The following is a 70,094-nucleotide window of genomic DNA, read 5'->3' on the forward strand; positions in this document are numbered from 1 at the left end:
GAAGAAAACAAGAACAACCCCCGGTTTCTGTTCAGCACTGTAGCCAGGCTGACTAAGAGCCATAGTTCTGTTGAGCCTACTATTCCCTTAACTTTGAGCAGCAATGACTTCATGACCTTCTTTATGAATAAAATTGTAGCTATTAGAGAAAGTATTCACCAGATCCTCCCCCCAAAAATTACAGATAGATCTTCATGTACAGCAGTGCTAGAATCATGGATAAGGCCCCACTCCCTGTTAGACTGCTTTTTACCCATAGATCTCTCTGAGCTAACTTCAATTATTACCTCATCTAAACCAACAACCTGTCTGCTAGACCCTATTCCAACTAAGCTGCTCAAGGAAGCTTTACCCTTAATAGATACGTTCATATTAGATATCATCAATCTATCTTTAGAAACAGGCTATGTACCACAGGCCTATAAGGTAGCTGTAATTAAACCATTACTTAAAAAACCCTGTCTTGACCCAGGTGTTTTAGCCAATTACAGACCAATATCTAATCTCCCCTTTATTTCTAAAATAATTGAAAAAGTAGTCGCAAAACAATTATGTGATCACCTTCATAGGAATAATTTGTATGAAGAGTTTCAGTCAGGATTTAGAGTTCATCATAGGACAGAAACAGCACTGGTAAAAGTCACCAACGATCTTCTCATGGCCTCAGATAATGGACTCATCTCTATACTTGTTCTGTTAGATCTTAGTGCCGCATTTGATACCATTGATCATAACATTTTATTACAGAGACTGGAACATGAAATTGGAATTACAGGAACTGCACTAGGTTGGTTTAAATCCTATCTGTCTGATAGATTTCAATTTGTTCATGTTAATGATGAATCCTCCATGCACACAAAGGTTAGCTATGGAGTTCCACAAGGCTCTGTGTTAGGACCAATACTTTTTACTTTATATACGTCTCCTTTAGGCAACATTATTAGAAAACACTCCATAAATTTCCACTGTTATGCTGATGATACCCAGCTATATTTATCTATGGAACCAGATGAAAATAATCAGTTAATAAAGCTTCAAGCATGCCTACAAGACATAAAGGCCTGGATGTCCCACAATTTTTTACTTTTAAACTCAGACAAAACTGAAGTCATAGTATTTGGGCCCAAAAATATCAGAGATATGATGTCCAACCATATTGTTACCCTAGATGGCATAAGTCTGGCCTCCAGTACTACTGCAAGGAACCTTGGAGTTATTTTTGATCAGGATCTGTCCTTTAAGTCACATATAAAACAAATCTCTAGAACAGCCTTCTTCCACCTACGGAACATTGCCAAAATTAGGAGCATACTGTCTCAAAGTGATGCCGAAAAACTGGTCCATGCATTTGTTACTTCTAGGTTGGACTACTGTAATTCCCTACTTTCAGGATGCCCCAGTAACTCCCTAAAGAGCCTGCAATTAATCCAAAATGCTGCAGCAAGAGTGCTGACTGGAACTAGCAAGATAGATCATATTTCACCTTCACTAGCTTCTCTCCATTGGCTTCCCATTAAATTTAGAATAGAATTTAAAACCCTGCTTCTTGCATATAAAGCTCTGAATGGTCAGGCTCCATCATATATAGAAGACCTCATAGCACCATATCATCCCAGTAGACCACTTCGCTCTCAGAATGCAGGCCTACTTGTGGTTCCCAGAATTTCCAAAAGTAGAATGGGAGGTAGAGCCTTTAGCTATCAAGCTCCTTTCTTGTGGAACCAGCTCCCAGTTCAGATTCGGGAAGCAGACACCCTCTCTACTTTTAAGTCTATGCTTAAAACCTTCCTCTTTAATAAAGCATATAGATGGTTATGCTGCCATGGGCTTAGACTGCTGGGGGACCCACCCCCTGATGCACTGAGCTCCTTCCCTGCTCTTGACCATCTCTCCTCTCACCCCACAATTGTCACCACTGTATGTCATTAACTCTGCGTTCTCTCCTGTAGTTGTCTTTGTCCTTCTCTGTCCCTTTCTGCAGGTGTCCCCGGCTTTGAAGCTGTGTGTCTTCCAGCGTGCAGCTACTAGTCCTACCAATCTGCCCGATGTTTTGTTGTTGCTTTTTGTTGCTGTTCTTTTCTCTCTCCCCTTTCCACTCACCCCAACCGGTCAAGGCAGATGGCCGCCCACCCTGAGCCTGGTTCTGCTGGAGGTTTCTTCCATTAAAGGGAGTTTTTCCTCTCCACTGTTGCCTATGGCTTGCTCCAGGGGGAATTGTTGGGCTCTCTCTATACATCTTTATAATCTTGACTTTACTCTGTAAAGTGCCCTGAGATGACTTTGTTGTGAATTGGCGCTATATAAATAAAGTTGAATTGAAACAGAGAAATCTTTGAGTGTAGACCATTGATCATCAGAATTAGCTGTGTTAATCCTCATTGATTAATGCATAAAGTAAAAAGATAATAAATTAAAAAAAACTGCTGGCTCTAATCTTTTGTTAAATTTCCACCTGTCAGTACTTTTGAAGCTGCAGTCTCTCTGATGACCACGTGATGCTGCTGTTTGAACATTGTTTGTTTATATGAGTGAATGTATCATAATGTCTGACACATTTGCCTTTCAAAGATTTGTGCTTCACACAGATGAAAACCCCAAGGTGAAACACATTGTTCTGAAAGTCAAAAGGTTTGTTTTATTGTATGTTACTGTATGTATGTTACTAGAGTTTGACTTTTTCACCAGGAAAAAGATGGATGAAGTATTGATTGGTGCACAGTCTGCAGAGGATGGTACAGGTGAGTTAGATGGAGACAGACCTCCAGTGATGGATGGAACAAACCTTTGTGAAGCTGCTGAACTTGTCTGGAAGTGTCCCTACCTACTGACAGACACTCTGTGTATCATGTGTTCATTTCTTTTTTAAAATCAAACCAAACACACTTGTATGTAATGAAAACCAAAACCCAAATAATATTTTGTCACACCACATATTTGGAGTTCTTACATTGTCAAAATGTATGTTATTTAGACGATATAACCTGAAATCCTCTGATGTATCACGTATAGAAATAAAAATTATAGATAATGGGCGCTACTTTTAACATGAACTAGCATGCTGTGCGGTTGAGCCACAGACCATACAGGACATTAGCTTTGTGTTTATATGCTGGCAAACAGCATGGTCACTTTAGCATCCACTCATTACTGACAGTTCCCACAAGACTTCAACACAGCTAGTAACTGTCTCTGTATAAAGTAATGGTCACTTCCAGGCCATGCTGCTGATGACTGGTGAAAAATCATAATGTAGAATGTGACTGGGTTGTTTTCTATTTTTTATTTGATTGCATCTTTTGATTTTTGGATTTATTTTAAAAACCAAATGAACGAGATTAGAGGGACAATACATGGATTATAGACTGATGCTTTTACATTTGTTTCAGTCTGAACAGTCAGAAAAGGTGGAGTCAGATAGCCTTTAATCATGGAGTCCCATCAGTAGGACTGTCAGTCCATCAGCAGGTGGAGACATTTTGACTTAATTGCAATCTTTCTGTAGTCTTATTTTACACTTTACACTTATTTATAGATACATTTTCTGATTAAAGTAGTTTAGTAGTAAATCATAAAATAATCCAAATTTTTTTTAAGTCTAAAAAGATAAAAATCAAGTTATCACTTGATCAGTCAATTATCAGAGTACTGATTTGTTTAATCAATATAAAGCAGAGTTGTAGTTCCAGATTGAATCTGTTGTACTGATCTCTGACTGATTTATCACTGATCGATCAGTCTGTACCGATATATCTCTACCTATCTCTCTCTCACACTGTCTCTGCTCTTTATTTAATCAGTTTCACTGAGAACCTGAAAAAACTAAACAGTCAACAAAAAGCAGGCAAACTGTTTCTGTGTTTGTGTGTGTGTGTAGCTGCGGGCGTGTGTGTTGGACTAGGTTCATTTCCTGTCAGAGGGGGAGGGGGAAGCAAATTGAAAACAGACGCTGGACTCTCTCTCTAACACTGTCCACTCTGTGATTTAAGGTCTCTTGCCCTTTTTCTTCCCTCAGTACTGCAGACTCTCTCTCTCCGACTGAAGCTCTCCGTCTCTCTCCCCCCACTCTCCTACTGTGACTCAGTCTGTTGGTTTCCATTCGTGGCTTGTCTGGAATGAACTGAAACTGAAGAAGAAGAGAAGGAGGGAGAGAGCAGTAACAGGAAAACAGTAAAGAAGAAGAAAAACCAGGTCTGTACAAACTTTTCTTTATTTCACGTTTTACTTTAGTCCTTAGCTCATTTAATGATCCTACTGAGTCTACTTTTACTACTAGAACTACTGTTTACAAATACTCTGCATTTAGACTGTTACTGCAGTTCTACTATCAGTACCAATACCGATAGTATTGATACCAATGGTCCAGGCAGTAAATTAACAAATGGTTGGTACCATTGGATCTAGGGCCATAGATACGAGTCAGCAAGTCCCTGCTCCATCTGGTATTTTGGTTCTAGAGCACTCGTACTCACCTAAGTAGGGTTTGCAGTTCAGTTCGTAGTTTGTGTTAAAATGCTCAAGAAAAATCAGTGACTATTGATTTGAAAATGGAAACTGGTTTCACCTGCTTTAAATGACTCTTTGCACAGACTATGTCACCATCACTTACTCCAGAACCATCTACTGTCCTATTAGTGGGACACCTCCGACAGTAGGAGGTTGATGCACTAATATAAATATCTTTGGATAATTGATCAATGTGATGCCCCTTCCAGTTTAGGCTGTTCACCCAATGAGAGCTGGGATCTGCTTCAGAACCACTGTGACACTTAACTGGATAAACAATTCAGATAAAGTATGAATGTTCCCTTTGCTTTAATATTTGCACTTCACAGTGCAGTCTATAACATTGTTCTTTGCAGAAATTACACCAACAGTAAAAGAAATGTCAGGAGTTTTCAGTAATGCTTCAGGCAGTAAATTAACCTTCAGTAGCTGATGTTAATGCAAACTGAAAACCTGCACCAGATAACCTTGAACGAATATGGAAGTTTTTAGGTTTACTGTAATGATCACATACAGATGCCACAGCACATGGACACTGAGCACCAGACTCTGATCAAAAACAGTTTTCTGGGACAAATAAAAGCACCTGAACCAGAACAATGATAATATTAGTGATAGAAGTAGATAGGCTTTGATTTCTGCTCCTGATTAAAGAAGAATAGCATACAATTAAACTTCACTTCACAAAAATGTTATTCAGTTGTTTCAGTCTGTTTCTGTCTAAAGGTCAAAGGTCACTCACATCAGCAGCTGTCAATCATCTGATCTGAATCAATCAGGAGGCACATGGACGAGTGAAGAGAGGTGAGACACCTGTAGACCAGGTGAGTGTGATGAAGCAGTTGCTTTGTGTTGTAGAGTTGAAGGTGTCGAACAAAGCACCAGGACCTAGAACCAGGACCTAGAAGCACGAGGACCAGGTGTTCAGACCTGATGATCTGTTTCCTGTTCTTCAAAGATCTTTGTTAATAGTTTCAAGAGCCATGTTTTCAGGGTAGGTGTGTATGTAAACCAAGGAAAGGAGAGTTAAGGTGAAAAACTTAAGGGAGTTACGGAAGTAGAGAGACAGTCAGAACCATGTTCCACAAAGCTCAAGGGCTCCACATTCTCAGTAGCTTTGTACAAACTCCTGCTGTACAGCAGTTTATCCTACATTTTAATGTAATAAAAAAAAACTAATCTCTGTGATTGGAACATTGAAACGAGATCAGAGTGGACAGAGCTGATGACATACTAATATTGAATGTATCACATTTGCTGACATCACAGCAGATCAGTGACATCATCAAAGACGTCACTGCAGCTCTGTATGAAATCTGACCTGAGAGCAGATTTAACAGACAGAGCTGCATAGCTGTGATTCGCTGAAGTCTGTTTAAACATTCCTCCTTGCTGCCTACAGAAATTACTTCACTGCTTATTTTTTCCTTTGGTGGCTGACTCACATTCCTACTCACATACAGTCAGTGAGGCCTCTGGCAGAGAATCCTGAAATCCCCTGTGAAAACACACACACACACACACACACACACAGTAATACACACAGAGGAGTGGATTCAGGTCTGTTCTAAGCATCAGTTCATCAGAAATGATTCAACACATGTTGAATTTTTCCATGAATCCCGACTTTACCACAGAGCTGGAATGTCAACATTCACTGTTTGGTTTCCTTTCCCTCCGGTTGTAGTTACTCACTTGCTCAGCCTAGAGTCCTGCACGGGTCCAATTTTGCAAACCCACACCCACATTTGCAACACTTGAACACACATGCCAATCACTGAGCCATGCAGCAATACACAGTGTTCTGACACCAATCGATCTTGGCCAACTTTAACATTTGAGTCCAGAAAAACATTTACAACACCAGGTGGTTTAAATGTTATGGCTGATCAAACCCTCACTTTAACTTGTCCAATGTTTCGCTCTGTTTTTAGAAGCAGGACCTGCAGAAACTGTCCCAGTCAGATGTGCACATTCAGCTCTAGTTGCTGATGTAATGCAACGTGACACAAATATACTGTAAGTGATCTCATACTCATCTGACCACAGATCCAGTTCTGTCAGTCAGATGTATTCTAATTTGTGGAGTGAAAACTAAACATGCCTTTATTTTCACTTCTGTTTACATTCTCATGACTGTCTAACACATGCATTTCTGCAGCTTCCCAGAATATGCTCACTTTGTTCATATTAGTAACAAAGTTTACGTAGGGGGCTAGTTTTTGTGTTGGACCCAATGAAGGTGCTGGACACAATTTTTCAGTATAAATTAGTTTTATTAAAAAGGTTTATTGTTGGCGAGGCAGGGTGTAGAAGTGGTCAGCCCTCCGACTCGCTAGGTGGCACTGATTTCCAGTTACAGTGCGTGGGGAGGAGAGTTGAGTCTGGAGGGGAGGTAAGGGTCCTATGGAGAAGAGTGAAGTGGTGGTCTTGACAGTGGGTGCGTGGGGCATAGCCTGGCAGTGGGTGTGTAGGGTGTAGCCGTGAGTGGTGGTCCTGGTAGTGGGTGCGTGGGGCGTAGTCGTGAGTGTTGGTCCTGGTAGTCGTGAGTGTTGGTCCTGGAAGTGGATGCGTTGGACGTAGCGGTGGTGAGTCTCCAATCCCTGGTGAGAAGCAGAACTCCAAAACCTCTTGGTGACAATTTCCAACAATATCCAAAAATCCCATTCAGCGAGGAAGTGCAAAAGGGTTATCCTGAGATAGTCCGTGACACTTGGTACATTAATCAATAGTCCCTTATTAGTAACCCGAGTCTCATAGGCAGAGAGTTACACGGGGCCATAGGCACCTAAGCCTGGCACGAATAGAACCTGAGCAAGGCATGAAACTAAACATGAGCAAGGCATGAAACTAAACATGAGGAAGGCATGAAACTAAACATGAGCATGGCAAGGAAAATTTTCTCTTTCATGATGGCATGGTAACAGAGGTCCGTGGTGATAGCTTGGTTCCCTATGGGAACGTAGCCACATTCACAGTCCGTGGCGTAATGTCTCCAAGCCGATAACAGAGAGAGTCAATGGGGGAGTTGTACTCAAATACAGAGCGGTAGGCAGAGGCAGGTCTATAAACGTAGCTTGTTCTGAACCGTGGAACGCAATGAAGAGTTTTCATGAAGGCTGGAACATTGCGGTGATTAGCAGACAATCTGGCAATTTGGTGAAGGAACTGAGGAGGTATATAAGCAAAGTGGTGAAACCAGATGAGACTGATTAAGGTTTATTAGTAAAGCTGGAACACCGAGACGGGACCAGGAAAGAGGAAGTGACTGCATGTTTACAGGAAGATGAAATAATATTACAGTGGACATATTCTCACATTGTGAAAAGCAAAGGGATTTAACCCACAGACCTACAACCACAGGATGATATAGTTTGGGTTCAGCAGACAACTCACATGAGGCTTTAACACATGAACCATTATTGGTTCATAACAGCTTCATCTTATATTTCATGTGTTTTGTTGGGGGGCTGCTATAGCTCAGTTGGTAAGGCAGTCGTCCACGGGTCAGTGGTTTAATCCCCGGTCCCGGCTATATGTCGAAGTGTCTCTGGGCAAGACACTGAACCCCTAACAGCCCATTCCCTTCCCCAGCTGTGTCATGCTATGTCCAAGTCCGGTATAAATTGGGGAGGGTTGCATCAGGAAGGGCATCCAGCGTAAAAACAGCCAAATCAACATGCGAACAATGATCCACTGTGGTGACCCTGAACTCATGGGATAAGCCAAAAAGGACAAAAAATTTAAAAATAAAACAATTTCATGTGTTTTATTGGCAATAATGTTAACATAACTAGTAACCAAAGCTGGGAATGTTTTTACTCTCTACTCTGTAAAACTGCAGTGTTGCTGAGTAAAATCCTCTTTGCTTAAAAGCAGAGTCAGACTTTTATTTTGTAATTCCCCTTCTCTGATTACACATAGGTACCATTAAACATTTATTTTTAAATCTCTCCCTGTTTTGTTATTGATCAGAATCAGCGGTCATGGTGGTGTTTATCAGACTGCAGACAGGAAATGTGAACCTTCCTCTCTTCCTGTTAGGTAAGAAAATGAATGAACCATCAGTAAGTGTTTACAGGTGGACTTTTAAATTTTTGTCTGTTTACCTGTGGGTCTGCAGGTGTGTTCCTGGTCTGTCCTGAAAGGGGTGTCTGTCTGGAGCTGGTGCCATCGACCTCAGAGGTTCTGCTGAACTCAGCTTCCAACTTCACTGTGGTCAGTAACAACTCAACTGTCTGTCTACGCAGGTACCTGTGTCCTTGTTCAGGTGTGTTCGGGTACCAAGCCTGTTTTCTCAGGTGTTCAGATAAATTCATCTCCTTGGTGACTTCAGGTTGAAGTCGGACACCTTTCTGGCTCAACATGTTCTGAGGTTCCTATCTGTCTCTTCAGGTGTGTTTAGGGTGGAGTCAAGTAACATGGCGGTTACCTCAGGACTATCAGCTGGACGGGGTTGTTGTGGAGAATCAGGGGTCCAGCAGCATCCTGCAGCTTTTTGATGTCACCTGGAGGAGTTCTGGCAGGTATACCTGTGAGGAGGCATCATCTTATCAGAGCAAAGACATCGACATCTTCGTACCTGGACAAGGTGATATTATGGTGATTATATAATTATTTGTATTAGGAGTGTGAAGAATATCCGATAGTATTGGGAAATTGATATGAGTCATAAATACAGCTGCATTGTTTGAAAACCACAGATTTAAACCACATTGTTTAAAAATAGTTCTAAAATAGTTCTAAAATCAAAACTGTCAAACAAGGATGTAAGTTTCTTGTTACTTCTGTCATGTCAGAGGCTACTTCACAGTGGTGCTAGTTGGCTAACTCCAAAGTTCCAAAGGAAGTATTTCGGACTCTGCAAAAGCAATTAATTGATAAACACAAAACAATATGAAAAGCTCACAGTATACAGCCTGGTTGGATGCTTCTGTTCCAACTTTTCACACCTAGAATGAGCCATGTTTGCCCACTATTCCTGATAGGACTGTTCAAGCGCATCCACAATGGATGGTGAAGCAAAATTGAAGTTGAGTTATTAGTTGAATCAATCAGCTCGGCCCTGAATCATATTGTGTCATGTTGTTGAATATGTAGATGTCCTGCATTTGTTTTGAATCATTGCCCGAATTGAACTGTTTGATAGGGGGCACTAATCTCTATACATCCTTTCTGTGAGACCTGTATCACCTGATGTACCTGTCCCACGTGTCCCCCCCACAGGTCCTGATGAGTGGTTTGTCCCAATGGGTCCAGGTGTTGTGATGAAGGAGGCAGAGGAAGGTACCATTCCATGTGTTGTCTCTGATCCGCGGCTTAACGTCACGCTATACGAACGTCCTGGCAAGACACCGGTTACCAAGACTCTGTACGAGCCAGGCCATGGCTTCACGGGTCATCTGAACGACACATCATACGTGTGCTTGGCTGCTCGCGGGAATGAGGAGCGCGAGTCCCTTGTGTACTACGTCTTCAGCATCATAGGTGAGGTTAGATTAGAGAAACAGTATGCTAGATTAGATTAGGATTATTATACTCATCAAATAATTCTTGTAGGTAGCATCAGGATTAGGATTATATTAGACTAGGAAAGTAGAGCAGTTGTCTACCAATCCCACAGTTGTTGGTTCGATCCCCGTCTGTTCCGGTCACATCTTAAAATGTCCTTGAGCAAGACACTGAACCCCAAACTTAATTGCTCCCGGTGATTGTATGAGTGTGTATGTGATTGTGAGTGTGAATGGGTGAATAGGAAGCAGTGTAAAGTGCTTTGAGTGTCAATATGTAGAAAAGCGCTTTATAGGTGCAGGCAATTCACCATTTACAATATAATGTGATACATTAGCATTCGATCAGGTTAGAAATATTCCCCTTCTTAATACCAAATCATTTAACTAGACACATCATTTAATTCATCTGTGTTTTATCACCAAAAGAACAAACAAAACATCACTGTATATATAAATAAATGTTTATTGATCTAATAACTAAGATAAATAAAGGTGAATAATATTTAAAATAAGTCACAATTTAAAGAATAACCATTTGGAATGGATTATTTGTGTTTAACAGAAAGGTAAATGAGCTGATAGTGAAAGAAAACAAGGTTAATTCTAGTACCAATACTAATGGGATAAACTTTGAGGAGATTTATTAAGGTTTCAGAATACATTTGTGGTTCAACATATAGCATAACCATGGAGTCTAGTTTGCCTACTTGACAGTTGCTGGGCTCTATCAATGCTTTCAGGACCAGAAAAAGAAGCAGAGAGTTTCCTAACACCATCAGTCTTCACACTGAAAGAGTCTTTCATCACTCGGACAACCACAGTGGGCAGCAGCAGAAGCAGTGCTGCCTCCTTGTTGACACCAAAGAGTCATAGGCCGAGTTCTGGCAGCTCTGGACAGTCTTCCTGCTGGATGTCCAAAAAAAAGCCAACTAACTTGGAATGGACAACAGCATTCTTTGGCTTAAGGCAGTGGATCTTGCTGAAAGGCACTCCTGTCTGTTACTTAAAGAAAAAAGGCTAAATGTGGGTTATACTAATCGGTAAAAATGTAACAACAAACAAGCATAGAAAAGTGTTATATAGTGTTATATAACAATTTACAAGACCGAACATAATTAGACAAGAAACAAACACAGTTAGGAACAGCTGTGAACTGGATTGTTCAGACTCTTTCCTGTTTTGTAAGGTGGGGGGTGTCTCTGTGGCTTTGTGTGTGCTACAATTAATGCCAATTCTCTGACCCTCTCCATCTTTCTCTTTCTTTCTGTCTCCCTCTCTTTCAACTTTGTGTCTCTCGCTGTACCTGTCTCTTCGTCTGTCTCTTTCTCTGTCATGTACCTTTGTACCTTTCAGTGCCTAAAGAGATGGAGGTGGAGCTAAAAGTTTCTGGCACTGTGTTGAAGCAGGGGGAGGTTCTCACTGTAAACTGTACTGTCAAAGACACAGAGATGGTCTACTTTACCTGGGACTTCCCTCGCAGAACGGTAACTGTCTCTACCTATCTGAACTTCCGTGAATTTCCTTACTTCACATTCCTAACAGTTAATGTGAAGTTTTTCTCTTTAGGAAATTGAGCCACTAACAGACTTTCTGCCCAATCGGATCCGCTCCTTTGTTAACATCTCCATGGCAACAGTGGCAGATTCTGGTAAGTCACTACAGCTGCCTGATACTGTGCACTGAGGGCAAACAAGTTTAGCCATGGTCTGTTGTTCCTAATCATTACCTTCAAAATAATTAGTGAGACATCAGTCACCTGTGGTGCCTTTAATCAGCTCTTGTTTGTTGGTTTGGCTGTTTTGGGTTACCATGGTGATATGATGAGGTTCTGTGTGTTTCCTGTAGGTGTGTACACGTGTACAGTGCAGGAGCCGATGCAGGATCAAACTGTGACAAAAAACATCACAGTGACAGTACTGGGTCAGTACACATACACTGAAACACACTAACACCCAGGTAAAACACGCGTGTAATGTCTGTTTTTGTCCCTCTGTGCAGATCAAGGTTATGTTTACCTGTGGCCCTCAGTTGACACCAACATGTCGACTCTCCTCCACCAAACGGTGGAGTTCAGTGTGCAGGTTGATGCGCATCCAGCCCCCACTGTCCTCTGGGCCAAAGACAACCAGACTGTTACCAAGGAAACCACCTCCATCATTACCACACACCTGACAGGCACTAGGTAGGAATATTCTGATAAAATTACCATATGGTGGATTGATTGATTGATTGATTGATTGATTGATTGATTGATTGATTGATTGATTGATTGATGTGCAGGTATATGAGTACTCTGACACTGGTTCGTGTCCAGATGGACCAGACAGGGAAATACACAGTTACTGTTTCCAACGAGGATGAGGTCTCAGTGATTGTCTTCAGCCTGGAGATCAAGGGTCAGGGATAACATGATTGACAGGTCACTGTGTGTGTTTACTTGTGTGTATTTGTGTGTATGTACCTGTCTGTTTATGTGTGTGCGCAGCACAACCCAGGATCACGTCTCTCTCAGAAGTCGACAACACGGCAGTGCTGTGTGTTAGCGAGGGAGCTCCACCCCCTTCTGTCACCTGGTACACCTGTCAAAGCTCACACAGGTAAACTCACACACACACACATCTGAACAAGACAGCTCTTTGATGTAGACCAAAAATATCTTCACATTGCACAAATGTCCCACTCCATTGATTTAAAACAAAAGTTGGTTCTTACATGACACACACACGTGTTATCATAGTAAACATTTTGTCTCCTGCAGGTGCAGTAATTTGACGGGTGGCTGGAGGAACCTATCAGCAGCCTCTGAGGGCGTATCCCTCCAGGAGAACATAACCATGGTGGAGGACAAAGGAGTTACCCAGGTAACCATTGATATTATCACAGTGATGTCATCAGGAGAAGATGATGTCATGATGATTAAGAGCTATCTAATCACCTTGACAGGTACACAGTTTGTTGACTCTACAGACTCTCAGCTCTCTGTCAGCTGTTCGCTGTGAAGCAAGAAACTCTGCAGGGCGACGAACCAGAGACCTGCGAGTACTGTCCAATTGTGAGTACTGATGATACAGAACTACTGTAGTAATACTGTCTAACTGCACCAATACTGCAGTACAGCTGTAATAATTCTGTAGTATTGCTGACCTGCAAGTACTGTCCAACTGTATACAGCAGTACTATTGTAGTAGTTTAGTAATGTACAGTAGAGGATTTACCTGTATTTCTAACTCTGCCTGTCTCCAGCTCTCCTGTCTCAGGTTGCAGTACTAACTGCAGTTTTGGTTCTGGTCATCCTCACTGTAATTTTCCTCATCATCCTTATCCTTCTCTGGAGAAAAGTCAGTACTCAGTACAGTAGTAATAGTAGTAATAGTAAATGTTTTAGTAATGCAGTGGTTGTTCTGTAGTCAGTAGAAGACTCAGTTCTTTGTCTCTTCCTGCTCCTTAGAAACCACGTTATGAAGTACGTTGGAAGGTGATTGAGGCCATAAGTCCTGATGGACAACAGTACACCTACCTTGACCCCACCCTCCTGCCCTACAACTCCACCTGGGAAATACCACGAGACAACATAGTACTAGGTAACGAGACAATGTAGTTACAGGTACAAATAGCATATTGTGAAACAAGGTATTTACAGTACTCCTAAACTAATAACTATAATCCTAAACTAGGATTCAGTTATTACATACTTTGTCGTGATGATAAAACATCACAGTTTTAATGTAACATTACAAGTCCTCATTCAGCTTCTGTCTACCTGTCTTCCCTCTCTGTCCGTCTGTCTTCAGGGCAGGTGCTGGGTTCAGGTGCATTTGGTCATGTCGTTGAGGCGACCGTCTCGGCTCTCATTCACTCTCATTCTACAACTAAAGTGGCCATAAAGATGGTCAAACGTATGTACTGTATTGTACTGTCAGACCTGATCTCTCATCAGAAAAAACTGTGTGTACAGTGTGTGTGTCTGTGTGTTCAGAGAGCAGTGGGGCAGGTCAGTCTCTGATGTCAGAGCTGAAGGTCCTGGTTCACCTTGGTCCTCATCTGAATGTGGTCAACCTGCTGGGAGCCTGCACCAGAGGAGGTATGGACTCTGATCCTGGTTTTAACTCATTTTGATGAGCCATAACTTTATGACCATTGACTGGTGAAGTGTATAACACTAATTATTTTGTTATGATGGCACATGGAATTAGTTGGGATCTATTAGGCAGCATGTAATTATTTTGTGCAGTAGAAAAGCTACTGTAGCTCAAATTGCTGAAAAAGTTGATGTTGGTCTTATAATTGACATGTGAGCATCAGAACTGGACCGCAGAAAATCTGGAATATGAATCATGTTTTCTTTGTGAATGGCCAAGTGCACATGCTTTGTTTAACTGGAGAAGAGATGGCACCAGGATGCATAATGGGACAGAGGCAAGCTGGTGGATGGAGTGTGAAGCTTGAACAGTGTTCTGCTGGAAAACCTAGGGTTACTTTGACATTACTCACCTACATGGCTGATGACATTGATCTCTTTCAGCAGGATAATTCACCATGTTACCTTGCACAAACAGTTCAAGAACAGTTTGAGGAACACAACGAGTTTAAAATGTTGACTTGGTCTTAAAATTCTCCAGGTCTCTATCTGATCAAGCATCTGTGCTATGTGCTGAAAAAACAAGTTTGATCTTTGGAGGCTCCCACTCACAAATTACAGGACATTAAATTTGTGGTACTGACGGCCTGGTGCCAGATACCACAGTAAAACTTCAGAGGTCTAAATAGTCCATTCCTCAACAGGTCAGGGCAGTTCCGGTGGCAAAAGTAGGACTTTCTCAATATTAGGCACATAAGCTTAACGTTATGGCTGATTAGTTTAATGCTGACTTTCTCCTAAAATTGATCCTGTCTTTCTGAAATCTGTCTCCCCTTCCAGGTCCTGTCTACCTGATCACTGAGTTCTGTCGTCATGGAGACTTGGTCAACTATCTGCAGAGGAACAAACACACCTTTCTGCAGAGCGGGACCAACACAAAGAGGTAAAAACATACAGAGAAGCATTTAATAAGAAAATTACTCTCTCTTTCTGTACTGAGTGTCTCTCGCTGTACAGTGACAGTGACGGAGGCTACATGGACATGAACAAAGAGGAGAGCGCTCAGTACGTGGCCATGCAAGAGCTCAGCTATGCTGACATAGAACCCACGGTGTATGAGGCTCCATACAGTCCAACAGGTGTTTCTGTCCACTCCCTCTCACACTCTCATGCTCACTGGGGCTCAGTCCAGGCACAGAACCTCTGTATGAAGTTGTTATGTTTGAAAGGCTCAAAATAAGTAGATGGAAAAAGAGACAAAAAGAAGCTGCACAGTGTTTGACAACATCCACAAAGAAACTGAGAACTACATGTCTGCACTGGGGTTTTGTCTCTGGTTTCTGTCATGTCTTATAGGAAGGGGGATTAAACATTCCCACGCACACAGCTGCATTTTTTCTCACTGCTTCACTATTTTATTTCAGCTCATTAAAATGTTTGTAACACCAAGGTTTTCATCTTAGTTAATTTATGACAAGATGTGACTGGTCCTGTTTTTCCTCTTCAGACCAGCAGGCTGCGTCCTCTCTCCTCCTCAGTGACTCTCCTCAGCTCAGCCTCAATGACCTCCTCAGCTTCTCTTACCAGATCTCTCAGGCAATGGACTTCCTCTCCTCCAGAAATGTAGGGTCCCAGTGATAACACATGTTTCCATATCCCATTGCTTGTTGACATGTTGGATCAGATTTCCCTCACGTGTCCTGCTGTGTGTCCTCAGTGTGTCCACAGGGACCTGGCAGCGAGGAATGTCCTGGTATGTGAGGGTAAGCTGGTGAAGGTCTGTGACTTTGGTCTGGCCCGAGATCTGATTAAGGACCAGGACTACATCACCAGAGGAAATGTCAGTAACACAGAACTTCATTCACAAAACTGTTAAGATAATGAGTGTAGGCATAAACCTCGAGGTCCACATAAAAGAGATTTGTCTCCTAGCTCCTTTTCAGACATCACCTGGTTTCTTCGGTTTCGGATGGAGTAGACAGTAAAGTGGCTCTTTATTACACAGTTCCCTCTTTTTCTAACTGTTCTTCTACTGCAGCTCATCATGTAAAATCATTTGACCACTTACACCAATCCACATAACATTAATTAAAATCTGTCTCAAAAGACAGAAGAGATCAGAAAACACTGACACTGTTGAACCTTTTGTGATACCAGTTGTTGGATGTAATTGTATGTGCACACTGTAGATAAAATCCTGCATGTCCATGACATACATGAGGACATTTGTTAAGGTCCATTTGAGGACAAGGATTAAAGCAGGTACAACCTGTGTGTTTTCATTTAAAGTCTGGACTGTTGCTTTTCTATAGGCTAAACAATCTCTACTTTATTTTTTTAAATTTTGTTTTCCAGAGCTTCCTGCCACTAAAATGGATGGCTCCAGAGAGCATCTTCTTCAACATTTACAGCTCTCAGAGTGACGTGTGGTCCTATGGAGTCTTACTGTGGGAAATCTTCTCTCTGGGTAAAGCAGCAAAAACCAGTAAACACCCGCAAATTCCAATCTAAACCAGTATAAACCAATGGAGGTTAGTGATTTCTAAACTAGAGTCTTGACCAAAACAAGTAGTCAGTATATGGTTGGAGACCAAATGAAGTCTTTTATATCATCTGTGTGAACTACTGATAATTTTCTACATGAATCATAATTATAACTCATTTGAGAACCTTACTCTTAGCTTTTCACACCCAAATTGGAAAACTCCAATGAAATGAACTCCAACCACTATTATTTGTTATTCTGTACACCCCCTTATTCAGAATTTTTTACTCAATTTTCAGATTTTCTATCGGATTTAGTGCTTAGTTCAGATAAAGTCATCATAGTGGGTTACTTTAACATTCATGTAGATGCTGACAGTAACTGCCTCAAAACTGCGTTTAATTCATTATTAAATTCAATTGTTTTTTCCCAAAATGTAAATAAACCCACTCAGTGTTTTAGTCACACCTTAGACCTTGTCCTTATATACGGCATTAAAACTGATAATTTCCTCATCATTCTCTTTTGTCTGACCATTTTCTTATCCGTTATTGAATTTGCAATAATGGAGTATACAGCAGTTACACAACAATTCCACTAGAACAGATGTTTATCTGAAAATGCTGTGAACAAATTTAAGGAAATTATTTCTTCATCATTTTCACCACCATATGTCATTGGTCAGTTATTTTACTCCTGTACAAGCTGATTATCTAGATGATGATTCTACATTCTCACTGTGTATGATGCTGTTGCCCCTCTAAAAAAGAAAGCAGTGAATCAGAGGAACCGATCTCCATTGTACAATTCACAAATCCGCAACTTAAAGCAGGCGTCACGAAAGTTAGAAAGGAAGTGGCATTTCACTAATTTAGAAGAATACCATTCAGCCTGGAAAAACAGTTTAATAATGTATAAAAAATTCCTCCGCAACGCCAGAACAGCATATTATTCAGCACTAATAAATGACAATAAGAACAGCTCCCGGTTTTCTCTTTCTCTTCTCTTCTACTGTCCCTCTTAGACTGCTTTTTACACATAGATCTCGCTGAGCTAACTTCAGTTATTACCTCATCTAAACTAACAACCTGTCTGCTAGACCCTATTCCAACTAGACTGCTCAAGGAAGCTTTACTCTTAATAGATACATTTGTATTGGATATCATTAATCTATCTTTAGAAACAGCATATGTACCACAGGCCTATAAGGTAGCTGTAATTAAACCACTACTTAAAAACCTCTGTCTTGACGAAGGTGTTTTAGCCAATTACCCACCAATATGTAATCTCCCCTTTATTTCTAAAATCCTTGAAAATGTAGTCGCAAAACAATTATGTGACCAGCTTTATAGGAATAATTTGTATGAAGACTTTCAGTCAGGATTTAGAGTTCATCATAGTACAGAAACAGCACTGGTAAAAGTCACCAACGATCTTCTCATGGCATCAGATAATGAGCTCATCTTTATACTTGTTCTGTTAGATCTTAGTGCTGCATTCGATACCATTGATAACAACATTTTATTACAGAGATTGGAACATGGAATTGGGATTAAAGGAACGGCACTAGGTTGGTTTAAATCGTATCTACCTGATAGATTTCAATTTGTTCATGTTAATGATGAATCCTCCATGCACACAAAGGTTAACTATGGAGTTCCACAAGGCTCTGTGTAAGGACCAATACTTTTTATTTTATATATCTCAGTCTCCTTTAGGCAACATTAACACTTCATCAATTTCCAATGCTATGCTAACGATACCCAGCTATATCTATCTTTGGAACCAGATGAAAAAAATCAGTTAATCAAGCTTCAAGCATGCCTACAAGACATAAGATGTCCCGTAATTTTTTACTTCTAAACTTAGACAAAACTGAAGTCATAGTATTTGGGCCCAAAAATCTAAGAAATATGTCCAACCATACTGTTACTCTAGATGGCATAAGTCTGGCCTCCAGTACTACTACAAGGAACCTTGAAGTTATTTTTGACCAGGATTTGTCCTTTACCTCACATATAATACAAATTTCTAAAACAGCCTTCTTCCACCTACGGAACATTGCCAAAATTAGGAGTATCCTGTCTCAAAGTGATGCCGAAAAAACTAGTCCATGCATTTGTTAGTTCTAGGTTGGACTACTGTAATACCCTACTTTCAGGATGCCCCAGTAACTCCCTAAAGAACCTGTAATTAATCCAAAATGCTGCAGCAAGAGTGCTGACTGGAATTAACAAGAGAGATCATATTTCACCCTTCACTAGCTTCCCTCAATTGTATTTCCATTAAATTCAGAATAGAATTTAAAACCCTGCTTCTTACATATAAAGCTTTGAACAGCCAGGCTCCATCATATATAGAAGACCTCGGGAAGCAGACACCCTCTCTACTTTTAAGTCTATGCTCAAAACCTTCCTCTTTGATATAGCTTATACTTAGTTATAGTTATGCTGCTATAGGCTTATACTGCTGGTGGACCCCTCTCCTCCTGTCACTCTCTCCTCTCCTCTCCCCTCAAAATTGTAACTACTGTATGACATTAACTCTGTGTGTTTTCTCCTGTAGTTGTCCTTCTCCATCTCTGTCTCCCTCTCGCTGTCCTTCTTTGCAGGTGTCCCCAGGCTTTGAAGCTGTGTGTTTTCCAGTGTGCAGTTACCCGTCCTACCATCTTGCCCGATGTTTTGTTTTTGCTTTTGTTGCACTTTTTCTTTTCTCTCTTCACTTTCCACTCACCCCAACCGGCCAAGGCAGATGGCTGCCCACCCTGAGCCTGATTCTGCTGGAGGTTTCTTCCGTTAAAGGGAGTTTTTCCTCTCCACTGTTGCCTAGAGCTTGCTCAAGGGGGAACATCTTTATAGTCTTGACTTTATTCTGTAAAGTGGCTTGAGATGACTATGTTGTGAATTGGCACTATATAAATAAAGTTGAATTAAATTAAATAGGGCTTGCTCAAGGGGGATTTGTATGCTTGCCTCTACATAACTGTAGTGTGGACTTTGTTATATAAAGTGCCTTGAGAGGACTTTGTTGTGAATTGGCGCTATAAAAACAAAGGTAAATTGAATTTAATTGAATTTGAATCAATGAGTAAACATCAGCTCTAGTTTGTGCACAGACCTGAAACAGTCTGTGTCTTTCTGCTTTCCCTCAGTCTTTTGTTGTTCTAAAAATTTCATTTCCCCTTTAAGCCTCTACTTGTCCCCAAACTCTTTCACTTCTCCCTCTTTCTGTGCAGATCAGTTTGACCAGTCCCCTACCTGTTCTCTGTCCTAGGTGGGAGCCCCTACCCTGATCTACCCATGACCCAGGAGTTTTACTCTGCTCTGAAGAGAGGATACAGGATGTGCCGCCCTGAGCACGCTCCACACAACATGTACGAGAAATAAAAACTAATCATCAATTGTTTATCAGCTGATTAAGATCAGCTGCATATCAGCGGCTCCATGAGCTGCCTGCCCTCCATTTAGGAGGGTGTCTCAGCCGTGATATTCAATAAAAAGGACACTGTCTCTGTTCATTAATACTAACCACAATAGTCTTATCTGTACACACATTGAATACTCACAGTCTTAGAGTTACTAACACGGTGCTGCATTGATTAAAGTAGCAGTGGAGAGAGAGCAGATGCTGTTTTTAGTCTCAGCTTATCCAATCCTGTTGCTGTAGTTATTCAAACAGACCAATCAATGGAAATATCCCTCAGACATTTACATTTTACATTTAAATTTACATTTAGTCATTTGGCAGACGCTTTTATCCAAAGCGACTTACAAGTGAGGTACAAGGCAAGCAAAAATCTAAGTCAAGGAGAAAACATCAAAGCAAAGTCCTTATCAGAAAAGTGTTCACAGTTCACGAGATACAAGTGCAAGAGAGCAGAAAGGTTTTTTTTGTTTTTAAAGAGATTTAAGTGCATAGGAAGATGCGGAAGAGCTCAGTTTTCAGCAGTTTTTTGAATATTGGGAGAGAGTCAGCTGAGCGTGCAGCGTTTGGTAGCTCGTTCGACCATCGTGGGATCATTGCGCTGAAAAATTTTGCTTAGTGTCTTCTATGCGGTGCTGGGACCACCAGACGTCGTTTGTTGGCAGACCGCAGCGGGCGAGAAGGATTGTAGACTTGAATGAGTGAGTTGAGGTCAGCGGGAGCTGTCGAGTTAACCACCCTGTAAGCAAGAGACAGAGCTTTGAACCTGATGCGAGCATCTAAAGGAGGCCAGTGTAGAGATCTAAAAATTGGTGTGACATGGGTCTTTTTTGGCTGATTAAGAATTAGGTGAGCTGCCGCATTTTGGATCATCTGCAAGGGTTTGATTGTGGATATCGGTAACCCCATCAACAAAGCGTTGCAGTAATCGAGACGAGATGTGACCAGCGCCTGTACAATGAGTTGGGTTGTATATTCCGTGATGTAGGGTCTGATCCTCCTGATGTTGTAAAGAGCAAATCTGCAAGCCCTAGAGACTGAGGAGATGTGGTCCTTAAAGCTCAGTTGGTCGTCGATGATGACCCCCAGAATTTTTGCGAATTAGTGGGGACAATCACTGTAGATCCAATGTTGATGCTGATGTTGTGTTGCATCAAAGGTCTGGCTGGGAAGACAAGGACATCGGTCTTGGAGACATTGAGTTGAAGGTGTCTCTCACTCATCCAGGCTGAGATGTCTGAGAGACAGGCAGAAATGCGCGATGAGACAGTGGAGTCGTCCGGTGGAAAGGACAGGAAAAGCTGTGTGTCATCAGCGTAGCAATGATAGGAAAGACCATGTGAGTGAATGATGGCACCTAGGGATGAAGTATAGATAGAAAAGAGGAGAGGACCAAGAACTGAGCCCTGCGGCACACCGGTAGAGAGGCTATGAGAGTTAGAAAGATGCCCCCGCCAGGATACCTTCAAGCTTCATCCTGATAGGTAAGAACAAAGCCAATTTAGAGCTGATCCAGAGATGCCCAAGTCAGAGAGTGTGGACAAGAGTATCTGATGGTTCACAGTGTCAAAGGCTGATGATAGATCAAGTAGAATTAAGACGGATGATTGACCTGTGGCTTTTGCAGCTCGAAGATATTCCACAACAGTCAGGAGTGCCGTTTCCGTGGAATGACCCCTCTTGAAGCCAGACTGGTTGACATCGAGGAGGTTGTTCTTGGAAAGGAAGTCTGAGAGTTGGTTGAAGACTGCTCGTTCCATAGTCTTGGCCAGAAAAGGAAGGAGGGAGACATGTCTGTAGTTCTCCACTACAGAGGGTATCAAGAGAAGGCTTCTTGAGCAGTGGGGTAATCAAGGCCTGCTTGAAAGAGGTTTGAAAAGTCCCATTTTTGAGAGATGTGTTGATGACTTGTGTAATAGCTGGCATTAGTGCAGGTGCAACTGTTTGAAGAAGAGTGGAAGGGATTGGATCCAGAGTGCAGGTGGTCGGATGATTAGAGAGGAGGAGGGTGGATACGTCATCCTCAGTCAGAATTGCAAATGATGAGAGCAATGCAGTGTTGGAAGAGGTTAGATGGATGTCATCATCTGGAGGAGAGAACTGTGAGCTGATGGCTGCCACTTTGTTGGTAAAAAAGTTGGCAAAGTTGTCAGCAGTGAGAGAGGTAGATGGTGGAGGTGAAGGTGGGTAGATGAGTGATTTGAAAGTGGAGAACAGCTTTCTGGTGTCTGTGGTGTTGCTGAGCTTCTCCTGGTAGTAAGTGATCTTTGCCCTGGTGACACTGTGAGAAAAAGGTCCAAGGAGATTCTGATACTCAGCAAGGGCAGATGGAGTCTTGGATTTGCGCCACTTCCTCTCAGCACTCCTGATCGTGGTGCGTTGTTCACGGATCCCGTCAGTGAGCCACGGAGTAGAAGGTGAGAGACGGGCGGGTCTCGAAGACATAGGACAGAGACAATCCAGACATGATGAAAGTGTATTGCAAAGGCTGTCTGTGGCTGCATCTGCATCGCAGATGGAGAGGTCCTGGAGAGGACACACTCAGATACACTAAGCACTTGAGGATGAAAAGGAGAGATATGAACAAAAATCACGAACAACTATAATCTTCTTCTTATTTTCCTTTGGGCTGTTCCCTTTCAGGGGTCACCACAGTGAATCATGTGCCTCCATCTAACCCTGTCCTCTGCATCCTCTTCTCTCACACCAACTAACTTCATGTCCTCTCTCACTACATCCATAAATCTCTTTGGTCTTCCTCTAGACCTCCTGCCTGGCAGCTCCAACCTCAGCATCCTTCTACCAATGCATTCACAAACCAACAACTATAATAAAAACCTCTATGTGCTGCTGTTATGACGTGGGGAAAGGTGATCTGATGGGTGAATCATTGATTAATTCATTCATTGAATCTATTTCTCTCTGCAGTTATGAAGTGATGAAGAGCTGCTGGGAGCAGGATCCTCAGTCCAGACCTTTGTTCTGTTCTCTGCTCGTCTCTGTAGGAAACTTGTTGACTGATGAACACAAACAGGTTCCAAACAACTTTAATTTGATTCTGAATCAAAACCCAAAGTTTTATAACAACACATGGAGCCCGCTGAGGGACCCCTCTGAAGACTGACCAGTGTTCTACAAAGCTAAAGATGTGAACGTTGAATAGATTGAAATCAGCATGTGATTTATTTCTATCAGATGAGTCAGACTTGATGCATTTAGCTCAGTGTGACAGAGGTTTTCATTTCTCTCCTCACACTTAAAACTAACCATGTTGTTGTTGTGTTTTACCAGCGTTACCAGCATCTGACTGACAACTTCCTGAAAGGTGACAATCCAGCAGTGGTTCGATCCAGACTGAGTTTATCCAGATCTGCTGAAGATCAGACCGACACAACAGGTAACACACTGCACACACACAACAGGTATATCACCATGGTAACAGATGGTGAGCTTCAGAGCATCAGCTGGACCACTGACCAATCAGATCATCATCCCACAGCAGTGGATCTGAACCCTGCTCTCCTGCCTGTTTCCCAACCACCCTCTCCTGTTGATCACCTGGACCGGGTGTGTTTATTCAGTCAGAAGCTGGAAGATACCAGTTCACTTTGTCTTCCCCCACCACCACCCCTCTTTCTCTTTCTCTAAATGGTATCTTCCAGCTTCTGATTGACTCAAACACCTGATCCAGGCAATCAGCAGTGGGTAGGGCAGAGATGGATGGAAAACAAGCAGAACACTGGGTCTCAAGGACCAGGGGAGTGTCCCAAGTCTTGCATAAGATTGTTCTTTCCATCTCAATCTTTACTCAAGTTGTCTTTGTAAGATTCAAATTTTTATTTGGACAGTGTGTATATGAGCTAATTTAAACTCCCAAAGTCTCACAATAAATCTGTAGCTGATCCAGCTTAGCCTCTGTCATGACAAACAGAGGATGATGCAGAATAAAATGAGGAATCAGAGGAAAGCACTTCTTTTCCTGTGTCTTTGTATTTTTTCTTAAATTCTTATATGCATCTGACCAACGCGAAGACACACTCGAAAGACATCTCTTACGAGCATATCCTGTGCTCGTAAGAGACCCAGGACATACCCAGAGTTGAAAACTACTGTCTACAGGGTCCAGACTCACCTGTCTGTCTTTACAGGAAGCTCCACCCCTAAGGTGAATGCTCCCCTTTTGGAGGTGGGGTCAATTGAAGCAGGCCCATCTCACAGCACCTACGTAATTCCATTTGTTGACATCACCATAGAAAAGGGCTGCGGCACTGCGCTGGACGCAGATAGGTATGATTTATTTTGAAAGAAATGCTTAATGCATAAGATTTTTAAAGATTTTTTCCTCGAGTGAGGAGCAGAATGAGTGAGGACAGGGTCTCAAAGAAACTCTGAGGTAAAAGTACAACCCTTCAGCTACATCCACAGTGTAGTTTGATGCTTTGCTACTGCTTCAGTACCGGAGTAGGGGCAGATTTGGCTCAGTTGGTAAGGTAGTCGTCCACGGACTACAGAGTCAGTGTTTCGATCCCCAGTCCTGGCTACATGTTGAAGTGTCCTTGGGCAAGACACTAAACCCCAAGTTGCTCCCAGTGGGTCAGGTGTGCACCTTGCATGGCAGCACCACCACCATCGGTGTGTGAGTGTGTGTATCAATGTGAATCAACATTGTAAAGTGTTTTAGTTAAAAGCGCAAAATAAGCTAAATTACCATTTACCAAAGTTTTAGACAAAACATAGAGTGTCTATTGGTGTCAGTGTTTGTCTGCTCACTGGTCCTACAGCACTGATTAATGATGACAATCTGTTTCCTCTGCAGCCCCCACCAGTTAGATTCTCCCTCAAACTCCACCCCTCACAGTGCACCAGGTCCACAGGAACTGACATCACCTGAGGACAAACATGAAGCTGAGCAGCCTCCTGCTTTATTGCACAGCCCTGAGGAAGAGGAGGATAGCTGCCTGTGAAGGTTCCAGCTGCCTGACCAATAGAATAAAGGGTTTATTACCCTGAGGTCTGCCAAAAACTCCCTGGCAGGCAGAGCAAAGGGTTTTCTTAAAGCCCGCAAGTTATGGTACAACAAATAATTATTGGTGATTTTACCTTTACTCATGACTGTAAGGCTGCACAGGAAACCAGCTCTAATCAGCTGTTTGTTTGTTTTTTAGTTATATATCAACCTTTATTTTGAAAAAATGAAACAGGAAAATAAAGATGAGTGTACAGCAGGTCCTGAATCAGATTTATAACTTTAATATCCTTTATGTACTCTGGATTAGTTGGAAGTGTCTGTGTATATCTGTATTATCTGCTCTTTATTCAAACTGCTTTTATTCACTTTCACACAAAATTAAGCTTTTATTAAAAAATATATGAAATAAATAAAACACAGAAGATGATCTGAGTTTGTTTTTAAATATTTCAAATCAAACTTTAGGTGAGCGCAACAGGTCCTGAGGTCGACCCACTGCTGTTAGGAAAAGGAAGCAACCACCATTTTGAGAAAGTCACAATTAAACAAGAGCAGAAACTTTTAATCATCAAGTGAAACTGCCTCACTGTTCTGAACACATCAAATCAAAAAATCTGTTTTTAAGTCTTACGTTCAATAAAAAGAGTTGCATTTCAGTTTAACACTACACTTTGAGTTATTTGAAACTAAAGATATTTTGCTTTTCACACATTTCTTGTCTTTACGAAATATGACGTTGGAAAGAAACTGGTTTTCAGATTGGATGGACATTGAGGCGTGGATGACAGAGAACTTCCTTCAGCTGAAGAGCACCAAAACCGAAGCTTTTCTAAGTGGCACCACCTACAGCTTCATTCCTCACCCGTTGTATTTCCTTTCCTGTCCACACTATTACCCTTTCCAACTCTGTTAACAACCTGGGCATCAAGTTTGACCCAGGATCACAGTCCCTGCTTTTGGACTTTAGTTTTCTTTAGTTTTACTTCCTGCTCCTGGCTTTTATTTTGTTGTCCCTCAGCACGACTTCCCAATTAGTTTCTTTAGCTTCTTGGGTCTTGTTAACCCTGATTGTTTTCACCTGTGCCCCCTTGTACTTATACCCAGCTCTCCCCACTGTTTGCTCTTAGATTGTCTCTCCTTTTTCCTCCTTGAATGTTCCTGTGCACATTCTATGCTTTTGGTCAGTCCCCTTCCATGCTCTACCTGATCCTCATGTTTGGACTCTCCCACTTACGTTTTGGTCTGAGGTTTGCTTTCCTGTTTGTTTCAGTGTTTTGGTTTTGTCTTCGGTTATTTCCGCTAGTTTGGCCCTGGTTTTATGTTTGAGTATTCATTTGTCTACTTCAGTCAGCGCCTTATGTTTAGTTTGTTCGTGTCTGTCTCCCCTTAGTTACTATGTTAGTTCCCTTGCTTCCCCGGCACTGTTATTTAGTTTATCTTTTCCCCCCAGTGTGTTTAAGTTCATGTTCTGTTTTACTTTATTTGGTTATTACTTCGTATGTTATTCTTGCCCTCCTTATGGAGTTGTTTACCCTTTGTTAATAAACCCCCTTTTGACATTTCAAACCTCCCCTTGTCGTCTCCTCTTTTCGGGTCCCATTAAAATTAAAATATACACTTGGAAAGTGTGACACCCCCATCTGTCATTCGAAACACATGTCCAACACGTCTGTAAAATTGGCTAAGTTTCTGAGATGAAAAAATGCAAACTCCGCCTCTCCCTCTGCAAAGATGAAAGGCTGGTCCACGCCTTTGTCTCCTCCAGGCTGGACTACTGCAATGCAATTGTCATTGGGATCTCTGGCAGGAGCCTTCAAAAGCTCCAATACATTCAAAACACCGCTGCCAGGATCCTTATGAGGGTGCAGAAACACAAGCACATCACTCCTGTTTTCAGGACACTTCACTAGCTCCCTATCCACCTTCACATTGAATTCAAACTCTTTCTACTTACCCACCAGTACATCCATGGAAATGCCCCACAATATCTTAAAGATCTCCTCACATCACAAACTACAATAACACACATTTTTCTCAGCAGCTGCTCCACAGCTCTAGAAAGCTCTGCCTGAGTAGCTGAGGGCACCACAGACTGTGGACTGTTTCAAAAAAACGGTCAAAGACTTTTCTGTTCAGAAAAGCATTTTAAATTGGTCATCACTTTTTTGTTATTATGCTGTCATTTTATGTTTTAGATGTTTCTATGCTTTAAATGTTTTATTCTTGCTTTTAATCTGCTTGTGTAGCACTGAGATTTGTCAACAAATGTAAAGTGCTCTATAAATAAAATGAGTTATTATCAGATGTAAAATTGTGAAATAATTAGAGAACTCTTCTACACACAGGACAACCAACACTGTGTCCACTTATCTTCAATAGGTTTGTAGGTGATGTTTCCTTCAGGTGTTCTTGCTGCTCCCCCACCCTTTCATGATGTGAGACAGAGGGAAGTTCACAAATGTGCTGAATGTCAGAAAATGTTTCTTCTTCCATCAGAATCTGTTTCCACACGAATGGGTGACTCACTGCACACAAGGTCCTCATTTTTTCTCTTCACAGATTTCAAACTTTATTCATGAGCATATTATCTGACAAAACATGAGCAGCTCCCTCACTGCTGTAAAGTTTGATGTAATGGCTGAAGAGGATCATGTGACATGGTCAAAAGCTCCACAACAGTTTGTACACGAAGCCTGGCATGAGAGGGAAACAGCACACTGTGCAAATGTTGTGACCAGAAAAGTCCAGCACGAAATGGTTCTTCAGTTAAATGTTTTAGTATTAAGAGTAAAAGTGCTCCATTCAAAAAATGTATTGTTGTTATGTGGAGTTGAGTGTTGGCCCCATGATGGCTAAAGGGAGGGAGTACAGACACTGTGTGTAAAGGAATATTGGACAGTTCAAACTGTTCTACTATGATATGGACAGGAAAAGACATGTCTGGTAGAATCATGAGTGGGAAACTGGAAATTGAACAAGTTATGATAAATGTGCTTGTCCCCACAGAAATGAATGAGAACGAAGCTTTGAGATGAAGGACACACAGAAACTGGTCTGAAGGAGGAGGTTATTAAAGAAAAAATGTACGAGTAACTTGTATGAAGGCCAGCGGCACCTGAGAATGTCTGTGTATAGCTACACAATAACTCATTTCAATTTTATGAAATTTTATTTTATTTAAGATTGGTTTGTGTCCTATTTTCTGTCTTACAGTATTTTAATGGTATGTTTTTTATTTAGACTGGGTAGCTCAATTATTTTTTTATCATTTTACCTTCAAGTATTTATCTGTGGTTCTACTTTTTAAATCTCTTATTTTTTTTACTGTAAAGCACTTTGATAAAACTGTTGTTTGTTGGAAAGTGCTATATAAACTTTGATTTGATTTGATTAGTGTAGTCACGTTATTGTGAACTGTTAACCTCTACCCTCTTAAACTGTGCTGTTTCAAGGAGTTTTTAATCTTGGTTTTTATGTCTGCAGCATTTGCTTTGTCCCTCTGTGTATACAGGTGATTTTATATCAGCCGGCCGCCACAATGTTTCCGACTAGAAATATGAAATAAAGTAAGGTTTACATTCACCAGATTTCACTGTGTCAATTTTGCACGTGTCAAATTTGAAGTCATGGTTCAGTTCTTTGGGAACATCCGTCTTTCCATCATCATTACCTCATTCTGTCATGTCACTGCAGAACACAGCTGGTTAAATCTCTTATCTTAAAATGTTAATGTTCTTTTTGACAGATTTGTTTCTTTTACTGCTGCTCTGGTTCTTTACTTTTCATTGAATTTTGATGTTTTTACTAATTACTTTGCCCCTGTCTCTCCCAAAATGCAATGTGCTAACTGATGTTTTATGAAATAGGCCAATTGGCTTTTATTGCTTCCACTTTTTCATTCAACTGTTTTACATTCTTTATATATAAATGTGACATAGTTATTACCCTTTCAAATAAATGAAAAGTGTTGAACAGTTTTGAAAATCTAATGCATTTGTCAGATCTGATCAAAAATCTTTTCAGACTGAAGTTTTTTTCTTGCTCTCAATGATTCAAACTATTTGCATGCTTCTTCAAACCACATCAGGGCATTTTAAGCTGCAGCAATTGAGCTCATCTTAAGCTCAACAGTCAGTGATTCCCACAGAAACTGTACTTTTAGGGGACAAAATCCTCAATCTAAAATCCTATTTCTGAGGAAAAACAATTACCGAAATTCCCGAAATCAATCAGCTGCCTACACCTGAACTGACAATATAATAAAACAGATTAATCTATTAAATTATTTGTTAATGATAAGTTTGCATAAGTTTGGTACTTTGAGGTAATTTAACTCACTGAACAATCAGTTGATCATTTTAGAAAATAAGTGAAAGTCGGCTGTTGTTTCACAGCTCTGCAATATTGAAACCTTTTACTTTAAACAGAAAAATGAAAATAGTTAAATAAAATCTATCTTACAACAAACTGCCACAGTACAACTGTTCAGGTCCTAAAAGCTGGTCACACCTGAACCAGGTAATAAGCAGTGGAGTTGTGCAGGGATGTTGGAAAACAAGTAGCTCCTGTAGGCTTGGAGTGAGTATCAGTGATTCAGGGCCAGTGTAGATCATACTGAGTGTTTACACCTCCCTGTAAAGATACGTTTGCACACTAGAGGTCCACAACTTATTTCTCCAACGTCTCTTTAGATTGTAATTCTTTATTGTGTAGCCATTTGTTTTGTCAGTGTGAACATGGACGGACACCTCCTCAGTTCCTGTAAGACTGACGGATGAGGAGGTGCAGGCTGTGGGTGGAGGTTGGCGTCTGTTTGGGGTCTGGGAGGAAGTTTTTGTCAGATTCAGTTTGACCTCAGTCTGAACAACAACAAAGAGAGAGAAAGAGAGAAAGAGAAGGATGTTGGTCCCTTCTTTGCTGCTGTCGATCGCCCTCAGCTCCTGCTCTGCTCACGGTCAGAAAACCACTTCTAAATCACCTTTAATTCATCTTTTATTAGTCGTTAGTTATCAGGTGTTTTTTCTTCATTAAGATCTAATCACATCAATATAAACAGGAACAACTTAAAACTTAAACTGTTTTGGATTTTCATCATCTGTGAAATAATCAGGTGTCAAAGCCACATTAATTGATAAATTATGTTTATTCATGTGTGAAAGAAAATAAACAAATATATGAAACAAAAAATTAAAACTGTAGTTTCTGATTTTTGCTTTGATAATAAATTAAAATGTAAATAACTGCTCACATGTGGTCATGAGATGCAAACAAAGTTTTAAATGTTGAGTAATTACAAACCATCAGAAACATTTAATCAAACAGCTAAATGCTAAATATCAATATAAAATCTAATCATAATAAAAGTAATAATAATTCAAAATTATTAATTATTAGTGTTATTTACATGTTATTAATGAGACACTCAGATTAAAATAACTGAATTTAAAATATCTCTATTGAAGTGTATTAATAAAAATTAATGAAGAAAAAAAAATTATTATTGTTAATATTTTGTCTGAATGTGTGTGGATTAAACTTTTCCTGAACAAACTCGTGTTTGTTCTGAAGTTTTCTCTGTGTGAACTATCGTCTAGTGTCTAAAACCTAAATGAATTGAAGAGCAAAACAAGTTTACCAAAGTAAAACACTGAGTCTGAGGAAAAAGTACTAATACTGACTACTTTTATAAATACTTAAATTTTACCTGCAGGTAACATCTAACAGAGTTACAGAGTTTTACACATTTTACAGACGTGCACTTCTCTTCACGTTCCTCTACTATTTTACTGTGGAATGTTTGTGTTTATAATCCATGTCTGTCTTCTGCATTTACCACATTGTGACCACAACATGATGTAACATCATAAAATAACCAAATGGACAAACACAAAAACCCCAATGAAATAAAAGATAATTCAGAAATGATGCAAAGCAACTAACACCAGACACAAAACACCTGAAAAGACACACAACCACCAACACAGAGCAAACAACTCAAAATCAGCAGAAGGAGACCCCATTAGTCTGGGGATCCTGCATGGGGGAAGCTGGAGGTTATTTTAGTCTTTTTTGAATGTTCCTGCAGAAAAAAAAAATCACTTAAAAACAATAAGGTTCTTGAGATGTCACAATATGACAGATTTAGATACAATGTCAGTTTCTGATGAATGGTCTGATGAGTTATTTGATCAGATGGCTTTATTATAAAAGAATTCACAGATAAGTTTTCCTGCTGAGAACTGTTTCCCACACAGTTCACAGGATCCTCAGAGTCAAATGTCTTTAGTTTGCTGCTCTGTGATTTTATACATGTGTATCAGAAAAGATAAAACTGTCTGAACAAACATTAAAGCTGTGAGAAATGTTTGACTAGAAATACAAAAAATGAACTAAAGTAAAAGTGCAGATTTATTGGAATTAACAATTTCAATTTAACTTTATTTAAACAGCACGTATTCACACAATAAAGTCAACACTTTACAGATACGTAGAGAAAACCCAACAAATCCTCTGTGAGTAGCTATAGTCTCCCTCAAACCTCAGAGGAGTAGGTTTTAATTTCTGTTCTAGATTTTATAGGAAACTAATGGAGAGAAGCTAATGAAGGAGAAATAAGATTTCTACTGTTGATGCAGCATATTGGATTAATCTGAGACTTTTAGTCACTGAGTTATTCGGACATCGCAATACTAGAGAATTACTTATAACCTATTATTATAGAATATGTCTGACACAGAGAGAGGCAGGATTTTTAGAGTCATTAACTCTGTGCAGTGAAGGGTCTCAATGGTTGTAGATCAATTAATAGAACACTCATCTACAAACCACAGGGTTAGTGGTTCGATTTTGAAATGTCACTGGGCAAGACAACGAACTCCTTAGTTGTTCCTAGTGCCTGCTACGTAGTTGTAAGTTGCTTTGGATAAAAGTGTCTGCTAAATGACTAATTGTAATCATCCAGATTTGGTTACCTGGAAGCTGAGTCATGTCAGGAGCACTTATTTTCTCTTGGTTGGAAATGTCACTACTCATCCAAGTAGTTTCTTCAGTCTGAGCGAAGGTCCAGGCCTTTATGTCTTTTAGGCATGCTTGAAGTTGGACTAATTGATTTGTTTTGTCTGGTTTCTTAGATAAGAGTGTCATCTGCATAGAAATGGAAATTTAAGGTATTTCCCTAATAATGTTGCCTAAAGGAGATATGTACTTTGACATCCTAGGTCCTGAAAATTTCTTTGTATCCGCTTTATCAAATCTTAGAACCTGCCTAGAAATTACAAATATAAAAACTGCTATAAATGCAATTTACTACTGCTAATTTTGTGTTGAGACACTGAGTAAGAAGGTCAGAACAGAGAAACATTGGTCAGTTCAGTGGTTTTGGAACAATGAATGCACAAAGAAATAAAGGTCAAAGAAGAGGACACAGCAGAGGAGAAGTCTAAGCCTAGTTAGGATTAATATTGCCTGAAATGTTGACTATAGAACTGTGATTTCTCTGTTTGTAAAGGTTCCTCATGGTTTAGCAGGTAGAGTGGGTTATCCACTAATCACAGGGTTCGAGTCAAAGTTTTCTGTTATGTTTCATATTTTTACTCTACACGATCATGGAATAAAGAGGTTTTTCTGGAGTAGTAACAATAAAAAAACTTCTGCAGTAACATATTTTTATGGAAGTGTTACAACTTGATCCCCCAGTGTGTAACAGCTATAGTGTAGTGTTTGTGTGTGTGTGTTAACTGTGTGTTATGTTTTCATGGTTTCCTGATTCCTTATACTCACAAAGCATCACAGTCAAACTTATTTACACCAGTGAGATCGAGTGAACTTTGATTTGTTTATGACTTTATTACCTTATTCAGATCTCTGTTAGATTGGGTATGCTCATCACATTATGGTTGTACAAATACAGTAAAGAAACGAAATTCAGTTGAAGACAACTTCAGTAGGTCATTAAATATTTATATTTAAACTTTCTAAAAGCAAATTTACTTAATGTGTCGTATATAATGTTAAAATCTTCTGAACATGGTCTAATCAGAGGTGGGACAAGTACATAAACTCAGCATTTAAAATGCTGAGTTTTAATATATGCTATATTTTACTGTTATTTACTCACAGTGCAGTAGTAAGTACATGCTGCAAAATGGCCTGAATTATTAGTACTGCATTATGAAAGTGTTATATAAGTCTGGTCCAGATTTGTTCATTTGTCTCATTTTTAAAGTTTCTACAGAATCTGAAAGATTGTTATACAAACACTACAACACCTACTACAAATTGGTTGATTACATGCAAACAGGTCACCGTGGTAACCAGTTCCTCCAGCACTCCCACAGAAGAAGAAGTCAGATGAGGAAGTGGGAAAATAATCCCCCCTCCCCCCCCCCCCACACACACACACATACACCCACTGTGTGGTGTGTGTGTTCAGTCTCTGGTAGAAAATGTGTTTCCTGACTCTTAGGTTTCATCACACTGACCCATCCCCCCCAAACACTGAAACCTCCCAACTGTAGGACTTTCTCCTAAACAAAACCTCTGAGCTGTTGCTGGAAAAACCTCAAACACAATCAATACCAAACCAATTATTAATTAATAACCTTCTGATTCTTCGGTTTCTGTCTGAGTGACTGAAATTAACTTCTGCACCCTGAAAAGTTAAAATAACTGATGAGATTTTCTGTCTCTTACATGTTTTTTATTGTAAATCAATCGTTTCTTAAGAGTTTATTTGTAAGGAACCTTCTTATAACATAAGTTAAATGTTTAAATATGATTTCGTCTCAGCACCAAATCACAGAGACGTAATCTTAATAAGTGATAAACTTTACTATTTAATAAATCGGATTCTTTGAATTGGTTACAAACACAACAGGAAGAATGAAATATGATCCAACCTTTAATCGAACTGAACCCTTTACGTTACTTTACAATAATATCCATTTCTGCATAAATAAACTTGAAACATGATCAATCTTCACAGAAAATATGTTTAACATTTTATCATTTATAAGGACTTGTATGAAAATCTGATAATTTCAAGTCAAATTCATGTAGAAATTCAACAAAATCTAAAGGTTCATGGTTGAGCTGTGGCTGTGGAAATGAGGCCAATTTCTACAGCTGAACTTCATAAAACAGGACAAGATTGGTGGTGAATCTACTCACTTTTCTACGTCTGAGCCCAGAGACCAGAGTTCACATCGTCTGTGCTGTCTTAAGGTTCAGGATCACTGCTGCTTTGGATGTGGTAAAGAAACCAGAACTACTGTCTTTCTAAACTAAACCAAGCTTCTAAACACAATCAGAAAAAAATCTTCTTATAAAATGTGTGGAGAGTGACATAGGACATATTTCTGATCAGAACAGAATGCTGCATTTAACCACTCTTCTCATGAGATTCTGGATACATACTACATCTTTTTTAATTCAATTATCCATGTATAATAACTCATCAATAAGCCATTATGAATCAATTAAAATTCACCAATAGCCCATAGTTGACCCATAATTAACCCTGTGTAATAACCCAATAATCAGCAATAACTGACCCAATAAAAACCCATTATTGATTAATCCTGTTGAATTCATTAGTAAACCATTAAACCCAGTATGCGTATCCAGCTGTCAAACACTGAACTCTGATTTACTGACAGAATTTACAAAATTACACAACGTCTTCATGATGAACGTGTTAAAATAGTCATACACACACACCCCACAGTTTCCCAGCTTGACTCAGGAAGAAATGCACTTCATTCTAAAGTATTTTTTTAGAGCTTTTTGTCCAACTTCAGCTTTTGATCCCTTTGCTATATGTTTCTAGAGAAACTGTAGGATGCAAAGTCCAGAGTCAAATGAACAGTGGGTACACGACCTGGATGTGGCAGAAAAAGGAATCTATCAGTACTGTTAACTCTCTAGTCACTAGTCACAAGTGCGAAAAACCTGCAGCAAGATTTGGTGCCAACAGACACAAAGACACAAACTAAATGCTAAAGGTTTTCAACAAAAGACGGCTCTAATACATTCATAATCAAATAAATAAACCATAGACATTTGGGATTGTGTTCTGGTGACACGGTGATGCTCTGGGGCTGCTTTCCTTCCTCTGGCACTGTAAAACCTGTAACATGGGGAAGACAAGATGGATTACTTTAAGTGTCAGGACATTGTCAGGCCCTTTGTGAGAAAGCTAAAACTTGGCCGTCATCGGACCTCCCAAAAGAACAATGATCCTTTTTAAGGTTACATGAAGAGAGTGGACATCATTTCTGTACATTAACGAAAAAATTATTTCATATCCACCTCACAAGAAAACCAGGTCATAATGAACCTGATAGAACTGCCGATTACTTTCAGCCACTTGGGCGTATGAACCAGTTTCCTCCCTCTGGGCAGCAATCATAGAGAAATTCACCACCAACTTGATCTGCAGGATCACTTTGTTTGTCCAACTAATGCCAAGAAGACATTGTTGTAAACTGAGAACTCAGAACAACTATAGAAATCTTAGACCCAGGCCAGAGTCTAGACCTGACACCTGGGAAAACAAACATCTCCACAAATTCATACATCTTTCCCTTTGTTTTATACCTCATTATAGACAAACAGAGTTGACTATGCATACACACAACACACAGAGAAATGTGCTTTGCATATATTACATGTTCAGGGTCCAGCCTGTGTTTGTGTGAGTGGAGGATGCAGGTCCCACACAGTGATGGATAAGGTTTGAATTCAGGGCTGACATTTGTATTGTGGAGAACATCCTGCGATGAGGTCGCTGGATGATTGTTGTTAAATTAGTTTCTCATATCAGTTAGTGAACTGCTACAATTCTACAGGAGTTTGTTGATGAGCAGTGTGGACTGTAGGGCTGAGTGCTTCTGCAAGTCCATGACCACTTCCAGGCTGTTGTCTGTGCTCCGTGATGTTATCTGGTGTTCCGGAGGGTTCCTGTCGTCTCCTTCACAGAAACACAAAACTACCACAAAGAAACAGAACAAACACAGAAACACAAACGACCACAAAGATTCTCTTTCAATCTGTGGCTCTTGTTCCACTGTGGGATGTGTGTGTCTGTGTGTGTGTGTCGTGTGTGTGGTTTAGTGTGTTTATGTGTACGTGTATGTGGGGGGGGGAGGGGTGTACCCAAAAGTCTGTTCAGAATATGAACAGGATGAACTTTGTGTTTCTTCCAGCAGCAGCAGATGGATGCTGCACAACTGCTGACCACACACAGTCACACTACAACACACATACTGGTTTCACTTCCTGTTTTGTGTCGGAACAGAAACGCATTGATTGTGAAACTCAGTGAAATGAATTTTCAACTGTCACATGAAGCCCCACACCAAATCTCTTAAACTGGTTATTGATCAGTGCCAATTATTGGACAGTCTGACCACACTTAGTCAGTTTATTAGCAACAGCTAAACATATGACACAATGCTCGGTTCAGATTGCAGAATCAGTCTCTGTAAAGAGCAGTTGTTGTGTAATTGTTGATGACCAGACCATCACATAATCCACACTTCAGCTGAGTTACATTTACATTTACATTTACATTTAGTCATTTAGCAGACACTTTAATCCAAAGCGACTTACAAGTGAGGTACAAGGCAAGCAAAAATCTAAGACAAAGAAAAAACATCAAGGCAAAGTCTTATCAGAAATGTGTTCACAGTTAACGAGATGCAAGTGCGAGAAAGAGTAGAAAGGAATTTTTTTCTTTTTAATTGCATAGGAAGATGTGGAAGAGTTCTGTTTTCAGCAGTTTTTTGAATATTGGGAGTGAGTTTGCTGAGCGTGCAGAGTTTGGTAGCTCATTCCACCATCGTGGGATCATTGCGCTAAAAGGTTTTGCTTGGTGTCTTCTGTGCGGTGCTGGGACCACCAGACATCATTCGTTGGCAGACCGCAGCGGGCGGAAGGGATTGTAGACCTGAATGATTGAGTTGAAGTAAGCGGGAGCTGTCGAGTTAACCACCCTGTGAGCAAGAGACAGAGCTTTGAACCTGATGCGAGCAGCTACAGCAAGCCAGTGTAGAGATCTAAAGAGTGGTGTGACATGGTTCAAGAAAGCGTTTCAATAATCGAGACGAGATATGACCAGCGCCTGTACAATGAGTTGGGTTGTATATTCCGTGATGTAGGGTCTGATCTTCCTGATGTTCTAGAGACCGAATCTGCATGCCCTAGAGACTGACGAGATGTGGTCCTTAAAGATCAGTTGGTCGTCAATGACCACTGCCAGATTTTTGGCCAATTTAGTGGGGACAATCACTGTAGATCCAATGTTGATGCTGATGTTGTGTTGTGTCGAAGGTCTGGCTGGGAAGACAAGGACTTTGGTCTTGGAGAGGTTGAGTTAAAGATGTCTCCAACGCATCCCGGCTGAGATGTCTGAGAGACAGGCAGAGATCCGTGATGAGACAGTGGAGTGGAAAGGACAGGAAGCGCTGTGTGTCATCAGCGTATCAGTGATAGGAAAGACCATGTGAGAGAATGATGGCACCTAGGGATGAAATATAGATAAAAAAAAGAAGAGGACCAAGAACACCGGTAGCCCTGGGGAGCCCTGGGGATCACCGGTAGAGAGGCTACGAGAGTGAGAAAGATGCCCCCGCCAGAATACCTTGAAGGTTCGTCCCGATAGGTAAGAACAAAGCCAGTCTAGGATTGATCCAGAGATGCCTAAGTCAGAGAGTGTGGACAAGAGGATCTTATGGTTCACAGTGTCAAAGGCTGACGATAGCTCAAGTAGAATTAAGACAGACGACTGACCTGTGGCTTGATATTCCACAACAGTCAGGAGTGCCGTTTCTGTACTCTACTGTACTCTGTACTCTAAAACAAATGTGCTGCAGCTCTTTTCAGGTTAAAGAAATAAACTACAAGTTAATGTCTAAAGCAGTGGTCCCCAACCTTTTTATCACCGTGGACCGGTCAACGCTTGACAATTTTACTGCGCCCCGGGGGGGAGGGTGAACCGTCACATAAGGCTTCTGCATGTTTTTATTAGTGTGCCCGCTAATACTCACAAGCTCTACTCCTCTCCTCTCGACCACTGCCCTAACGCTCTCTGACTCTGGTCGCTATGATAACGTTTAAACATCCCTTCAAAATAAGATACAGATACACCACAAAAACGAATATAAAAAACATTTATTTTCGTGAAAATTTTAACTCACGATAACGACAAATCAATAGGAGCCCTGAGTTGGTTTCTTTGCAATGAGATGGTCTGGGAGTGATGGGAGTGATAGGAGACACTGACACCCGAATTGCGTTTTTTATGTCTACTCCGTTGTTTTGTTTTGGTTGCTGTCACTGCAGAAAACCTCACTTCACACAGATAGGATGTCGGAAATGGGAACAGGGTTTTCAGTGCTGTGGTGGCGATCACAGGGTATTCTACCAAGACTTTAATCCAGAACACCGGCAGAGTTGCTGTCTCAAACATCCTTTTAAGGCCGCCGTCATTTGCGATCTCCAGCAGCTGATCTTCTTCTTGCACAGACATGCTAGATTCACCTGGTTTGTTGACAAATGGATCGCGGAACCATTCCTTGCCAGTTCGTGGGTCTTTTGTGGTTGGGAAGTAGCGCTTGGACACACAGACACAGGTGATCGTGCACCAGCTGGGGGAATGAAGGTTCAGGCTTATTAGCACCCAAAATCACCGTTAATGTTTGAAACATGTCCAATATGCCTCTGTTCACGTGCCGTCCCCACAAATCCAATTTGGCTTTAAATGCAGCTACTTTATCTGCCAACTTGAAGACAATGTCTCAATGTCTTCGGCTATTTGTGCGATCTTTTTAATAGCAGCCTGTCCTAGAAGTTCACGGCAAATGTCTTCAGTGGAGGGCTGTTTTTCTGGTTCTTACGCATTTTGCTCGGTAGTGGGTTCAAAGTTGGCGTACAAGACGTAACTGAGAGAATCTGGTAATTTCTCAAAATAAAAAGTTTTTCAAAATAAAATATTGTTCAGACTCAGATAATACATAAAACGGAAATATTTAACTATTTATTGTGCGGCCCGGTACCAATTGATCCACGGACCGGTAGTGGTCTGCAGCCGGGGGTTGGGGACCACTGGTCTAAAGGACACACAGATATCATCCTTTGCATCTTAATTAATGCAAAATACAGACTTTAAACTATCTTTCTGCAGTCGTGTCTTCACTTAGTGTTGTCCATGTAACTGATCATGATCAAGGACTTGCTCTAAACATTCAGCAGAGTGCAGTTTATTCTGTTTTTAACCATCTGTGAATGTCTGATGTGACTTTAGTAATTTGTAGGACTGAAACACATCCAACAGGCAAGTGATATTGAGTTAAGATACTAAGCAGTTGTGCCTTTAACCAAATTTCAGTCAATTGCTAATTTGATGCATTGAAAGTTCTCAATTTCAATACCAGAGCACTAAGGTCAGGTGACACAACCACATTAAAGAAAACATGGTTTTGTTACTTGCAGCATCAAAAAACTCTTCATTGTGGTAGAGACATTAGAAAATCCAAGGTTACCTGTTTATGGTCAGATCCAACTTTTAAGGAACTTCATGAATCTAGTTTCAAACTGATGTTGTCTGAGTCGCTTAGTTTTATGAATAATATAAATCTATGATTTGTACTTTGTATTGATTGAAACAGCTCTTCACTGATATACCATCTAAGGGCAAGTTATTGGACCTCAACCTAAGTTTGTGTACCTTTCGATGGTACATACACAACATGGTTGTGAATTTAGATTCTTCTTTGCTGAGTACAGGAAATGTATAAATGCAGTTTCGCAAAAGCCTTGATAATGTGAGACACCATCTGCACTGGTCTGTAGTCACTGTGGACAATTGGACATGCCACCATTGGTACAAAAGAACAAATATTAAGTAATGCACTGCAATGCAGAAATGCAGCAGATAACAAAAAAGCACTTGCGAAAAGGAAAAAGAATAAAGAATATTTAAAGGTTCTTTTTTTTCTTCACGTCTGTATAGCACTGTGTTTCTGTAATCTTTCTGTTATTACTTTTGTGCTTTGTCCCATGGGGCAACTATATTTATGGATAAGGAGCAGGCATGAGTTAACAGGTACTACAAAAAAAATGACAGAAGAGTCATTTTATTCTACTCTGTCCAGTGCTTTATCTGTGTCTCATTTAGTATTAGTAGTAAATACTTTTTTAAATACATTTTTCAGTAAATAAGCGTCAGTATGCAAAGAGTAATCCTGTTAACATGACAACACAAAAACAAGAAACACAACTGTAGTGTATTATCCCGGCTATTTGCTGAAACAACTGTCAATTAAACCAAACACAAAACTCTTGTTACAATGGGACTTTTATTATGAAAAATCACAGGAATGTGAATCCTGTAAGTGTCATGAACCAGAGGGTCAGTGGGTTGATTCCCAGTCCTCCTGGCTACAAATTGAAGTGTGCCCGGGCAAGATACTGAACCACCCAGTTGTCCCTAGTGTCTGCTGTCCTTAGTGTCTGCTGCTTAGTTGTAAGTTGCTTTGGATTAAAGCATCTGCTAAATGACAAACTGTAATTGTAAAACTGAAGTTTTGACTTCAGCCATCTTCACTGCAGGTAATCACCATGAATACCCACCTGCTGCCATGACAATGGGCGCTGCTCAATCTCCATACCAATCAGATACTGATACCATAAGTTCCACCCCCAGGCTGTTGGACCTGGTCCAGGGTCAGAAGCAGGATGTACTATGGAGAACTAAAGTCCTGGATCTGCTGACACAACTGCTCCAGGTCCAGAAAGAAGTTGCCAAAAACCAGGCCCAAGTGGTTCAAGTTCTTGGTATGCTGGAAACTCAGGTGGGTCCAGGTCAGGGTTATCTGAGGTTTGGTTTAGTTGGTTTATCCATGTTTTAATTTACAAATTTAAGGTTAGTTTGTCTGCTGCTTAGTCGGTTTAATTTAAAGTTTACTTCAATTTATCTGCAATTTAGTTTATGTGCAGTTTTGTTTAGCTGAGGTTCAGGTTTGTTTAGTTAATCTGATATTTAGTATAGATAAAATTGAAATCTGATTTAGTTTAGATTTGCTCGAGTTTCAGTTGAGATAAATTTTATATTTTGACCTGTTTTAGCTCGCTTTGTGTTAGTTTTCGTTAGCTTAGATACATTTTAATAAAGTTTAGATGTTATGTTTCTAAGGAGCCAAGCCGTTTTCTCGAATCAAGGGATTATGTCAGGATGTTCATATTGAGTTGACCACAAGCAGTCCAGACTCTTCAGTTTGATTCTGGTCTAAGCTAAAGAAAAGCCTGTAAGCAAACATAAATTGATCATCCTGTGTTATACTGGTGACATGATGCAGCCCAGTCGGACTCAGTTTAACTGATCTAATATTTATCCTCAGGGTTCCCAGCAGATCCAGGATCTGCAGAACATGGCTCGTCACCAGAGTCTGCTGGTTGAAAACCATCAGGCCTTATTGCTGCAGACTTCCCGCATCGCCACCAACCTGCAGGACATAACCAAAAAGCCTGCCAATACCAGCCAATGAGATGTTCAGTCTTAATGACAGAGAAATATGTAGTCAACTAGCCAATATAGTTTACATTTAACACCAACTGTCAAATATTAACCAGTTAAACACTAACATAACTGTTTTTGTGAATCAGTGAGAATGATTTCCTGTATCAGTTTGATAATAGATTTCAAACATACCAACAGTATTTGTTTGGATTTTGAATCAGACAATTGATACTATAATAACAGAACAAAATAATCAATTTAATCAAATAATCAAAGTATGTAAAAAACAGGAGTTACCAGGAGACTGATTTTTAACTCTTCCAATAGAAAATCACTTTTTTGTTATTTGTCGTTTCTGCTGGCTTCCTTTTCTCTCATGTTAAATAAAGTCACGTTTATCATCCTCCCAGTGTTTCTGTGTCTTACATTGTACTGAGTACCGTGGTGTTATTGTTTGAGCATCTGTAGTTCTGATTTCATTACAATTACATAGAATAAAACAGCTCTAACAACAGATTTGCTTACTTACACAGTTTTACTTCCAAGTTTTTATTTTAATTTACTACATGATGACACTGGTCCTGCTACTGAAGGTCAGTTTTAATGAATAATTTAGGTGGTTTCTTTCTGAAATAGTACTGAGGTCATTAAGGGTGTTTTGTTTGCTGTTTCCTGGTTTTAGGTCCTCCTGGTCCTACATCAATCCATCTGAACTCTTCCTTCCTGTCAAACCAATCTGAGGTAGTTCTGACTGCTGGCTCCACCTTTTCCCTTTGTTGCAATGGCAATGGTTCAATCCACTGGTCCACCAATGCATTTGTTCTACTGTATAAAAAAAAACTGCCGAATCCAATAGAGGTCAGGAACTCAAACCCCAGAAACACAGGGACATACCGCTGTGGGTACACCAACAAAAGCCTGGGACACCTAGACACTTGGATCCACCTCTATGTCAAGGGTAAGACCCAAATGTCCACGCTCTGGAATCTGCAAGTCCAGGTGTAATAATTCTAGCTTTCAAATCTTTGTTTTTTCTGTTTCTTTTTTCTAGCTGAAAATTTTCATAACTCACCTGTTGTTGTTTTTTAACTTCCCACAGTAAACAGATTACATATACTCTGTACTGTGTTCTAAAATTGACCTTCAGTCTCCCATTATCAACACAGAGTGTTGTCATTACCATTATCCCCTCTCTCAGACCCAACCGACCCATCCAGCGTGTTTGTCCTTCCGCGCAGTGTCCCTTCAGTCAAAGAAGGTCAGGACTTCCTGTTCAGCTGTCTACTGACCGACCCATCTGTAAAAGACCTCACCTTCCAGTCAGAGAGCAGCACTGGACAAAGGGGGCAGGGCCTGCCCCCAGGCATGAACGTGACTTTTGATCCTCGAAGAGGAGTCCTGATCCGGGACCTGCAGAGGTCCTTCAATGGACAGTATGTCTGCTCAGGTTGGAAGGATGGAAGACAGTTCAGGTCCCAACCTATCAACCTGCTGGTGATCCCCAGTGAGTACACCTGTGTGTCTGATCACCTGTCTGATCACCTGTCTGATCTTCTGTCTGTAGATTTTTCGATCTGATCATCTGTCTGTCTACCTGTTTGCAGGCCTGCGTAAACCTCCATCACTGTCTGTCAGTCAGGATAATTTTGTCCGTCTGGAAGGAGAAAAGTTTGAAGTCACCTGTCTGGCGAGCAACCCCTCCCATTTCTACAGACTCTCCTGGACACACCCAAACATACAGGTGAGGGGTCAGAGGTCACCTGTGGGTCTCACTCTGAAAAAAAAATCTGTGCTGACTTTCAAAGGCTGTTGGCTTCTTTCAGAATCTGAATGTCACCACCAACCGTCTCTATAGAAACAATGTGCTGTACATCAAGAGCACTCTGACTGTTTCTGCCGTAAATCTGAAATACAGCGGACGCTACATGTGTACAGCTGAGAACGAGGCTGGAGTCGCCACAGCAACAACACAGCTCAGAGTTCTTGGTAAAACGATCATGCAAAAACACAACACTAAATACACAGAACAAGACAATAATTTGTTTCAACTGAACAGTTGGTAATCTATAATACCAAACAGTACTGAAAAACTGAAACAAATGTTTGATAAATATTCCCTTGAATGATTTAGGGCAGAAACTGAAATGTGAAACCCCAAAGAATAACACCAGTTTTTAATCAAACTGATTGTACAGTGATATTTACTAATTTTTCTTTTTCCTATTCAGATGGTCCCTACATGAGAATCTATCTGCAGCTGATGAAACATGCTAATGTTAAACCCACCACCACAGAGGTCAAAGAAGAACTGTTTCCTGTTGTAAGCAGCCTGCCTCTGCAGGTACAAGAGGAGCTAGATGCTAACTCTAGCAGTGGCTTGGTGGAAGTAAACAGGGTTTCTAATAATAGCACCACTAGAATGGATGTGAATCGAGCTAGCAGAGCTAACATTAGCGGTAGCACCAGAGTGGAGGTGAATGAAGGCCGAGATGTGAAACTGTCATTTATAATCGAGGCATATCCTCCAATCAGTGACCAGAGCTGGGTGACACCTCCGCATGTCAACAATGACAACAACACGGTGTCCCAGGAACACTATACTGCTAATGGCTACAGGTTTGTATGCCAATTGCTACAGGCTAACAATCTAGTCAGTGTGAGATGTTAAGATAGCCTTGTTGATGTTAGGCTTCTCTAAGGTGTTATTTTTCATGTTTCAGACAGTTTAGGAGTCAGTATTTGTTACAGCGGTACTGTACTGTTGATTTTCATGTTGCAGGTCATGTACAAGCCTGCTGCTGCGGAGGGTTCGTTGGGAGGATCGGGGTCAATATTCATTTAATTACTCAAACTTGTTCTTCAGTGGCTCGCAGAACATCGACCTCCGAATATACCGTAGGAAGCTCTTTTTCATCCCGATCACTTTCATTTTTATTTCTTCTGATTAGACTTTCAGTTCAGTTCATCTTCTGACTTAAATGTGTAAGATAAACCATGTACCTTCAGGTTCTCCCAGTGCTGTCATCACCATGAAGAATGACACTCTGACCTGCACCAGCTCTGGATATCCATCGCCCACAATTTTCTGGTCCACCTGTCCTGGGGTTCAAGACACGTATGTACTAACAGACTCAAACTCTCATCACCTATTGGCTGCAGGAAAATTACATCCACACATCTAACCTTGGTCACAACTATACTTTCTGATCAGAGTCAAAGAAAGATTTGTCAAAGCAGTAGGTATGTGATATTTACACAAAACGGGAACCAAAACTACAACTACAACAAGGCCTTTAACAGGTACAGAGAACAGCAATAGAAACGGGATGAGAAATATCCTGTTGTTTTGTTGTGAAGAAGGTAAGACACTTGGGCAGATTCAGACCCAAAGTCAGACAACAGAACAAAGCAGACAGACTGGTCAATCTCTATATACACATATAAGATTAGGAGAACAAGAGGGGAGGTGCAAACCAGCAGAGGTCAACAACAAGCTGACAATCTAAAATTAGGTACTAATCCAAAGAATAAAGAGAAAGAATCCATGCAGAAAAGTCCAAATTAATTAGTACAGTAGTATTCATAATTACTAAATAAAGGTAAAAAGTAAAAAGCACTTACATAATTTTCTTTGTCTTTTAAATCTGTCTAGATTCACTGAACTTGGAAAATAACAAATACATATTCAAATGAAATAGACAAAGAAAAGTGCATATAGTAATTATATTGTTCGTTTTTTTTTTATTTTATCAGTTGTTGGACATCTGGTCTCTTCTTCTTCTCCTTTTGGCTAATGCCTGTCAGGGCTTGCCACAGCGAATCATGTGCCTCCATCTAACCCTGTCCTCTGCCTCCTCTTCTCTCACACCAACTAATTTCATGTCCTCTCTCACTACCTCCGTAAATCTCCTCTTAGTTCTTCCTCTAGACCTCCTGCCTGGCAGCTCTAACCTCAGCACCCTTCTATATAATCACAGTCTCTCCTCTGAACATGTCCAAACCACCTCAATCTGGCCTCTCTGACTTTATCTCCAAAACATCTACCATGAGCTGTCCTCTGATGACCTGAACCTGTCCATCCTAGTCACTCCCAAAGAGAACTTCAACATCTTAAGCTGTGCTACCTCCAGCTCTGCCTCCTGTTTTTTCTTCAGTGCCACTGTCTCTAAGCCGAACAACATCACTGGTCTCACAACCGTCTTGAACACCTTCCCTTTCATTCTCGCTGGTACCCTTTTATCACACAACACACCTGACGCTTTTCTCCACCCGTTCAAACCTGCTTGCACTCGCCTCTTCACCTCTTTTCCACACTCTCCGTTGCTCTGAACCATTGACCCTAAGTACTTAAAGTCCTGCACGTTCTTCACCTCTGCTCCCTGTAACCTCACCGTTCAACGTGGGTCTCTCTCATTGACACACATGTATTCTGTCTTGCTGGGGCTAAGCTTCATTGCTCTGATTTCCAGACCAGACCTCCATCTCTCTAGATTTTCCTCCAGCTGCTCCCTGCTCTCACTACAAATCACAATGTCATCTGCAAACATCATAATCCATGGAGATTCCCGTCTAACCTCATCTGTCAGCCTGTCCATCACCAGAGCAAACAAGAAGGGGCTCAGAGCAGATCCTTGATGCAGACCCACCTCCACCTTGTACTCCTCTGTCCCACCTACAGCACACCTCACCACGGTCTTACAGGTCTCATACATTTCCTGCACAACTATAACATACTTCTCTGACACTCTAAATTTCTCTAAATCTACAAAGACACAATGCTACTCCCTATGACCCTCTCTGTACTTCTCCATCCGTTTTTTTATTTTCAAAACTAGTAAAAGCTATATTACAATAAGGAATGTACATAAGTGAAATCAGAAAGGTCTAAACTTAAAAAGAATGAAACTGAATAAGACATATGAAGAAAAAAATTTGATGAAATTTGATTTTAAAAAGAAGAAGGATAAAAACACCCTAACATCCTCTGCAGGTGTGCAGATGTGACCACCTATGAGGTGGCACCAGCCAATGAGACCTCAGAGGAAGAAAATGAGGTGAGGATACACCTGCCTTTCTCACCTGGAGATGATGTCACTGTTGAGTGTGTCGCTTACAATACAATCGGGAAGTCACATGCTCTGAGCCTCTTCAAGTGTAAGTGTCAGAGTATAAACAAGTTAGTGTTTATTGGTGCACAGTAACTAAACACCTTCACTCAAGTTCTTGTACACTTACTTGAGTTCTGAGTTTGTGTACTTTTCCCCCCTCTAGCAGCAGTTGTACATTCTGTTCGAAATCCTTCAACATTGTTCAGTCCAGCTCTGCTTGGTTCTCTGAGTTCTGCAGCCATCCTCCTTCTGCTCCTTTTGGTCGTCTCTTACAAGTGGAGACAGGTTTGTTCACTGACCATCATTTATTTATTTTAATGATTAGTTTAATTTACAGGGACAAGTGTGTAATGCGTACACAGCATTTATATCCTGAGTAGCTGCTGTTCCTGTTGGGTCTTTATACAATGAACAATGAGCAAGAAAATTACAGTGAAACTAGTAGTATTGTGCTAATCACTGATGCTTTGAAAGTTATGAGTTCTATTGTTGTGTCTAGTTATTAAAGGTAACATGCAAAGAAAAATAGAAAACAATCAAAAAATCAAACAGCAATTTTCATGGCTGTAAGATCAGTTTTCTGTGTTGAATTGTAATTGTTCAAATATGTACCATAAGTATTGAATATGGATCAGTTTTTGGCCACAGATTGCAGTACAAAATGTAAATGAATGAGTCTAGAAAAGCAGGCAGTAAATCAGAGGAGGTTAGGTCCATGGTACATTTAACAAAGCTGCAGCTTAAAGCTGGTGTCAAAACTTTAGAAATTACAAATTTGTAAAAATCCCATTTAGCCTGGAAAAAAAGGTTAATAATGTATAAAAAGGTTCTCCATAAACCCAGAACACCATATAATTCAGGGGACAATAAGAACAACCCCCGGCTTCTTTTCAGAACTGTAGCCAGGCTGACTAAGAGACTAAGAGTATTCCCTTAACTCTGAGCAGGAAAGACTAGCTATTAGACAAAGAATTCACCAGATCCTCGCCATGATTATCACAAGTCGATCCTCATCTACAACAGTGCTCAGATTCATCATTTAGACCACAATCTCTCTTAGACTGCTTCTTACCCATATTTTTCACAGAGATAACTTCAACTTCTTCATCTAAACCATTGTCATGTCTCTTAGACTCCATTCTGACTTCTTACAAGATAGTTTAGCTGAATAGAAACATCGACATCAGAACTGATTGATAAATCTCTATTAACTATAAGTAATTGTAATTTAAACGCTATTAAAAAAACCTTATCTCAGTCCTGGACTTTTAGCTACAGATCAATATCCAATCTCCTTAATTTCTAAACTCTTTGAAAACAGTTGCCAAGTAATTATGTCACCATCCATGCAGGAATAACTGCAGTAATACGATTTCCAGTCAGGATTTAGAGTTCATCACAGTACAGAAACATCACTGGTGGAAGTCACCAATTATGTTCTCTTAGTGTCAGAATTTAAAACCCTCCTCCTACATACAAAGCCTTTAACCATGAACCTCCATCATATCTGGATCCTTATTTCATCCCAATAGATCACTTTGCTCTCAGAGTGCAGGCCTACTTGTGGTTCCCAGAGTTCCTGACAATGGAAGGGGAGGCAGAGCCTTTTAAACAACTTTTTTAACTTTTTATCGTGAATGAGTGTTTATGTTTAATACATACACTTATGAAGAGATGAAAAATAAAGGAAATGGTCACCCTCTATGTTGTCTGTGACATGTTAAATCTATTCTGTCAGTCAGTTATCTTTATTACAAATTTTTTATTTATTTTTATCATGATTCTGCCCTTCTCCTCTCAGAAACCCAAATATGAGATCCGCTGGAAGATCATAGACACCACTGATGGAAACAACTATACCTTTCTTGACCCTACCCAGCTGCCATACAATCATAAGTGGGAGTTCCCCCGAGACAAACTTCGACTCGGTACTAAGACACCACCCCAAAACAATCACTTACAGTGATGTTGTTCAAATTAAAATTGCCATTCTCATCTTCTCGATCATACAATGACATTTTAATGTCACAAAACATTTTAAAAATATAAATTAACAAGATCAGAGTTAGAATATTCAAACTATAAGGTTGGTGTTTTAGGAATAAAGTTGGAATATTGCGAGAAACACCCCGGATACTTTGAGAATAAAGTCTAATATAATAACTTTCTTCTCAGAACATTCTGACCCTTAAAATGCTACAAGCAGGTATTTGAAGTCTGTGTTCTTGGGTTTAGTGCTTGATCTTTGACCTGTCTTGATACCAGGTGCAGTTTTGGGCTCGGGAGCGTTCGGGAAGGTTGTTGAGGCAACAGCATACGGTCTAGGAACTGACAACAATTTCACCAGAGTTGCAGTGAAAATGCTAAAACGTGAGTCCACAAACCTGATAATCATTATCATGATAGAAATGATAATTATTATAACATGTATGACATGTTACCATTGTGATAATCTGGTGTAATGCTTCGCAGCGAGCGCTCACTCAGAAGAACGGGAAGCTCTAATGTCGGAATTGAAGATCCTTAGCCATCTTGGTTACCATGACAACATTGTGAACTTGCTGGGGGCCTGCACTCAAGGAGGTAGGGATGGTTTTCATTGGTAAACATCATTGTGAAGAATAAAACATAAATTAACTTTTCCTCCACATTTTCTCCTGTTTCAGCAAGCAAAACCACAGTGAGCATCTGTTTAGGACTTTACTGAGTGTTTGGTTATATGAAACTGTACATTCAGTTCACAGTTCATTTTTGAGGAAAATTAATGAGCTTAGAGTTGGGAGACATGAAAGAATTGAAACACATTGTTAAAACTAAATTTAGCTGTAGCTCTGTCTAGTTTCCACACTATACACATTTACAGTACATTTTGTATAAATCATCATAATATACTACAGTTAGAGGAAAAGAAAGAAAGTTTTCACATTTTTGTTTTGTGAACAACAAACTTCAACACTCTCTAACCTGTAGCCGTTGACCTCTAAACCCTCCAGGCCCAATGCTGATGATTACGGAATACTGTTGCCATGGCGACCTGCTCAACTTTCTGCGGTCCCATGCCCAGGACTTCATGGCATCCATTTTGAGTGTGAATGAAGTTGAGGAGGAGGCATTCTATAAGAACATTTCTGCTCAGCACGCCAGGCTCAGGAGGTGCAAATTATTTTCAGGCTTTACTAATGGATCCAAGTTTCAAGCTCATACATTAAAGGATCTTTATGAGTTTTGTGATATAAATACCATTTAAAATGCAGGTCAGATACATGCAGTGTTTACATTTTTGATTTGTTTAAGTTAAAGAGAGTAAATATCATAAAATTGGATGGATTAACAATGGAAAAAGTTTGATTGCAACTAAAAAATTCTAAATTAAATTCAGATTGTAATTGAAGGTAGTGTGGATAAAGGTTTACATAAAAAAACAGAGGAGTATTAGAACCAATAAGAACATTAAAGAAACAAGACAAAAAGGGGGCCAAGAATAGATCTTTGAGGAACCCCATTATCATCACTAGTCCAGTCACTTATTTTAGTGATATTTTCAGAAAGCCATTTATTAGTTAGACCATTAAAATCATGTTAAACCTTTGATCCATTGTATTAAAAGTGGTAAATGCATTGATCTATAAGTTTATGCTACAAACTCATCTGCTCCTGAAAATAATAGGAAAGTAATTTCACTTGGCCCAAGCAGCAACAACAGGTAGTTGAGACATAACGATTAACTATTCTTGTTTCACTATCAGTTGTTGGACATCAGGTCTCTTATTCTTCTCCTTTCGCCTATTAACTGTCAGGGCTTGCCACAGTGAATCATGTGCCTCCATCTAACCCTATCCTCTGCATCCTCTTCTCTCACACCAACTAACTTTATGTCCTCTCTCACTACATCCATAAATCTCTTCTTAGTTCTTCCTTTAGACCTCCTGCCTGGCAGCTCCAACCTCTCTAGATTTTCCTCCACCTGCTCCCATCTCTAACTACAAATCACAGTGTCTTCTGCAAACATCATATTCCATGGAGATTCTTATCTAACCTCATCTGTCAGCCTGTCCATCACCAGAGCAAACAAGAAAGGTCTCAGAGCTGATCCTTGATGCAGACCCACCTCCACCTTGAACTCCTCTGTCACACCTACAGCACACCTCACCATGGTCTTACAGCTCTCATACATGTCCTGCACCACTCTAACATACTTCTTTGCCGCTCCAGACTTCCTCATACAATACCCCAGCTCCTCTCTTGGCACCCTTTCATGTGCTTTTTGAGTTAGATATCAGAAGATTAGTAATTTATAATCACGTCTGTTACAGTGACAGCGGGATCTCATGCTGCTCAGAGTATCAGGAGATGCAGCCAGTTCTGAGTCCTGGACAAACACACCGGGGTAATGACTCACCTGATCCAATTTAGAATTACCCGTAGTTTAGGTCTTTTTGAGGTCAGACAGATCTAACTGTGTGTCTCTCAGGTGTGCAAACAGACAGTTTGTCTGTCAGTGAACTCATGAGGTTTTCCTATGATGTGGCTCAGGGTCTGGACTTCCTGTCCAGCAAGAATGTAAGAAAACACATTCACACTGAGCAGTGTTCATACAATGTACAGTTTTTTGTCCTTCACCTATCTTTCTCTCACATCAGTGCATCCACAGAGATGTGGCAGCAAGGAATGTGCTGCTGACCGATCGTCATGTTGCAAAGATCTGTGACTTTGGATTGGCTCGAGACATCCGCAACGACGACAGCTACATAGTGCAGGGAAACGTCAGTGTTTTAGTTCTACACATCTTCACCTGCTAGAATCTGTAACAACTGTAATAGATCTACCTACATCTGCAGGTTCACAAGGTTTCCATCAGAAATCTGCACCTGCAGACAAAGCATGTCAGAGACACATTTAGAAAACAAATCTATGAATCTGACATCCACACCCATCAAAATGTTTTCTAGGTTTTGCATTTTTCTCTGGTAGTAGTTTCCATAGCTACAGACACCAACTAGATGGATCCAGGTGGACTCAGTGCATTTTATTTTGAAGCTTCCTGTGTGTTTTATTTTGACAGGCCCGTCTCCCTGTGAAGTGGATGGCTCCAGAGAGCATCTTTGAGTGTGTTTACACAGTGCAGAGCGATGTCTGGTCTTATGGAGTTTTACTGTGGGAAATTTTCTCTCTGGGTAAACATGGCAAAACTTAACAGCCTATCAGATTACAGCTCTAATTAATAATTGATTGTGAACCTTTGTGTCCTGTTCATCGGGTCGTAAATCTTTCAGGTTTTTTCTCTCAACCGACTACAGTACAAATTAGCCTCAGTGGCTGTTACCTAAAACGCTGATCGAATGTTTCTGACAGAAGTGCATTCTGGAACTCTTAGTTGATGTGTGTTTACCTGTGTAGGTAAGAGTCCATACCCCAACACTGCCGTGGATACCAACTTCTACAAGATGATCAAAGATGGCCACCACATGTCTAAGCCAGACTTCGCTCCAGCAGAGATGTGAGCAGGCCATCAGAATCCTTTTACTGTTAGCACAGTTATTTTGAATCTAACACCCCTGTCCTTTTAGGTATCAGCTTATGACCCTCTGCTGGAGTCTGGAGCCCAACGACAGACCAACATTCAAGATGATTGGTCAGCTCATCAACAGACTCCTCCCCTCTGGTAATGATAAGTTGCCACATCACAGCAACCAAGTGAGTCAGGACCAATCAGATGATAGCAGGTTTCTGTACTCCCAATTGTAACTGGTAGGTTTTAACAGCTGTTTTTCTTCTCATTCTTCTTTTCTCCTCAGTCGATGTACAGGAATATTGACGAGTGCAGAGAAGAAGAAGAGGACGAGGAGACACGTAAACAAGGAGGAGAGGATGGTAATTAATCCATAGGTTATCAGCTATTGCTAGGAGATAGTTTACCTGTAAACCTGACTGTAATTCCTGCTTCCGTCCTCTTAGAGCACCGTGACGATGATGATGATGAGGAGGAGAGAGAGTGGATGATGAAGAACATTTACCAGCTCTCCTGACCATGCAGCTCAGTTTAGTTTCGGTTGATTCTCTGTTCTAATTTTTGAATGAGTGAAAATGAAAAAGTTCATGTACATTTGTTCTTTATAAGGTGGAGCAGACAAAGTTTTGGTTCTCTCACAGTTGTTTTATGACCTATGTGTCATACGTTAAGTTTCTCCTTCCCAGTAACTCATTAAAAACGTTTTGTAGAGAATTCTGATTTTCTTTTATCACGTGACTTTGCTTCCAACTCCACTGGAACCAACATTATTCTGTTGCATCACCAGACATTTAGCGGCCACTGTCTCAGCTTTCTCAATCTGTGTGTTAACATGGTGTTACACTGCACAGAAGGCATTGGTGGAGCAACCTCTCCATCTGTGTATATGTAGAAGACATTAAGGTGCAGTACAGAGTGTAGGAAACCCTCCACCCTGTGGAGAGATCTGATTAAAAGAAGGATATATATCTGTTCCCTAAGACGCACAAAACAGCTTCTCTGAAGACCCACTATGTTAAGAACAGATCAGTTATCTGGTATTTTTAACCATCTAGAAACAAATGCAGCAACAAAACAACTGTTAATATGTAATTAAAGTACTGCAGTGGATGAGTTTCAATCAGCGTCAATAAGAGTATTTGTTTAAAGCAGGAATATCTGTAAATGTTGGACATTTGTCTGTGGTACAAGTGTGATGATCAGGCTGCTCACTTCTCATGCTCTATCATGGCAGATCAATAACCATCAGCTGAACCTCTGTTTATCTGTCATTTTATAAACATCATCAACAGCTCCAGGAAGAAGGCTGCCCATCCTGACTGCTTCTGTTGTCTGCTTTTCCCTCTCCACTGTCACATCAGTGCTGTATAAAGTGTGATATAAATAAAGTTGATTGACTTGAACTAAACTCTTATTATTGTTTTTTAAATCAAATATTTTTTAAATCAAATATTATATTTTATATATATTATATATTTATATATAATATATATTTAATATTTTCTACCACAGTTACTATTCATATCCAGTCAATGCTACAAGATTAAATTTATCAGTAAAGATTTAGAAGACAATTATTTATAAAGTTAAATTTTACACCCCTGCTCTGGGTGGGGTTTAAATTTTCATGGCACTCTGAGGAACTATTAGGAGAGAATTTATTAATTTAAATCAGACATCTTGTTTTCATAGAACAGTGGTCTACACATACAGTTTTAAAAGGAAACAATTTCATTTTTCTTCAGGCATTTATGGTAAATTTTGTCAGCCATTTTTAGATTCATTTGACCAACAACACTTGTGGTTTGTGCAGCGTGGTCTGACTTCCTGTTGTTCTGGGATTCTCAGAGTTTTCCAAAGACTGGAGGCAAAGGATCTGAGAACACAGATTGGTTCATACACCCTAAACATGTCAGACAGGTTGGCCAGTGTCCCTGAAGTTCTTTAAAAAAAGAAACATAATTCTGAAATCAGTACAGACAATGACAAGCAGCCAATATAAGGACTTTAAAACAGGTGTAGTATCTTCCTTCCAAATGGTTCTGGTCAGAACTTGAGCAGCAGAGTTCTTAACCCACTATGACTGGTTGATGGGGTGTTTGATAAAAGAGGAGAGAATAAAAATAGTCCAGTCTGCTGGATATAAAAGCTGTATTAGTCTCTGTGTCAATCAGAGAGAGAAATGAGTGAACTTTGGGAATATTTCTGAGATGAGAAAAAGCTGATTTGATGAGCCTTAAACTTCTTGTCATGGTTCCATTGCACTTCCTCCCTTTGGACTTTTATTTTGTGCCCCCTTCTCCCCAACTCCTGTGCCTAGTTCTGTTCCTTAACTTTACCTTCGTTATCCCTCATTGTTTGCACCTGTTCCCTTCACTATTTAAGTCCAGTCTTCCCCATACTCCCTTGCCAGATCCTTGTTGTTGTTTAATTCATAGTCACTGTGCTGAACTCTTGGTTAACCTCGTTGTTGGAATCCTGGTTCTTGTTTTCTAGACTGTGTATCAGCATCCTTTGGTCTGAGGTTTGGTGAATTTCTGTTGATTAGTCTCTTTAGCTAGAGTGTTCATTTTTGTTTAGTAGTTGATGTTCCTTGTCCGTGTCTTATTTTGTTTTAGATTTATTCTTTCATATCCTAGCCTTATTTTATCCTTGAACCTTTTTACAAAATTAACACAACAAATTATGTCTCCCTCCTGTTGTCAACGTTCTATTTTCGTTGACTCTATTGTCATCTTGTTTTTTATTAAGTTAACTCCCCTCGTGTTTGGTCCTGTGGATAGTTTGTGTTAGTCTTTACCAGTGGTGAACCTGTTTCTTGTACCCTCCGGTTAGGAGCATTTCCACTGTGTACAGTTATGGCCAAGAATATCGGCACCCTTGCAATTCTGTCAGAAAATGCAACCCTCTTTTAGAAAATTGTTGCAGTTGCAAATGTTTTGGTATTCCCTTTTTATTTTTTGTTTACATTGGAACAACACAATAAAAACAGTCAAGTCTGATACAATTCCACACAGAACCCCCCCCCACCATAAATGCACTGGACAAAATTATTGGCACCTTTAACAAAATATTTGGTAGCATTCACTTTGGAAAAAATAACCGAAATCAATTGCCTCCTGTCACCAAGAGTGAGTTTCTTACACCTTTCTACTGGAATTTTGGACCAGTCTTCTTTTGCAAACTGCTCCAGGTTCTGCATTGCTTCTGCCAACTGCTGTTTTGAGATCTGTCCACAGGTGTTCTATGGGATTCAGATCTGGACTTGTTGCTGGCCAACTCTCCAGCACTGTGTTTGTAACCATTTCTGAATTTTGGGTCATTGTCCTGGAAGACCTATGATCTCGGCTGGAGACACAGCTTTCTGACACTGGCCACTATGTTCTGCTCTAAAATTCTTTGGTAATCATCAGATTTCATAATACGAGTCACACAAAGCAACCCCAAAACATCTTTGTATGGACTGTTCTTTTCTTTGAAAGCCTCATTTCTTTTTCTTTAAGCAGTGCCATGATGCCATTACCAAAAAGCTCTATTTTTTTTTTGTCATCTCATCATCCACAATTCGAACATTCCTTCGGTGTAATTTTTCATAAATTTTGCTCTTCGGTCCACATTCAGGGAGGTTAGCTACAGTGCCATAGGCTGTAAACCTCTTCATGATATTGCGCACATTGGACACAGGAACATTAAGATCTCTGGAGATGAACTTGTAGCCTTGAGATTGTCCATGTTTTTCCACAATTTTTTTTCTCTCAAATCCACAGATGCCTTAACACTTTCTTTTCTCCATGCTCAGTCTGACACAGAATACACAAGTTGATTCAACATTTCTCCATTTTAACTGGTTGCAAGTGTGATTACTTGCAACACTTGTATTAAATACAAATTACAGGAGCATCACGTGCTTAAAAAGCAATTATTTCTTACAATTTTGACAGGTTGCCAATAATTTTGTCCAGTCCATTTTTGAGTTCAGTGTAAATTTTTATCCAGTTTGACTTTTCTTCGTGTGTTGCAAACAATAGGAACATGAATACCAAAACATTTGCAATTCTAACAATTTTCTGAGAGAAGGGTTACATACATTGCAAGTGTGCCGATAATTTTGAACATGACTGTAAAAAAAATAAAATAAAATTTAAAAAAATGTGAATTATTAGGGAGAATCTGTGCAGGCTGAATAATGTGTCAGGGGATTTGCAAAGATTCAATTGCAGACATTAATCACTTTTAACTGGAGTTATAATAATCACAGATTAAGATTTACTGAACCAAGTCGCCAACCCCCCACCCCCTTTTATTAACAACAGAGTGGAGTTTCAGGTGATTAAGATGTGGGTTTACCATGTGGAGCAAAGATCAGCTTGTTTATAGACGTCATTAATCATTAGATCAAATTAATCCTGACGCCACATCACTCAGGCAAGCTGCAGGTGACCAAAGGTTTGAGCTATTTTAAAGTCAACTGTGATTTGTTCTTAAATGCTAAACTTGAATAAGTTAAGGAAAGTGGTCATTATAGTCTTTGTAATAAAGCTCACCTCCTGTGTGGTCGTCTCTTTTCTGCTCAGAACAATGTTTGACCATGCGTTTAACAAGACAAGCATGTACACGACCATGACGTAGGAGCTGATCCTGTTCTGATGATGAGCTGAAAGCAGACAGACCTGCAGGATCCAAACTACCAGACAGTGAGAACACTAGAGACACCTGGTCCTGATCATGATTCACAGATCATGATGGTTGAGAAAAAAGGTTAATCTAGTACATTTTTAAGTTAAATATAAATTTAGTTTGACATCTTTTTTTGAAGAAAAATCAATTATTCAAAATAGTTTTATGTTAAGTGTCTTCATGTATGACTAAGGGAGACCTTGAAAATAATAAAACATACATTATGTTTGAACACAGAAGAAACGTGATGTGTGCTGTTTCAGCTCAGTCACACATAGTAATGAAAAACTGCATCAGCTCCTGGTCAGTCTGTGGACAAACCCCCAAACTGATATAGTAAGGTGAACATATTTCACTTGACACCTGATGGTCAGGTGAGCACCTTGCATGGCAGCCACCACCATCAGTGTGTGACTGTGTGTGTGAACGTCGGTGAAGGTACGAGGGAAATTTGGCTAAGGGACTCAGCTCTATCCTCCAGAGTGGCCCTTGTTTCTCACCTGGCCTGAATAGGCTCATTAGGTGGATAATAGTAGAAGTGGGAACAGATCGAGGTTATAGAGTTGTAATAATTACAACTCTAAAAACCCTTGTTCACGTAAGATGGGATCTGTAGGTGTATCCTCCTTGGTGGATGTGTGAGGTGATCTAATCATACAGGACAATGGGAGAGGTTGTGTCTGAGGCCTCCTCCTCTGTTGACAAAATGTTTCTCTAAGTAGTGAAACATTTACAACCAAGAAGGAAGAAGACAAGTTTATACAATTCAACCTTCAGAAGTGTGCCTGTGAATGAGAAACAACACTGTAAAATGTTTTGGATTGAAGTGCTCTTTACTTTAACAGACCATTTACCAGTTACCTCATGTCTTTGCTTAAATCCATCAGTGGAGACTGAAGACCAGCTCATTCTTCCTATGTCCCTGCAGACAGACAAGTGCTTCTTCATATAACTACTGGGTTTTTATATGGATACATTTTACACATGTACAATAATGATGGAGATTCTGCACAGAAGCCACAAGAGGAAGAATAAGAAGAAGATCTCCAGTGTTCAAATGTTATCGTTCAAGAATTTCATTCAATTTTCAATTCAATTCAATTTCAATTCAACTTTATTTATATAGCGCCAATTCACAACAAAGTCATCTCAGGGCACTTTACAGAATAAAGTCAAGATTATAAAGATGTATAGAGAGAACCCAACAATTCCCCCTGCAGCAAGCCATAGGCAACAGTAGAGAGGAAAAACTCCCTTTAACGGAAGAAACCTCCAGCAGAACCAGCCTCAGGGTGGGCGGCCATCTGCCTTGACCGGTTGGGGTGAGTGGAAACAAAACAAAAAGCAACAAGAAAACATCGGGCAGGTTGGTAAGACCAGTAGCTGCACGCTACACACAGCCTCAAAGCCGGGGACACCTGCAGAGAGAGGTGGACAGAGAAGGACAAAGACAACTACGGGAGAAAACACAGAGTTAATGACAATTAAAAACAGTGGTGACAATTGCGGTGTGAGAGGAGAGATGGTCAAGAGGAGGAAAGGCGCTCAGTGCATCGGGGGGTGGTTCCCCCAGCAGTCTAAGCCTATACCAGCATAACTATAACTAACTATATGCTTTATTAAAGAGGAAGATTTTAAGCCTAAACATAAAAGTAGAGAGGGTGTGTGATTCCTGAATCTGAACTGGGAGCTGGTTCCACAGGAAAGGAGCTTGATAGCTAAAGGCTCTACCTCCCGTTCTACCTATGGAAATTCTGGGAACCACAAGTAGGCCTGCATTCTGAGATGGAAGTGGTCTACTGGGATGGTATGGTGCTATGAGGTCTTCTATTTATGATTGAGCCTGACCATTCAGAGCTTTATATGTAAGAAGCAGGGTTTTAAATTATATTCTAGATTTAATGAGAAGCCAATGGAGAGAAGCTAGTAAAGGTGAAATATGATCTCTCTTGCTAATTCCAGTCATCACTCTTGCTGCAGCAAGAATTTCAGGCTCTTTAGGGAGTTACTGGGTCATCCTTAAAGTAGGGAATTACAGTAGTCCAACCTAGAGGTAACAAATGCATTGACCAGTTTTGCGGCGTCACTTTTAGACAGGATGCTCCTAATTTTGGCAATGTTCCGTAGGTGGAAGAAGGCTGTTCTAGAGATTGGTTTTATATGTAAGGTAAAGGACAAATCCTGGTCAAAAATAACTCCAAGGTTCCTTGCAGTAGTACTGGAGGCCAGGCTTATGCCATCTAAAGTAACATTATGGTTGGACAGCAGATTTCTGAAAGTTTGGGCCAAAATACTATGACTTCAGTTTTGTCTGAGTTTAGAAGAAAAAAATTGTGGGACATCCAGGCCTTTATGTCTTGTAGGCATGCTTGAAGCTTTATTAACTGATTATTTTCATCTGGTTCCTTAGATAAATACAGCTGGGTATCATCAGCATAGCAGTGGAAATTTATGGAGTGCTTTCTGTTGTTGCCTAAAGGTGACATACGTAAAGTAAAAAGTATTGGTCCTAACATAGAGCCTTGTGGAACTCCATAGCTAACTTTTGTGTGCATAGAGGATTCATCATTAACATGAACAAATTGAAATCTATCAGATAGATAAAATTTAAACCAACCTAGTGCAGTTCCTTTAATCCCAATTTGATGTTCCAGTCTCTGTAATAAAATGTTTTGATCAATGGTATCAAATGCAGCACTAAGATCTAACAGAACAAGTATAGAGACGAGGCCATTATCTGAGGCCATGAGAAGATCGTTGGTGATTTTTACCAGTGCTGTTTCTGCATTATGATGAATTCTAAATCCTGACTGAAAGTCTTCATACAAATTACTCCTATAAAGGTGGTCACATAATTGTTTTGCAAAGACTTTTTCAATTATTTTAGAAATAAAGATAGATAGATAGATAGATAGATAGATAGATAGATAGATAGATAGATAGATAGATATTGGTCTGCAATTGGCTAAAACACTTGGGTCAAGACAGGGTTTTTTCAGTAGTGGTTTAATTAGAGCTACCTTATAGGCCTGTAGTACATAGCAGTCTAAGAGGGATTGTGGCCTTATCAGTGATTCTAGCACTGCTGTACTTGAAGATCTATCTGTAATATTTGGAGGGAGGATCTGGTGAATTCTTTCTCTAATAGCTACAATTTTATTCATAAAGAAAGTCATGAAGTCATTGCTGCTAAGAGTTAAGGGAATAGTAGGCTCAACAGAACTATGGCTCTTAGTCAGCCTGGCTAACGTGCTGAACAGAAACCGGGTGTTGTTCTTGTTTTCCTATATTAATGATGAATAATATGTTGTTCTGGCAACAGGGAGAACTGTTTTGTACATTTGTAAGCTATTTTTCCAGGCTAAATGAGATTCTTCTAAATTTCTGGAACTCCACTTCCTTTGTAACTTGCGTGTTGCTTGTTTTAAGTTGCATGTTTGCGAGCTATATCATGGATATCACCTCGTCTGGTTTACTGCCTTCTTTTTCAGAGGAGCAACACTATCGAGTATTGTACGTAGTGAGGTTGAAGAATTGTCAACAAGATAATCTACTTGTGCAGGAGTAACATTAAGGTGGCTACTTTTCATTGTATTGACAAATGGTGAAGCAAATAATGAATAATTTCTTTAAATTTGTTGACAGCTTTTTCACTTAAGCATCTGCTATAGTGGAATTTTTCCCTAACTGCTGTATAGTCCGTTATTGTAACCTCCAGCAGAAACAGGCTCAGGATGGGCGGCCATCTGCCTTGACCAGTTGGTGTGTGTGAAAAGTGAAGAGAGAAAAGGAAGAGAGCAACAAAGGCAACAACAAAACATCTGGCAGGTTGGTAGGATGGATAGCTGCACACTAGAAAACACACACCTTCAAAGCTCGGGGGCACCTGCAGAGAGGGACAGAGAGAGGGAGACAGAGTAGGAGAAAGACAATTACAGTAGAAAACACACAGAGTTAATGTCATACAGTAGTGACAATTGTGGGGTGAGAGAAAAGGAGAGAGGGAGAGGAGGAGGGGGGTCCCCCAGCAGTCTAAGCCCATAGCAGCATACACTAAATATAAGCTATAATACTATATATAAGCTTTATCAAAGAGGAAGGTTTTGAGCCTAGACTTAAAGGTAGAGAGGGTAATGCAACCGCAAGGGGGCACAAGCCAGTGTCTTCTTGTGCCAGTCCCAAGTCTGGATAAATGCAGAGGGTTGTGGCAGGAAGGGCATCCGACGTAAAACACATGCCAAATCAAACATGCGAATCGTGACAAAGACTTCCATACCGGATCGGTCGGGGCCCGGGTTAACAACGACTGCCACCGGTGCTGTTGACCTACAGGGTACCGGTGGAAATTGGACTACTGTTGGTCGAAGACGAAGAAGAAGAGGAGGAAGGTGTGTTCGTAGGCAGAGAGAGAAGAGGAAAGCTAAGAATGTAGGACTGACAGTAGGGACTTTGAATGTTGGTACTATGACAGGGAAGGCTAGGGAGTTGATAGACATGATGCAGAGAAGGAAGGTGGACATACTGTGTGTCCAGGAGACCAGGTGGAAAGGTAGCAAGGCTAGAAGCTTAGGAGCAGGGTTTAAGTTGTTTTACCATGGGTCAGATAGGAAGAGAAATGGAGTAGGAGTTATATTGAAAGAGGATTTTGTGAGGAATGTTCTAGAGGTGAAAAGAGTATCAGACAGGTTGATGAGTCTGAAGCTGGAAGTTGAAGGGGTGATGTTCAATGTTGTGAGTGGTTATGCCCCACAGGTAGGATGTGAGTTAGAAGAGAAGGAGAAATTCTGGAGTGAGTTAGATGAAGTGATGCAGAGCATCCCCAGAGGTGAGAGAGTTGTCATTGGTGCAGATTTCAATGGGCATGTAGGTGAAGGGAACAGAGGTGATGAGACTGTTATGGGCAGGTTTGGTCTTCAGGACAGGAACGCAGAAGGTCAGATGGTGGTTGACTTTGCAAAGAGGATGGAAATGGCTGTAGTAAACACTTTCTTTCAGAAGAGGCAGGAACATAGGGTGACGTACAAGAGCGGAGGGAGAAGCACTCAGGTAGACTACATCTTGTGTAGACGTTGTAATCTGAAAGAGATCAGTGACTGTAAAGCATTGGTAGGGGAGAGTGTAGCCAGACAACACAGGATGGTGGTGTGTAAAATGATGCTGGTGGTGAGGAAGATAAGGAGGACTAAGGCAGAGCAGAGGACAAAGTGGTGGAAGTTGAAAAAGGAAGAATGTCGTTTAGTTTTCAGGGAGGAGCTGAGACAGACTCTGGGTGGCTTGGAGGTGCTTCCAGATGACTGGACTACTACAGCTAATTTGATCAGGGAGATAGGTAGGAGGGTACTCGGTGTGTCATCTGGAAAGAGGAAAGCGGACAAGGAGACTTGGTGGTGGAACGAGGAACTTCAGGAGTGTATACAGAGAAAGAGGTTAGCTAAGAAGAAGTGGGACACTGAGAGGACTGAAGAGAGTAGACAGGAGTACAGGGAGATACAGCGTAAGGTGAAGATAGAGGTGGCAAAGGCCAAACAAAGAGCATATGAGGACTTGTATGCTAGGTTGGACACTAAAGAGGGAGAGGTGGATTTGTACAGGTTGGCCAGACAAAGAGATAGAGATGGAAAGGATGTGCAGCAGGTTAGGGTGATTAAAGATAAGGATGGAAATGTATTGACAGGTGCCAGGAGTGTGATGGGAAGATGGAAGGAGTACTTTGAAGAGTTGATGAACGAGAAAAATGAAAGGGAACGAAGAGTAGAAGAGGTGACTGGTGTGGAGCAGGAAGTAGCAAAGATTAGTAAGAGTGAAGTGAGGAGGACATTGAAGAGGATGAAGAGCGGAAAGGCAGTTGGTCCTGATGACATACCTGTGGAGGTATGGAAGTGTCTAGGAGAGGTGGCAGTAGAGTTTTTGACTAGTTTGTTTAACAAGATCTTTGAGAGTGAGAGGATGCCAGAGGACTGGAGGAAAAGTGTACTGGTACCAATTTTTAAGAACAAGGGAGATGTGCAGAGCTGTGGCAACTACAGAGGAATAAAGCTGATGAGTCACACAATGAAGTTGTGGGAAAGAGTAGTGGAAGCTCGGCTAAGGGCAGAGGTGAGTATTTGTGAGCAGCAATATGGTTTCATGCCTAGAAAGAGTACAACAGATGCAGTATTTGCTTTGAGGACGCTGATGGAGAAGTACAGAGAGGGTCATAGGGAGTTGCATTGTGTCTTCGTAGATTTAGAAAAAGCGTATGACAGGGTGCCGAGAGAGGAGCTGTGGTATTGTATGAGGACGTCTGGAGTGGCAGAGAAGTATGTTAGAGTGGTGCAGGACATGTATGAGAGCTGTAAGACAGTGGTGAGGTGTGCTGTAGGTGTGACAGAGGAGTTTAAGGTGGAGGTGGGTCTGCATCAAGGATCGGCTTTGAGCCCCTTCTTGTTTGCTCTGGTGATGGACAGACTGACAGATGAGGTTAGACAAGAATCTCCCTGGACTATGATGTTTGCAGATGACATTGTTATTTGTAGTGAGAGCAGGGAGCAGGTGGAGGAAAATCTAGAGAGGTGGAGGTCTGCTCTGGAAAACAGAGGAATGAAGCTTAGCCGCAGCAAGACAGAATACATGTGTGTCAATGAGAGGGACCCAGGTGGAATGGTGAGGTTACAGGGAGCAGAGGTGAAGAAGGTGCAGGACTTTAAGTACTTAGGGTCAACGGTTCAGAGCAACGGTGAGTGTGGAAAAGAGGTGAAGAGGCGAGTGCAGGCAGGTTGGAACGGGTGGAGAAAAGTGTCAGGTGTGTTGTGTGATAAAAGAGTATCAGCGAGAATGAAAGGAAAGGTGTTCAAGACGGTGGTGACACCAGCAATGTTGTTCGGCTTAGAGACAGTGGCACTGAAGAAAAGACAGGAGGCAGAGCTGGAGGTAGCAGAGCTTAAGATGTTGAGGTTCTCTTTGGGAGTGACGAGGATGGACAGGATCAGGAATGAGTACATCAGAGGGACAGCTCATGTTAGATGTTTTGGAGATAAAGTCAGAGAGGCCAGATTGAGGTGGTTTGGACATGTTCAGAGGAGAAACTGTGAATATATCGGTAGAAGGATGCTGAGGTTGGAGCTGCCAGGCAGGAGGTCTAGAGGAAGACCAAAGAGGAGATTTATGGATGTAGTGAGGGAGGACATGAAGTTATTTGGTGTGAGTGAAGAGGATGCAGAGGATAGAGTTAGATGGAGGCACATGATTCGCTGTGGCGACCCCTGAAAGGGAGCAGCCGAAAGGAAAAGAAGAAGACTTAAAGGTAGAGAGGGTGTCTGCTTCTCGAATCAGAACTGGGAGCTGGTTCCACAGGAGAGGAGCTTGATAGCTAAAGGCTCGGCCTCCCATCCTACCTTTTGAAATTCTGGATACAACAAGTAGGCCTGCATTTTGAGATTGAAGTGGTCTACTTGGATAATATGGTGCTATGAGGTCTTTTATATATGATGGAGCCTGACCATCCAGAGCTTTTTATGTAAGAAGCAGGGTTTTAAATTCTATTCTAAAGAAATTCTATATCTAATATCAACCTCTCTAAGACTGAAGTCCTTGTCTTCCCAGCCAGACCTTTGATGCAACACAACATCAGCATCAACATTGGATCTACAGTGATTGTCCCCACTAATTCGGCCAAAAATCTGGGGGTCATCATCGACGACCAACTGAGCTTTAAGGACCACATCTCCTCAGTCTCTAGGGCTTGCAGATTTGCTCTTTACAACATCAGGAAGAGCAGACCCTACATCACGGAATATACAACCCAACTCATTGTACAGGCGCTGGTCACATCCCGTCTTGATTACTGCAACGCGTTGTTGATGGGGTTACCGATATCCATAATCAAACCCTTGCAGATGATCCAAAATGCGGCAGCTCGCCTAATTTTTAATCAGCCAAAAAAGACCCATGTCACACCACTTTTCAGATCTCTACACTGGCTTCCTGTTGCTGCTCGCATCAGGTTCAAAGCTCTGTCTCTTGCTTACAGGGTTGTTAACCCGACAGCTCCCGCTTACCTCAACTCACTCATTCAAGTCTACAATCCTTCTCGCCCGCTGCGGTCTGCCAAAGAACGACGTCTGGTGGTCCCAGCACTGCATAGAAGACACCAAGCAAAACTGTTAAGTGCAATGATCCCACGATGGTGGAACGAGCTACCAAACGCTGCACGCTCAGCTGATTCTCTGCCAATATTCAAAAAACTGCTGAAAACTGAACTATTCCGCATCTTCCTATGCACTTAAATCTTTAATATAAAAAAAAAAAAAAAACCTTTCTGCTCTCTTGCACTTGTATCTCGTGAACTGTGAACACTTTTCTGATAGGACCTTACTTTGATGTTTTCTCCTTGCCTTAGATTTTTGCTTGCCTTGTACCTCACTTGTAAGTCGCTTTGGATAAAAGCGTCTGCTAAATGACTAAATGTAAATGTAAATATCTATTTTATTTAATGGGAAGCCATTTCTAGGATGTAAAGTTTATCCCCGAGGCAGGCTGTGGGGGTCAGTTGATCCCCAAGGCATTCTGGATATCTTGCTCAATATCCAGTCCCTTGAAGTACCTAGCCGGGCGGCAGGGGGCTGTATGAATCCAGGTTCCAATTCCTCTGAATCATCATCAAACTGCAGAGATAATGCATCTGCCTTCCTTTTCTTTGGACCTGGCCTGGAAGACAAGACAAAGTCAAAATGGTTAAAGAGCAAGATCCAAAGGGCCTGACAGGGGTTCAGCCTCTTAGCAGAGCAGAGGCACTCCAGATTTGTATGATCTGTAAAAAACAAGAAATGCTGTTTTGTCCTCTGCAACCAATGTCACCATTTTTCTAAGGTGTCAGAGCTGTGACTCTGATCTGTTTTGCCCTGGTGACCACCTCTGTTACTCCTCTCCACTCTGCTCTCTCTCCCTCCCCATTGTTCTGCCTAATCATAACCCACTTCACCTGTTGCCTCCCCTATATATGCCTTACCTACTCCTTTCTGGCAGAATGTCTTCCTGTTTCCTGAGAGATGTTGCATGCTTTGTTTTTCTCCTGTTTTTACTGCAGAGGATCTGTTGTTCTTTTGCCTGGCTTTTTGGACCAGAGCTTCCCATGGTATCTTCTGCCTTGTTTCCTGGTGATCTCCTGCAGTAAGTGACTGACATTGTTTGCAACCCAGTTGTGGATTATTAGATTAGTTTCAGTTGGATTTTGCCCAAGACCGAAGACTGTTACTTTTCTGTATTTTTCCTCTGACACTTTGAGTTGCTACTTTTGTATTTATTTTGAGTTGTTACTTTGTTCATATAATAGGTGTTTTCAGTTATCGTTCTCCTCCTGCCTCTCCTTTTACACTGGCCCTCTCGATTAACTGCCGTCCCTTCGCTCAACCGTAAGCATCCAGTTACTCAATATTGTCTCCTCTTGTTCAAACACATTACTCACCGTTTGTTTCCCTTCTAAATCTCTGCGCTGTTGCAAGTTCTTGCCTGGTTCCCCTCTGCAGTCCTCACCTCTTCTCCCTGCCATACTGCCCGCTTCTCAACCTCATTCAAATTTCAATAAATTACATTCACTGTCTTACACTACCATGTCTGTCCTGGCTTATTTTCTGGGCCCCGTTAACTGATATAAAGGGAATTTAACAGCTAGTAGTTCACAATCTTCTATACAGTAATTTCTCTCTCCTGGTGAGTCGCCAGGAAAAAAAATGCACACGGGTGAATTTTCTGATCCTATTCAGATCGCTGAGATAAGATGGCCCCTAACCTGGGTTTGCAGGCATCTACCAGGGTCTAGAAGCCTCAGGATGGGTGTAGAGGAGAAACCCTTTAAGCCAAATGAAGGCTTGCTATACCTGTGGGTTGCATTTAATCATTGTTTTAATAGATGCTAGATTATAAACTTCCAATAAAAGTTTGCAGAACAATACATTTTTGTGTTTACAAGTGAAACCCAGGTATGAGACTGAAGAAAAATGAAATTAACAGAAGATAATGTCATCAAGAGAAACTTATTCAGCATGTCTCCCAAAACATTCACAAAGTTTTGAAAGATGGCAGGACCATTGGTCAGACCAAGGTCCATCACCAGATATTCATAGTGACCAGAAGTTATGCTATATGCCATCATTCACTCGTCTCCTTCTCTGATGTGGAACCTGTGATGGGTGTTTTCTGAGGTCAAGTTTGGTTAGGATGTAAGCATCCTGTAAGAGTTCAAAAGCAGAGGAAATTAATAGCAGTGGGTAGTGATTTTTTTGACAGTAACTTGAAAATTTTGAATCAATACAGGGTCACAGATCTCCATTGTTTTTTCCTACAAAAGAATCTAGACCCAGTAGGAGAAGATGATTGAATGAGTCCAGCCTCCAATGCCTCCAAGACCTATTTTCTCATTGTGTCACACTTACGAAGTGCTGTCAATATTAGTGGACCCAGAAAGAGAGACGGAACCAGGTGGTTAGGAAGGTTAGAATGGTTTATTTGGGGGTAGGTAGCACGGGTAGAAATGGGCGAAAGGGGGGCGCTGATGGAGAGTGATGTCCTGGGAAGGAGAGCCTGATCAAAGGAGCTTGAGACTCAGTGCAGGGGGGAAGCGATGGAGCTGCGAGTCGCAGGAGGAGGACGATTGGTGACCGTGGGATTAGTTGCCGTGGAGACGAGGAGTTGAAGGGGATTGCTGGACGCAGCAGGGCGGCCGGAGGTTCTGGGGGCAGGAACACAAAGAGAGCAGGTTAGTAATACTATACTGGTTGGTTTTAAAGAGCCTTGTGCACTCGAGTACCACGGAGGTTACTGAGACGATCTGGCGACTTGTGGTGTGAAGGAGACCAGTATATGAGCTGCTGTCATTAGGGTGAATGATTGCATGCAGGTGTGGCTGCCACTGCAGTCCGGGTGCACTAGGAGGAGGAAACAAACACACAAAACAGACAGGGAGAGAGAGAGAAGGAGGAGGGTGGGAGAGCGGGTGCTGAATCTCTCTAGTCAGAGAGATGGGAGCAGTCTTGTGAAAAACCAGATAAGGATACTGATCTTTTAGAGAGTGCACCTGAAAATACTCAGCTAAGGGAATGATTACCACGTTAATTGTATGAGCAATGTGTGGCAGTCAATAAAATCAACATCTGAACCAGAGTCAATAAACATAGAAACAGAAGTATGAACAGAGCCAACGCTCAGCTCCGCTGAAGTGCCCGGTTGGTGATGTCAGAGACTGGCTCAGCAGCATCCTTTTGACATGTGCTAAACCCCCTTTTTACCAGACGTGTGCTGAACCAATGGGCCAGGACCCCCGCAGTATAAACAAAGATTCTCTCTAAATTGTTTCAATCTCTTCAGTAGCTAAGTGGGAGTGCAGCAATTGCATGGCTTCTGGCAGAAAGAAGAGGCCTAGTCTTAGCTACAGCGCGGTAGAGAGATGAAAAGTAGCTGGAGTGGAAAGACCGGTTCTGATCCACCTGTAACCGCTCTAGACAGGTCAGAAGCTCCGTGAAGGAGGTTAGGGGTTTGGTTCTCTTGCTTTATACAATCTGCCAAACACTGGTAGATGCATTGAGTGAAGCAGCTGTCAGTGGTGGCAGTTCTGAAGTCAATAATATAATGTATCACTGGCTGTTTTCCGTGTGTGAGAGTCAGGAGGCTGTCAGTCGCCTCAGTTTCTGGATTAGCACGATTGAAAGTTCTGATGAGCTCGGTGGAGAATCTTACAAAAAAGGGGCAACACTATTGCTTTGCACCCCCAATCAATTGTCACCTAGCACTTTGCCCGGCCGATGATAAGCGACAGCGCATAAGCAACTTTGCCCTGCTCCAATGGGTAAGCCGAGGGCTGGAGTTTGAAAGTCATTTTGCACTGTGTGAGAATGTCTGCTGAAGCCTGCTTCTCCACCATAATTCTCAAGTGGCGGCAGTCTTGGTTCCTGATCGGACAGGATATCAGTGTTCTGTCTGATTAATGGAACTGGCATAGGGGAGGTAGAGGCAGAAGATGGAGCTGTGCTCGCCACCTGTTGGGATAGGTTGTACAATCTTTGTACTGTAATGGTGTGCATATGCATGCTAATAAATAGTCAGACCCAATTAAATGACCAGACCTCCAGATCAATTTGTGATTTATTAAAGAAGCAAGTGCAAGGAGTGTGGATGGACTTCAGATGGGGAGAACGCTTTGAAGTATCTATACAGATTTTGGTAATTTACACTGTGAGAACAATTAGGGCTTACTCATGAAATTATAGGAACCGGTGCCGGCTGGAAGTAGATGAGGAGAGGGGAAATCTGAGTCCAGGCAAGATCCAGATGAAAATGAGCAGTGGGTGAGGGGCCAGAGATGAGTTGTCCAGCAAAGAGGGTTGCAACAGGTATCCGCCACATGGTCTGACAGGTGAAATTAATAAAGAGCAAGAAAAGCGGCCAACACCAGAGAATCAGTTTACAAAACAGGTTCACAAACACCACTCCTCTTGGTACTCTCAACAGTTAAGTGAGAGAATCCAAACCCAATCATCCTTCAAAAATCCAAGCCAAGGTCCAAAAGAGATCCAAAGAGCAATGATAATGGTTGTCTGTAGCTCACCTGATGCGAAGCAGTCTCATTCACTGACACTATGAAAACGCCCCAAATGCCTGGAATTGGCTTGTTTATGAGAAGGAAATATAGACAGGAAAAGAAAATATTTGGAGAGATTTATTTGAAAAATGGAAAAAGCAAGAAAAACAATTCACTTGTGTGGGAATAGTTTGATTTGGTGCAACCCAATTTAGCAAAATTATTTATTTTGGATCTGTACAATCTTGCTAAGAAATATCTCTCCATCCCTGCAACATCTATTCCCTGTGAGAGAATATAGTTCAAAGCTGGAGAGGTTTTAAGCAAAAGCAAAAACGATTAAATCCCAAAACATTGTTTTTCTCAATAACACTCCTGAGAACAAAATTTGTCATTTTTTATTTTTTCCATTATTTTTTATTTTCTCATTTATCAATATATCCCCAGTCACACAAACACTTCACATTTCACAAGCATGCCACAAAGTAAGGATATATTTTTTTTCATTCCCAACCTTTTATCGGAAAAATCCTCGTTTACCTTTACAGAGGTGAAGTGTTGTGAATTAGAACACGGGCATTAAGTTTCTGCTTCCCGATACTGCCCTCTTGTGGACACGTACGTCTGCCGTTGAAGTATGTAAAAAAACACTTGTAGGCCTGCGTCAATGTTTACGTGAATCAACGCACACACACACATTCACACACACACACTGTTATTCTGAAAACGACTGAAAGAGTGATAACACTCCGCCCCACCTAAG

The 70,094-nt window shown here is 40.9% G+C and overlaps 2 protein-coding genes across 20 annotated transcripts; both read left to right on the plus strand.

Annotated features, from left to right (window-relative positions):
- The first annotated feature begins 4,004 nt into the window (after positions 1-4,004).
- On the plus strand, positions 4,005-26,537 carry LOC137107749 (platelet-derived growth factor receptor beta-like). Of its 18 annotated transcripts, none has more exons than XM_067491707.1 (30): positions 4,005-4,188; positions 4,713-4,792; positions 5,213-5,327; positions 6,438-6,522; positions 8,479-8,547; positions 8,627-8,721; positions 8,899-9,094; positions 9,730-9,990; positions 11,370-11,500; positions 11,583-11,664; positions 11,862-11,936; positions 12,015-12,198; positions 12,297-12,412; positions 12,502-12,613; positions 12,775-12,877; positions 12,960-13,068; positions 13,260-13,354; positions 13,465-13,597; positions 13,808-13,912; positions 13,993-14,097; positions 14,935-15,037; positions 15,112-15,233; positions 15,602-15,717; positions 15,812-15,934; positions 16,450-16,561; positions 19,853-19,952; positions 22,931-23,036; positions 23,294-23,399; positions 24,151-24,289; positions 24,819-26,537. In XM_067491707.1, the coding sequence occupies exons 5-30, from the start codon at positions 8,490-8,492 to the stop codon at positions 24,964-24,966; spliced, it is 3,135 nt and encodes a 1,044-aa protein (XP_067347808.1). In that variant the 5' UTR covers positions 4,005-4,188; positions 4,713-4,792; positions 5,213-5,327; positions 6,438-6,522; positions 8,479-8,489; the 3' UTR covers positions 24,967-26,537. The 18 variants fall into 18 exon arrangements, 16 of the variants coding, with proteins under 16 accessions (XP_067347808.1, XP_067347802.1, XP_067347805.1 ...); XM_067491701.1 differs by having other exon boundaries at positions 5,213-5,307; XM_067491704.1 differs by having other exon boundaries at positions 5,230-5,327.
- A 3,156-nt stretch (positions 26,538-29,693) lies between these two features.
- Positions 29,694-53,512, plus strand: csf1rb (colony stimulating factor 1 receptor, b). Of its 2 annotated transcripts, none has more exons than XM_067491989.1 (22): positions 29,694-29,925; positions 42,170-42,445; positions 42,686-42,991; positions 43,092-43,228; positions 43,311-43,473; positions 43,716-44,103; positions 44,267-44,382; positions 44,494-44,602; positions 46,478-46,641; positions 46,759-46,880; positions 48,397-48,523; positions 48,861-48,965; positions 49,068-49,178; positions 49,589-49,748; positions 50,909-50,982; positions 51,067-51,155; positions 51,236-51,358; positions 51,658-51,769; positions 51,993-52,092; positions 52,163-52,289; positions 52,391-52,466; positions 52,551-53,512. In XM_067491989.1, exons 1-22 carry the CDS (start codon positions 29,871-29,873, stop codon positions 52,619-52,621), a joined length of 3,111 nt encoding a protein of 1,036 aa, XP_067348090.1. In that variant the 5' UTR covers positions 29,694-29,870; the 3' UTR covers positions 52,622-53,512. The 2 variants fall into 2 exon arrangements, with proteins under 2 accessions (XP_067348090.1, XP_067348091.1); XM_067491990.1 differs by having other exon boundaries at positions 46,762-46,880.
- Positions 53,513-70,094: the final 16,582 nt, after the last annotated feature.

The sequence above is a fragment of the Channa argus genome, chromosome 22 (assembly GCF_033026475.1).
Source record: "Channa argus isolate prfri chromosome 22, Channa argus male v1.0, whole genome shotgun sequence".
NCBI lineage: Eukaryota > Metazoa > Chordata > Actinopteri > Anabantiformes > Channidae > Channa > Channa argus.

Excerpts from the sequence above, each read along its gene's own strand:
- LOC137107749 (XM_067491707.1), top strand. The coding sequence starts at position 8,490 with ATGGTGGTGTTTATCAGACTGCAGACAGGAAATGTGAACCTTCCTCTC. Across the intron at positions 8,722-8,898 it reads CAGCTTCCAACTTCACTGTG|GTGTGTTTAGGGTGGAGTCA; the intron begins GTCAGTAACAAC and ends CTGTCTCTTCAG. Across the intron at positions 14,098-14,934 it reads GGGAGCCTGCACCAGAGGAG|GTCCTGTCTACCTGATCACT; the intron begins GTATGGACTCTG and ends CTCCCCTTCCAG.
- csf1rb (XM_067491989.1), top strand. The coding sequence starts at position 29,871 with ATGTTGGTCCCTTCTTTGCTGCTGTCGATCGCCCTCAGCTCCTGCTCT. Across the intron at positions 44,383-44,493 it reads CATCGACCTCCGAATATACC|GTTCTCCCAGTGCTGTCATC; the intron begins GTAGGAAGCTCT and ends ATGTACCTTCAG. Across the intron at positions 49,749-50,908 it reads CAGCACGCCAGGCTCAGGAG|TGACAGCGGGATCTCATGCT; the intron begins GTGCAAATTATT and ends CGTCTGTTACAG.